The following is a 72089-nucleotide window of genomic DNA, read 5'->3' as shown; positions in this document are numbered from 1 at the left end:
TAGCTAATGGTGTCTTATCAATGATATACAGGAATTTTTCTAGCAGGGATAAGGAGGTGATTATTCCCTTGTATAAGGCAATGGTCAGGCCACACCTTGAGTACTGTATACAGGTCTGGAGGCCTCATTTCAAGAAGGATGTAGAGCTTCTGGAACGAGTACAGAGAAGGGCAACAAGATTAGTGAATGGAACAAAGGGGTACTCTTACTAAGAAGGGCTTAAAGGCTTGTTTTGCAAATTACAGTGCCTGGAGAGTAGGCACCTGCGAGGTGATCTGATAGAGGTGTATAAAGCCTTGAATGATTTGAGCATGCTAAATGCTGATGGGATTCTGCCTCTTGCTCAGAATAATCACCTGAGAGGGCATAAATTCAAAGTGGGGAAAGACAGATGTAGGATAGCCGTGCGGAAATTTGCCTTTGCAAGCGGGTAGTTGGTTGGTGGAACAGAGTTCCATCTCTTGTCGTGGAAGTTGATAGCCTAAATAAGTTTAAGGCTCAGCTGGATAGGTATTTCGAACGAACGGAGGGGTGAAGTGGAAGTGGGTTTTTTTTTTTTTTTTTTTTTTCTGGATGATGCTGTATAAGCTTGCTTTCTTGCCTCATGTGCCTCTACTAATGCTAATGCTGATGCATTGGGGACTAAGGCTGTTTATATTGTCTGTAAATTGTATTTGTTCTGAAGTCGATTTTCTGTTTTGCTGGACGAAAAACCCAGTTTCGGGGAGAAATAACATGCTACTCTCTCCTGAAACCAATTAACAGCCACGTTATAAAAAAGACACATAAAAATTCTTCCCTTCACCAACGGGATTCAAACTGAGGTCTTTTCCACTGGGTGGGGGAGGACGGCGATCCTCTCCAAACCAGGGCACAGAAGGAGGGCCCCATCAGTTAAAGTGGCCTAGGGATAACATATACCCTTGAGTTGCCCCTGGTAAATTGATAATTTTGCTACCGACTTCAGCAACACCAATATTTTTTCACCATCTTTCCAGATAATTTGAAATAGACATTCAATTTGCTCTGTGATGTCGCTAGCACTTGTTCATTTCTTATAGCTTGCATTATTTCGTTTGTTTTTATTAAAAACGTTGCAGTCTGATCTGCTCGCCATCGTAGATAGCACTATTGGAAGAATCGCTATCCTCCCCACACTGTGTTAAAAAGACCTGAGTTCGATTCCTGTCGATGATGTAATTTTTATGGGCCTTTTTTCATAACGTGGCTGACTTAGTCGATCTCAGGCGAGGGCAGCATGTTTTTTTTTCTTCAGAAAACTCGGGTTTGTCGTCCAGCAAACAGAAAATCGACCATAAAACAACTCAATTTACAGACAATATACAGAGTAATATGGCATTAGTCGCTGATGCTCCTGAAACCCTATTATTGCTATTACTACTGCTACTACTGTTTGTTTGTGTTGCTTGTTATTTGGTTTTTAGGAGCATTAGCAACTAAGGCCATATTGCTCCGCCTACTACTACTACTGACCTGCTCACTGCAGAGTTCCAAAAGCCATCTGAAAACGATCTTGATATGGAATTCAATGCTACCGTTGTCTTTTGTAGTCTTTTCCGAACGAAAAATCCTTAATTGCCGGGAGGGAAAACCATCAAATTCGCGCTTAAGTCAGTCAGAGGAATTTTCATGGTTTTTTTTTCACAACGTGAAAAAAAGCCCATAAAAATTCCTGGCGCCATTGACAGGATTTGAAACCTTTTCTATGTCGTGTGGAGAGAATACTGTTTATATGCACTGTTCTTCCCGCGATGGCCTCATATAACTGCCTTTATGTATTACTAATATTATTATTATTTTTTTAAATACTAATTATTATATTAGGGCCACCAATAATTCTTACATATACCTATTTATATATTATGTCTGTAAATTGCGTATGTTCTCTGGTCGATTTGCCTGTTTGCTGGACGAAAAAACCCCAGTTTTTCTGAGGGGGGAACCTTGCTATCTACGCCTGAGACCAACTAATTCAGCCACGTAGTGAAAAAACTCATTAAAGTTCCTGGCGTCATCGTCGGAATTCGAACCCTGGCCTTTTCCACCCGGTGTGGGGAGGACGGTGACGATACCAATGTGCTACACGCGCAGACAAGTATTACTAATATATTGGCACTTCTCAAATCCAGGGGACTCTCTGAGTCCAGTGATGCCCAAATAATTAACCTGAATGGCTCAATATACTCCCTTCTCGCCTCCTTCAAAATTATTGAGTATATGTATCATGAACTTTAGGAATCTTATCAAAAATTTTTGTTCATAAATCTTATTCGTATTTTGTATTCATAAACCGGAGCTCACTGTCGACGTTTTATAATTCTCAAAAATAAGGGATTTTTGAGGAAAATGCTGATAAATGAAGTGAATAAAAGAGATAGATGGAACTGCAAATTTTTCCTCTGCCACATTGCTGAATTCCCACATAACCTTTGATAATTATACCAAATTAATTCCTTCCCTTTTCCCGTTGGTGTGGAACTGGCTGTATGGTAATTTCACCACTGACAGAAAAAGGAAATGGCCAGGAAGTTCAAACAGGTATATGAGCTACTTGTGCACGGTAAAAGATGCAAAGCGCGAACTTCTCGTCAGCACAAGGGTTGTGGCCCAGTCGATTATATTGTTATTTCGAAAACTAGAAGTTGTAGGTTTTACACAGAATGGGATTGGTTAATATGTCCTGAAGTTCTGCTAGTAGTAATCCTGCAAACTAAATGAAAACTTTGAACAAGTGCATCGCAAGTGGGTAGGCGAAATAGGCGTCGCCTATGGATGGCGTTTCAGGAGGGTGCATTTTTTTTTTTTTCTTTTAGACCTTGCAGTCAATTTGTTTGATGTTTATCAGTATTCAACATTCAGGGGTAGATAGCAAGATTTTTTCCCCAGAAACTGGGGTGTTTCGTCCAGCAAAACAGACAAATCGAACATAGAACACATGCAATTGACAATCATAAGACACAGCACGACAGATGAATTTAATTATTCGGGTGGCCTAAAAATAATAGTTTGGTCAGCAGTATTCATCATGTAGTGCAGCAAATTTTATTTCGCGTACTAACAATAACAAAACATAACAAAATGTTCAATATGTGCACCCAAAGGCTTCACTAGGTTATGTTGAATATGGCCAGAGGTACCAATTCATCATGGACCAAGGTAGAAGGAAAAACTCAGAGTAATTGAGTTTATAATTCGTTTTAAAAATATCATTACAATTGACATAATCTAAATTAATTATTAAAAATTCTATAAGCTTTTCTATAATAATTTAACAGATGAACTGCGAGCGCAATGTCGTGAGAGATTTCAGTTCGTTTCTTATTAAGGAGCGCATCATGGGACAATTTTTTTTTTAATCAAGTAGGTGATTATTACGAGGGGTGTTTGAAAAGTTCGCGCCAGAATATGAAAGAGTAGTGGTACAGTGTTAAAATTTTCTGAACTTAATGCATAACACTTGAAATGGCAACCCACCAAATTTCATGTAGTTTCAATAGTCTTTTTTTAATTATAGATTCTGAAGTCAACAACATTGTGTGAACGAGGAAAAATGGGCACCGTAATCTACTCATATTCGGCTTATTTTTAACTAAAATAAGTGGGATGTACCTCTGTGTTAATTAATAAAAACATCCTATACTGTATATTATTATTCTGTTTTTAATAATAATTGTAATTTTGAATTTTAATAGTGATTTTTTCGTGTAATGTAACGTTCCAGTTGAACAAAACAATTTTAAAAAAGTTTTGATTGTGAGTCATATTTTAAAAAAATCAAACATACTTCATAATCATTTAAAAGGCATACTTACTCCTTTCGTTCGTCTGCAATTCGATTATCACAATTTAGACCCTTGGGTGTTTGGTTTGCAATTCAGCTGTACCGAAGAGTGCTCTTGAGTTCGTTATTGAAGGTGCGCTCCATTTCACGAAACGTATACCTCATGAAGTAGCCACTAAAAGTAGAACAGAACTGTCAAAATACAGTAGATCATAGATGTGTGTAAATGTTTGGCTGGTGCCACAGCAACTAAAGCTATGAAGGTTCAGTATATGCGTAGTTGCAGATATCCTTCGGTCAATTTGTTGTTTGCTGGACGTAAAACCGCAGTTTTCAGGAGAAAAACCATGCTTTCCTGCCCTGAGACCAATCAACTCAGTCACGTTCTGAAAAAATCCCATAAACATTCCTCGCTATTTTGACGGGATTCGAACGTGGGTGTTTAACACCCGGTGTTAGAGGACAATGATTATAAGCAACGTGCTACCTGCGAGATCACATGGATATTCTTATAATTGTACATGAATGCACAGAATGCAATACAGTATTTGAAAAATTCTGTAAGTAGGAAAATTTTCTTCACTACCTTAGATAACACTAATAAACAGCTGACTATTAAAATAAAATTGCATAACTGTAATAGGGGTTCACATCTGGTGAGTATGGGCTTGGCACATACCCAGGGTCCTGAGCTGGACATCATCATTCTTCTCTTTCTTGGTAATTCCCTTCTACTTCTGACTCTCTCTCTCTCTCTCTCTCTCTCTCTCTCTCTCTCTCTCTTTCTCTCTCTCTCTCTCTCTCTCTCTCTCCCCCTAGGGTAAAAAAAGTTTGGCTGGTGCAGCAAAAGCCTCAGGCTTCCTTGCACCATAAGGCTAATAATAATAATAATAATAATGTCACCTCATATGTAGCCCATACTTAAGTAATAAATTTAAATGGAGAACAAATAGCTGATGTAAGCAAAAACGTTTCTAAAATCAGCATCCAAAAACTGAACTAAAAAAAAGTTTACGAATAAAAACAAAAGAAACAAAACATATCACATTGATCTAGTTTACGAATAAAAACAAAATAAAAGTAAAACCTAGCACATTAATCTAGGGTGTTGTAGTAATTGTAGTAATTACTGCAACACTCCAGATCAGTGTTGTAATTATGGAAATGCTATCTTAAACTGTATTAGACATAACATTTTGTCTTGTTCTAGTTATCAACCACAGCTGTCTTTTCCATTCGGCTCTCTAAGCATTGTGCCTTGGACATACTAAAATACAGGCGAACTCGAAAAAATATAATTCAAATACAATTCAACGATTTTATTACAACAATAAAATTCTACAAAATAATTTTTAAAAACAGATTTCTAAGATAAATTCTCTTTTCGGCTTTTTCCGTTAGCAAAATCGTTGCTTGGCATTGTGAGTTGGTTCGTGCTGGAGCAAGTAACGTGGAAATAACTTCAAAACCAAATGTATAGAAACGCTTTGAATTTTTTAAAAACAAAATTAAATTTAATGCAGGGGTCGTTTAAATTTATTGGATATAACCTAGTGAGACCTCGGAATGAGGCACACCTGGTGCCTATGAAACGAATACCAAAAGATGGTTCTGTCTTGAATTGTTGCCTCCATTTGTACTTGAGAAAATTCTGTTTCACAGTTGATTGATCGATTGATTGATTTTGATTTTATTGGCACAAAAACGACTACGGTTATACTGCGCAAGAAAATATTAAAATATCAACAAAGATAAATTCTGGCAAGCTTTAAAAAGGTTACCAGAATAGGATAAAGGATAGGTGGAACAGGACCAGGGTAGGTCTGCCAGGGGCAAAGGTTGATGACATTGTAGAGCAGATATCATCTTTTAGGGGCACAAAAGGTGATATAGTTGTACACGTTGGCACTAATGATATTAAGAGTCGGAGACCGGCAGAATTACTTAACAAGTACAGGTCACTGATGAAAAAAAGCCGTGAATTAGGGTTGAATTTGAAAGTGTCTGCAATTCTGCCCAGACACGATAGGAGGCAGTACATGATGAGAGCCTTGTCGATCAATTCGGCCCTGGAAAGATTGTGCAAGGCTCAAGGGATAGAATTTTTTTCAGCCTGGACTGTACTTGTTAACAGGAGAGACTGCTTCTACAGGGATGGGATACACTTAAATAGAAAGGGTGCAAGAATATTTGCTGATGCTATCGAGGCAGTGTTAGGTGGGTCCGATAACTGATAGCTTGGGGGGATACAAGGACTAATAGTTTAACAGTAGCCGTAGGCAGAGGTGAAGGTGATTCTTGCACAACTTCTATTAGAATAAGTAGCGACCTGGAATGAGGGGTGTTGGGGGTTTCAGGGACGGATGGCAGTCATCGTGAAACAGGTGGGTATATGGGATGTGTTAGAGTAACTAAGAATAAGAATAAGTGCATGTATACTTGTATGTATACCAATGCTAGAAGTATAGTAAATAAATTTGATGAATTTGAAGTGTTGGTCAAGACATCAAAGGCGGATATTGTTGGGATATCAGAGACGTGGTGTCACACAGATATAAGGAATGCCGAACTGGAATTTGGGGAGTACAATGTGTACAGAAAGGATAGACAGGATAGGAAGGGAGGAGGTGTTATGCTGTTAATTAAGAAAAACATAAAATCAAAAGATATAGTGCATCCAGTTGATATAGATGAACAGTGCACTGTTGAGTCAGTTTGGTGTGACATAAGCACTGCGAAAGCGAATATGAGAGTAGGAGTGTGTTATAGGCCTAATCACTTGAATGAGTACAATGAACAACTGTACAGAGAAATAGAGTGGGCTAGTAAATCGCAATGTCTTATAATGGGGGATTTTAACTTCCCAGATATTGACTGGAACTTGTGGGATGGGCACTCACACACTAGTCAGACTTTTGTGGATTTATTGGATGATTGTTTTCTGCAGCAGCATGTTCGAGAGGCAACCAGAGAAAGTAATACTCTTGATCTGGTTATCAGCAGTGATCATTCATGTATTAGGGATTTGCAGGTAAAAGAACCACTAGGTGGCAGTGATCACAGTGTACTGACGTGGGATTTACTTAAACATTTAATTACCATCAGGGGTAAAGGAAAAGGTTTTTGCTTCCGTAATGGCGAGTACAGTGGTCTCCGACAGTTTTTAAATTCTGTACAGTGGGATCAACTGACCATGTTATCAACAGTAAATTCTAAGTGGGAAGTATTCAAGGAATTAATTGTAGAAGCTACTAAAAGTTTCATACCTATTAAGAAATATTGTTCAAGGTTTAGGCCTAAATGGCTGTCAAATGAACTAATGAGACTTGTAACAGAAAGAAAAATGCATGGGATGCATATAAATCATCAAGCGACTCAGAAGCCTATGGCGGATATAAGTTAATCTGTAATCAAGTCACAAAGGAGGTTCGGCAGGCGAAGGCAGATTACGAGAAATCCTTGGCAAAAGATGCTAAGAAAAACAGCAAGGATTTCTTTACTTATATAAACTCTAAAAGGAAGGGGATGAATCTGATTGGTCCACTTGACATCGATGGTTCGACTGTTTATGATCCTGCTCAGATAGCAAACAAACTGAATGAGTATTTTGCATCTACATTCACACGTGAGGAATTATTAAGGTTTGAAAATGACAGAAGGTTATCAAATTGTAGCAGGATACTTAATGATTTTGTAATAACGGAGAGCAAAGTGGAAGAGAAATCGTTGAAGTTAAACGTAAGAAAAGCACCTGGGGTGGATGGGATCTATCCAGTTATATTAAAGGAGGCGGCAAAGCAACTAAGCAAACCCTTAACCATAATTATGAGAGCATCCTTGGACTCAGGGGAGGTTCCCACGGACTGGAGATGTGCAAATGTATCCCCAATTCACAAAGGGGGATCGAAGGGTGACACGAGTAATTACAGACCAGTTAGTTTAACTTCTGTTCCAGGTAAAATAATGGAGTCGCTGGTTAAAGATGCATTGCAGGATCATCTAGACAAGACTGCAGCAATAATTCAGACACAGCATGGGTTTGTTAAGGGAAAGTCTTGTCTGACAAATTTGATAGGATATTATGATGTGGTTACAAAGGAACTGGATGCAAAAAATAATTTTGATATCATATATTTGGATTTCAAGAAAGCTTTTGACACTGTTGCGCATGGAAAACTATTGTAGAAATTGGAGCAGAATGGTATTAAGGGTAAGTTGCTACAATGGATAAAAGGATGGTTAAGTGCGAGAAGACAGAGGGTGGTAATCAATGGGTGTTGCTCTTCTTGGATTAATGTTATTACTGGAGTCCCACAGGGTTCGGTGTTAGGTCCACTGTTGTTTTGTATATTTATCAATGATATTGAAGTAGGTATATCGGGCTTAATGTCGAAGTTTGCAGATGATACAAAGGTTGGCAGGGTTGTTAATGACAGTAATGGCAGTGTGCTACTGCAACAGGATCTAGATAATTTGGGCAAATGGGCTAAGAAGTGGCAACTGAAGTTTAACTTTGACAAATGCAATGTACTGCATATGGGTAGAAGTAACCCCAGAGAAACATACCAACTGTGTGGTAATACACTTAAGGTGGTAGAAAATGAAAATGACCTGGGAGTAATTGTGCAGTTAGATATGAAGTTTTCTGATCAATGCAGACAGGCTGCCAGGGCAGGTCATGGGGTTTTGTCAATGATATATAGGAATTTTGCTAGCAGGGAAAAGGAGGTGATTATCTCTCTGTATAAGGCAATGGTCAGGCCACGCCTTGAGTACTGCGTACAGGTCTGGAGGCCTCATTTTAGGAAGGATGTAGATTTGCTTGAGCGTGTACAGAGAAGGGCAACAAGATTGGTGAGGGGAATCAAGGGATCCTCTTATCAAGAGAGGCTTCAGTTCTGCAAATTGCAGTGGCTGGAGACTAGGTGCGGTGATCTGATTGAGGTGTATAAGGCCTTGAATGGGTTCAGCACGCTGAATTCTGATGGGATCCTTCCATTTGTTCAGATTACAAACCTAAGGGGGCATAAATTCAAATTAAGAAAAGGCAGGTGTAGAATAGATGTGCAGAAATTTGCCTTTAGGCAGCAGGTGGTTAATTGCTGGAACAAACTTCCATCTGTCGTTGTAGAAGTTGATAGGTTGAATAAATTTAAGGAGGAACTGGACAGGCATTTGGAGGGAATGGTGTGATTTTTTTTTTTGGCTGATGCTGCATAAGCTCATACATTTGTTTTCTTGCATCACATGCCACTAATACTACTACCTCGTCAAATTTTTATTTATATATATATATATACTATCATTGAATTATATTAAATAAAGTTAAATTATAATGAAATAAATAAATAATTAATTAAGCTTTTATTAGAGGCAGCGACATGCAATTCCTCCATATGAAGCTGAAATACATCCCATATGCTAAATTAAATAAAATAAAACATAAGCCTACAATAACGTCAGCTCATATTCAATTCAGAAGACAGTAGTATGGCAAAAACTGTAGAGCGAAAATTAACATAAAAATAACCCAAATAAACAATCGAACGAAAAGAAAGAATAGATATAAATAGTAGCCCATAAACCCTTGTATAATTTCGAACTTTAAATCCAATTAAAACTATACAAAATTTAGACTAATGCCAATTATTTATTAATTTAGCGGTACCCCCCAGAGGTACCAGTTCCGAAAGACGTGAAATATCACCAAAAGAGGGTTAAAGGAACAACCAGACGATAACAAAATCAAATAAATTAAAATAAAATAGACTGACCATCATGCCCCATATCGACAGAGGACCACGAGGCCAATAATGGTCATGGAATCGCTGCATTTCAATCGCTATACAAATCGTCGCCATGGTGAAAAATCGGAGGAGGGAGGGTGAAGTGGTACTTCGATCTTTTCACCATGGCGACGATTTGTATAGCGATTGAAATGCAGCGATTCCATGACCATTATTGGCCTCGTGGTCCTCTGTCGATAGTGAGTGCTAGAATGTATTTTACATGTTACTACCAAGAAATTAATATATTTTACTATTATCAGTTCAAATTATTACTAATCTTACTGTTAATTTTATTGCTATCAACTTTATGACACTATCAAAAAAAAAAAAAGAAGCTTGTCTTCCTTTTATTTTTAATTCAAGTTAGTTTTAAAATTGAATTTGATTTTTTCTTATACGTGGTGTAATGAATTCTGGTGTTGTGGAAGTGGGTAGTTTGTATAAACTGAAGAAGGTATTAGACAAATATTAGAGGGGGATGGATAGATTGGAGTAGGGTAGTTTTTCTTCTTTTTTTTTTTTTTTTCTTTTTTCCTGATGATGTATAGGCTTGTTTCGTGTACCATTCAGCACTACTAATGCTAAATTAATATAGCAGATACACATTACACCAAACTCAATGAAAATTGTTGGTCGCACCTCTGAGTATCAATGGTTATTTCATTCATTTAAACTGCTACAGGTAACTGGCTTAATAATTTATCGCGGTATTTTATTGTAATCTAATCTTTTATTATCTGCACCAGGGAAAGAGAACCCCTAACCCCTAACAATCAGGACTGAAAACCTTCACATGCCCCAAGATCTTTCGGTAATATAAAAAGAATTTTATAAAAATAAAAATGTGCGTGTTGGAGTTGTGACTTCGGAGATTGATGCCAACTGATTGCTTATTGGAGTATCATCAAGAGCTTGGGTCCTGGTGAAATGTTTATTTATTTTTTTTTCAATTTTTACAAATGCGTGAACGCCGTATAATTAACTGAATTTGCTCACCGCGCAAAACTTCAACACTTTAATGAAATTTTGAAAAGGTGATTTCAAATTTCATTACGAGATGGCGTTCATCGAGTTTAGACGAAATAACTGTGAAGTAAACAAGTTTAAAAGTTTTGTTGTGGAGTATTAGGGTTACGCTTTATATTTTGTGTTAAAAGTTTATTTTTGTGATTATTATTGATATTTAATAACGGTAAGTGCATTTGTCTTAAAACATGCAGCGAATACGTTAAAAATGTATTTTTCCCCCTCATTTTAATACGAGATTTCACTTTCTATCGAATGTTGTCCTTAATACTATGATTCATTGCACAAACTTTGTGAAATGATCTAAAATTGATTATTTCGTAGTTTTACAATGTTATTTATGAGGTATTATTATTTATATTAATTGTGATGTACAGCCGCTGTATATGTGTGAATAAATTTTGTTTTGGGTAATATAAAGTGCATTCATCAGCATGTAAACAAAAACTTCAGTGACAACGTGGCTTGGCTTAATGGCATAATCCAGGTTGATTTCTAATACCAATTAGTTCTTCGCATACCCTTTATTTTTATGTTCATTTTTAAATAATTTTGCTGCATATTTACACAAAACAGTCTCAGATGTCTTGAAGGACTCAGATGAGTACTCTTACCACGAAAGATTTCATTCCTGCAAATTACAGCTCTTGAAACTATGCACCAGTGAGGAGACTATTGAAATGTTTAAGGCTTAAACGGATTGGGTGAACTAAATGCCTATAATATGCTTGCCTTTTCTTGGACAACACACGTAAGGGGACAAACTTAAAAAAATAAATAAATAATCGGTTAGGAGGTATGAAAATTTTCTTGCTTTCAGCCGGTGAGTAATCGATTGCCGGAACCACCATCTGGTGTTGTGGAAGTGGATAGTTTGAATAAATTTACGGAAGAATTCTACAAATTACTAGATAAGATGGACATATAAGGTGACTACGTTTTTTGGTTTTCTTTTTTTTTTTTTTGCTGATGCTGCATAAGCTTGCTTTCACGCGTCATTTGCCTATTAATAACTACACTAAATATATCGGTACTAAAGCAAACATATACATCCTTGAAAGAAGTGGTGTATATGTGAATTTTATACATAACCTTTTAGCATTAGTAGAGGCATATGATGAAAGAAAGCAAGCTTATATAGCATCAACCAAAAAAAAAAAAAAAAACCCTTCCCATTTCACCCATCTATTCACTCCAAATGCTTGTTTAGTTCTGCCTTGAACTTATTTAAGTTTTCGACTTCCGTTATGACAGATGGAAGTTTATTCAAACTATCAACCACCCGCTGGCTAAAGGCAAATTTCCGCACCATCTATTCTAAAGTTATCTTTCCTCAATTTGAATTTATGTCCCCTCAGGTTAGTAATCTGAGCAAGAATCCCATCAGAATTGAGCTTGGTTCAACCATTCAAGGCCTTATACTCCTCAATTAGATCACCTGCAGGTGTCTAGTCTCCAGACACTGCAATTTGCAGAACTTAAAGTCTTTCTTAATAACAGCAACCATTTGTTACACTGACCAATCTCGTTGCCCTTCTCTGTACTCGTTCCAGCAGCTCTACATCCTTCATAAAATGAGGCCTCCAGACCTGTATGCAGTACTCAGGGTGTGGCCCGACCATTGCCTTATACAAGGGGACAATCACCCCCTTATCCCTGCTAGCAAAATTCCTGTATATCTTTGACAAGACACCACTACGACTCTTGCACCTGTCAGCACTGCTCAAAAAACCTCATATCTGACTACACAATTACCCCAGGTCCTTTTCATTTTCTACTACCCCGAGTATAGTACCACATAGTCGTTACATTATTCTGGGATTACTGCTACCTATATACAGTACTTTACTTTACATTTGTCAATGTTAAACTTCAGTTGCCACCTCTCAGCCCATCTGCCCAACTTTCCTAGATCCTGTTGCAGTAGTATACTATTACTGTCATTAACAACCCTGCCAATCTTTGTATCGTCTGCAAACTTAGACATTAACCCTGATATACCTTCATCAATATCATTGATAAATACAGAAAACAACACTGGGCCCAACACCAAACCTTGGGGGGACTCCACTAATAACATTAGTCCACGAAGAGCAGTGTCCCTTGATTACCACTCTCCGTCTTCTCCCACTCAACCATCCCTTTATCCATTGTAACAACTTACCCTTAATGCCACACTTCTCCAATTTCTACAGTAGTCTACCATGTGCAACAGTATCAAATGTTTTCCTAAAATGATATCAAAATTAATTTTGCATCCAGTTCCTTTGTGACCACGTCATAGTATCCAATTAAATTTGTCAGACAAGACTTCCCCTTAACAAATCCATGCTGTGTCTGAACTATAATGGCAGTCTTGTCTAGATGATCCTGCGGTGCTTCTTTAACCAGTGCCTCCATTATTTTCTCTGGAACAAAATTTAAACTAACAGGTCTATAATTACTCGTGTCACCCTTTGATCCCCTTTTGTGAATTGGGGACACATTTGCCATCTCCAGTTCATGGGGACATGCCGAGTCCAAGGAAGCTTTCATAATTATGTTTAAGGGTTTTCTTACTTTCTTTGCTGCTTCCTTTAATATAAATGGATAGATTCCATCTACCCCAGGTGCATTTTTTTATGTTCAATTTCAACAGTTTCTGCCCTCCATTTTGCTCTCAGTTATTAAAAAATCATTTAGCTCCCTGCTAGAGTTTCATAAGCTTCTGACCGTCTCTTCCCCACAGACATTTCTTATGTGTGAATGTAGATGCAAAATAGTTACTCAGTTTGTCAGCTACCTGAACAGAATCCTCAACAATTGAACCGTCGATATCAAGTCGACCAATCTGATTCATCCCCTTCCTTCTAGAGTTTTTTGCATAAGTAAAGAAGTCTTTGCTGTTTTTCTTTGCATCCTTTGCCAAAGATTTATCATAATCTGCCTTCGCTTGCCTAGCCGCCATTGGGACGTGATTACAGACTAGTTTATATCTACCAGTCTTCTCTGTCACCTGATAATTTATGTGCATCCCATGCATTTCTCTTCTCTGCCATGAGTCTCATTAGTTCATCTGCCATCCATTTAGGCCTAAACCTTGATCAGTATTTCTTAATTGGGACAAAAAGCCTAGTATCTTCCAAGATTACTTTCTTGAATACTTCCCATTCAGAATTTGCTGTTGGTAACATCATCAGTTTATCCCATTGTATAGAATTTAAAAACTGTCTGAAGCCACTGTATGTCACTGTCTGAGGCCACTATGGATTAATCACTCGCACACTAGCCTTGCTAGTGTGCGAGTGAGTAATCCACAAGTTCCAGTCTATCTGGGAAGTTAAAATCCCTCATTATAAGTCACCTTTACGAAAGCAAAAACCCTTCCCTTTACTCCTGATGGTAGTTGCATCTTTAAGTAAATCCCACATCAGCACACTGTGGTCATTGCTGCCTAATGGTCCTTTATCTGCAGATTCTTAATGCATGAAGAATCACTGCTGATAATCAGATTAAGAGTATCATTCCCCCCCCCCCCCCATCTAGTTGCCTCTTGAACATGTTGCTGTAGAAAACAGTCATTCAATAAATCCACAAAAACACTTGCTAGTGGGCGAATGACCAATCCACAAGTTCAAGTCAATATCTGGGAAGTTAAAATCCTCCATTATAAGTCAATCTGATTTACTGGCCCACTCTATTTCTCTGTGCAGCTGTTCGTTGTACTGATCAGAGTCATTAGGCCTACGCTGGTGTGCAAAACTTTAGGACCAACACCATTTCTAAAGGTTACAACCACAAAATCAAATGAAACAGCCTGTGGTGATTTGCATAACTGTGGCTATTCAGTTGAAAGATGGTGCACATGGAAAATTTGAATCGTGATGAGAGGACTCACATAAAAAAGATAAAAGCAACAGTTCAGCAGTTATGTGCAAATTACCGAATGGTAAGCACGATTGTTACAGATGTTTGATTGGTTTCATACAGTGCTACAGACAATGAAATGGCCAGTCGACAGCATCTGGATGACTTTACCGGGGGTCAAATAATTGTGAAGCTCGAGGAAGGTTGAAGTGCAAGGAGTGTGGCTGCAGAGTTCGGTATCACCCATAGCATCGTCTCACATGCGCGCTCGTTCTTCAGAACGACAGCTACAGCTGTTTGAAGGACCAGTGGTGGCTGTCCACGAAAAACAATGCCCAATAATGACTGCTATATACTTCTACAGGCCAAGAAGGACCGACACCAGACAGCGGAATCCATTGCAAACCAGCTGCACAGGATGCCTCAGTTTACTGTGGTCAGGCGACTCCACAAAGGTGGACTATTTGCCAGTACGCTGTGTCCCTTTAACACCTGCCCATCTAAGACACCGTTTACAGTGGTACATCGAACACAAGGACTGGTTGTTGTTATGTTGTTTGTTTGTTTGTTGTTTTGGTTTTTAGGAGCATTAGCAACTAAGGCCATATTGCTCTGGGATATGCGGTGGCCATTCCCTGACCTTTCCGCATCCTCCATATTTGGTGGTGACGGGCTCGAACCCCAGTCTAATCAAGAAGCGTGTGCTATGCACTGCTGCTCCTTCCCACCTGGCTACGGAGGCGCCGTTGTTATGTTATTGTTATTTGGTTTTTTGGAGCATTAGAAACTAAGGCCATATTGCTCCGGGGATATGCGGTGGTCATTCCGACCTTTCCACATCCTCCGTATTTGGTCGTCATGGACTCGAACCCCGGTCTAATTAAGAAGCGTGTGCTATGCACTGCTGTCTTGCCCACCTGGCTACAGAGGTGCCCACACAAGGACTGGACAGCAGCGCAATGGGGTAAGGTACTCTTTGTTGATGAGAGTAGATTGTCTCAGCAGCGATTCTGGATGTCAGCTAATCTGGCACGATATCACCCTGCAAACATCACTGAAAGGGATCGATATGGCGGTCGAGGTGTTATCGTCTGGGGAGGCGTTATCTTGGATGGACGTACACAACTCCAGATACTGGAAGGTGGTACTGTAACGAGTGCACGCTACTGTACTGAGGTAATCCTTCCCCGTGTGCATCTGTTCTGAGGTGCCATTGGCCCCGAGTTTGTGTTTATGGATGATAACGCCACGCCCCATCGCACTGCAGCTATTGATATGCTTTTGGAAAGGGAGGACATTGTTTGTATGGATTGGCCTGCCCGTCCCACTGATCTAAATCCCATTGAACACATGGGATGTTCTGGGGAGACGCCTAGTGGCACGGCCACACCCACCAGAAAATGTTCACCAGCTGAAGATGGCACTGACAGAGGAATGGACGATGTTACCATAGGAACTTATCAACAACATTGTTTTAAGTATGGACAGGTGGTGCAAAGCCTGCATCGACATTAGGGGTGGCCATATCTCCTATTGAGGACCACCTCTTCCCTTTGTCCCATCTTTGGAAGTGATGCATCTGTATCATGGCAGCCAGTGCTACATTGCCATTTTTGAATAGAGTCCCTCTGTACCGTTTTGTTTCCGTTGTGTTGTTGTTTCTTTCATCATTTCTGTACCTTACAAGGTTCATTTGGTATGCTTTTTCCATATCCAGGCCACTCCTATGAGAAGCTACAGGGGAAAACCTGACTGCTCCTTAAGTTTTGCACACCAGATAACACACTTCTACTATCAATTTTTCTTTCACAGTGCTTACGTCACACCAATCTGGCTCAGTATTGCACTATCCACCCATGTCAGCTGGATGCACTTCCTTTGATTTGTGTTTCTTAACTAAAAGCGGGACCCCCCTCCTCCCTTTCTATTCTGTCTATCCTTTCTGCATACGTTGTACTCACCAAATTCCAATTCTGCATTCCTTATATCTGTGTGACAGATATAAGGAATGATAATCTCTATCCCAACAATATCTGCCTTTGATGTTTTGACAAGCACCTCAAATTCATCAAATTTATTTACTACACTCCTAGCATTGGTGTACACGCAAGTATACATGCACTTGTTCTTATTCTTAGCTACCCTAACACAGCCCATGTATTTACTTGTTCCATGATAACTCCCAGCAGTCCTGGAAATCCCCAGCACCTTGCTTTCCAGGCTTCTGCTCATTCCAATAGAAGCTGTGCAAGAATCATTTTCACCTTTGTCTGCGGCTGTTGTTAATCTTTTAGTCTGTGAATTCCACCATGTTAGCAGTTTTCTGACCCACCTAACACTGCCTCGATAGCATCAGCAAATATTCTTGCACCCTTTCTATTTAAGTGTATCCCATCCCTTTAGAAACACTTTCCTGTTAATAAGCACAGATCAGCCTGAGAAAAATTCTACCCCCACGAGCCTTGCACAATCTCTTCAGGGCCAAATTGATTGACAAGGCTCTCATTATATACTCCCTCCTATCACGTCTTAGCAGAATTGCAGACACTTTCAAATTTAACCCTAACTCGCGATTTTTTTTCAACATTTACCTGTACTTGCCTAAGTAAGTCCACAGATCTGCTACTCTTAATGTCATTAGTGCCAACGTATACAACAGTATCACCATTTGTGCCGTTAAAAAAATGACACAAAAAACTGAATATTAAACCAAAATTCTCTTTAGGATTTATATTTGTATCATTACAGAAGTAACTTGCCTTTATTAATCCAATCCCTGATAATTTGTTCTGATTGTAAGGGGAATAGGGTCATCATTTTTTAAAATCCAAAAAGGAGAGCACCTGTTGTAAAATTTACTAACTGTTATACACTTGACATGACAGTGAGTTTGGGGGTGCTGGGATTCACGAAAAAAACCCATCCTGGTAATTATGGGGAAAAAACTACTACACGGTGTAGATGCAAGCATCAGCTCAAAGTTGGTATGTGCTCAAAAGAAATTGGATGAAGACAAACCTAATGATTAGCATATTTGGAATAAGCCTAACTTAAAGGAATTTGTGGATAGGTAAATATGGAGAAATGGTTGTTGTTGAGCTTATGCCTCGACCTACTCATGGCAGAACACTGATAATGAATGAGAAGGTCCCTGAAGGGCTCTAGAAGGGTTGAGCAAGCTGAATGCTGATGGGATTCTTCCTCTTGCTCAGATTACAAACCTGAGGGGGGATATAGATTCAAATTGAGGAAAGACAATTGTAGAATAAATGTGCAGAAATTTGCCTTTAGCTGGTGGGTGGTTGATTGCTGGAACAGACTTCCATCTCTTGTTGTGTAAGTTGATAGCTTAAATAAATTTAAGGCTGAGCTAGACAGGCATTTGGAGTGAATGGATGGGTGAAATGGGATGTTTTTTTTTTTTTTTTTTTTTTTTTTGGCTGATGCTGCATAAGCTTGCTTTCTTGCATTGTGTTCTATATGGTCATTTGGTTATATTTTGATATCTTATGATTTATGCATCGAAATCCAGTGAATGCAATTCAGTGCGTTTCAAGCACTTTGGCATTCAGTGCATTGAATTGCAGAGTACTTGCTTCTGGCTAGGGCATAGTGTAGATTTTCAAGTGGCACCAGGGTTCCCCCCCCCCAACTCTGCATTTGTATACTCTGTGTCACAGTACAAACTCTGTAAAGGCCAGAGATAGTGTGAGTTTTAGTGCTGGGTTGTGTTGGTTTGTTGTTCCTGCGGCTATTTAGCGACAGGGCTCGTAGTGGGCCCCCGTGTTTCTTATCCACTGCCCCAAGGAGGTAGGCCAGGTGTTGGTGTTGTAGGGAATAGAAAGGTCTCTGGCATGTGTGAACCCTGGCCGACACTAGAGCTTGCTAGGGAGGGCTCAGTGGAGGGGGAGAACTTCTAGAAAGCAAAAAAGGAAGCAGGGGAGACAGATGAAGGAAGTGGTGGATGATAGGAAGACTTCTCACCTGGAAACAGGGAATTAAAGGGCTAGATGGGCACCCCTTTTGGAGGAGACGATCTACCACAGGAGGGGAGGATGGGCTCCTAGCTAGGATACTAGAAAACAACTTCCTGAGCCACACAGTTGTATGTTTATTTGAGCAGAGTTTTTCATTTACAGTTGCTCTTATCAGGAACTCTAGCTTATGAGATTTAATGTTGATGAACAGAGATGGTGCTAGTTAACCAGGAGTGGTCTTTCGATATAGGCAAACTATGCACTCACTTATGGCGTAAAACTTTGTGAGGTTGGGGAGGGAGGGGGACAAATTAAAATTAAAAAGAAAAAGATAATTAAAATAATGAAAATATCATTACTTCTGTACATGTACAGGTGGGAATGTGAATTAATTTCTCTATTTCTGAGGTTAATATGTCAAGTATTTTTACTACAAAATAAATGATATTTTAGGGAAATTATTTTTGATGTGAAACATCCTTGGGGGGCACCTCAACCAAGTTAATCTGATCGGTCACAAAAAATGTGACGCAGAAGTGACGTGATTTGCAGTTCTGCCAGAGGTGAATTATTGTAACTTGTATTGTTGCAATCGTACTTTCTGTAGTTGCCATTTGATTGTAGCCATTCAAATGGCTACAGTCAAATGGGTAATTGTGCTGTTGGCTTGGATTTCGCTAACTTCTTAAAAAATGGCATGTGTGCCATTTTTTTAATTTGAATGTGCAGTCAAGGTGATCCTCTCAACAATTTTGATGTACAATAACTAAGCCACTTAGGAAAATGATTTCCAGTTTACTAGAAACTTCAGACTACATCTGCCCTTGGGGTTGGGAGGTGGGGGGTTGAGGGCATCAATTTCATAATCTGTCTAGGGTGTTATTGCATAGCCCACTTAGGGTGTCAGTTGCTGACAGCTGGTCTAGGGCTATCCTGTCCTGAACTATTAGGGTTTTTAACCTTTTAAAATGGTCATCTATCTTGCAATGGTCTATGAGAAATTTCAGATACTTCTTTATCTTGTTTCCCAGCAAAATGGTTGGGTCTTTATCGAGCAGTTGGTTTCTATTTGATAGGTGTTTCAAAGACTTTTAGGTATTTCCTTTCTGAAAACAAAATAAATTTAGAGTAAGCAGCTTCTGACTTAAGTTGAGAAGTTTTCTATTTATCCTACTAAGTACTTGTTAATTCATACATTTCATCCATTTAGGTGCATATAATCTACACACCAGAAATAATTCTTCTTGTTAATTACAGTATTTCATTTCAGTTGACAGATAACAGAAATAAGGAATTTTCATGCTACACAAATAATTTTGGAAGAGTAGTAGTGTTTCACTGAATCTTTCAGAACGCTGCTGGGATGTGATGAGTTAAATTATATTTTTACAGAGGTTGAAAATTTTGAGACGTGTTTAATAATCAATGTCTTTAATATAGCTAGTTTCTGTAAACAACTGACTTTGGCTTGTCCACATCTAATTCTAAATAAACTGAAAGGGAATGACAGGTGATTTGCCATCTTAATATATGATAATTTAAATAAATACACACTGTTATACCATGTCAAATTGAATTAAGATATTTATTGAAATATTTTCATCTTGGTATTCACTTAAAACGGTTTGGTGACATTGAACTACAGAGGGTTAATAAAGAAAAGGAATCAGTTATAAAAGAGTTATGCTACTACTAATGAACAGCTGTTAGACATGTATTGCAACTATTAATAAACATTAAGGAACCAGTTTTACCCAGACCTTTAACAGATTCTATTCAGAAATCATGAAAAAGCTGAAGAATAAACAGTTTCCAAGACAGATGCAGTACAATATAGGAAAAAGTAGCAAAACTAATAAAAATATGAAGTTTTCTGAGCAGTGCTGCCGAAAAGCTCATGGGGTTTTGTCTATGCCAAGAGACTTCCATCTATTGTTGTGGAACTCGATAGCCTAAATAAATTTAAGTCTGAGCCGGACACGCATTTGGAATGAATGGAAGATTATTTTTTTAGCTGATGCTGCTTAAGCTTGCTTTCTTGCATCATATGCCTCTACTAATACTAATATACAGGAATGCTGCTAGCAATTCTTCCTGGTTCATTTCACAAATATACGTGGTTTCAGTTCTAATCTCAGTGATGTCCATTTCCACTTACAGTCTGCCAAACTCCATGTACTTTTTCTGACAGAATCTCAGTTATCGGCTGATTCAACCACTGGTCATCCCAGTTGATCAAATTATTCGCTGTGTGATTCCTTTCACTTCAAAGGTGGTACATGTGCATATGTCCATTCCGATATTCCCTGCCAGTGACTCGGTAATTTGGAATCTCCTCGTTTCGATCTTCTCTGGCTTAAAATCTCTCTACCTCATCGGTCAAATTCATCTGTTGTCTCTACTGTTCTCCCAACTCCATTAATCACTTGGAACTCTTTGACTTTCTCTCTTTGCAACTTGACTTTCTACAGTCCAACTTTCCTAACAGTGAGGTAATTTTCCTTGGTGATTTTAATGTTCACAACTAAAGCTGGCTTCTGTTTACTAGTCACGCAGACCCAGCTGGTCGAGATGCTCAGGCTTTTGCAATTACTGATGACCTCGCACAGATTGTTCATTTACCTACAATAATACCAGACAATCCTAACCATACAGTCAACACGCTTCATCTTTTTCTCACAAATAATGCTTCTAAGTACATGGTTGAAGTGAGTGGTCCTTTAGGTACCTCAGATCACAACTTGGTGATTGTCTCTTCTCCAATGGAGCTTTTATCTCATGGCTATTCACAACTTTGTATTGTTTGGCATTACAAGAATGCAAAATGGGATGACCTGCGAGATTTCTTTTCCTTGGTCGGATTACTGTTTCAAAACTTCTGATGTCAATGTTTGCTCAGATCGTGTCAGTGAAACTGTTCTTGTTGGAATAGAATCTTTTATTCCACACTCCACTTTAAAATCTCATCATTTATCTAAACCTTGGTTTTCCAATAATTGTGCTAAGGCTGTTCAAGAGAAGAATGTTGCATATCGTAATTGGCTTGTTTCCAATTCTTCAGTTTCATTTTCTGCCTACACCAATCTCGCAATGATTGCAAAGCAGTAAGCAATCAGTCCAAACTAGACTTTGAACATGCTAAGAGTAGAAAACTTGCTTCTTGCCCTAATGGTAATCGCGCATTCTGGTCTCTTACCAAAACTATTAGCCACAACTTTTGCCCATCTCTGCTCCCACCTCTGTCAAAACAGATGGTTCTGTTGTCATTCAGCCAAGGATAAAGCTGACCTGCTAGCATCCTATTTTTCTTCCAACTCATGTATTAATGATCTTGATAAAACACCTCCCACCATTCCCAACACACTCCATTCAATGTCTTCTGTGGTCTTCCGTCAAAATAGGATTTTGGGTATGAGGTTACTACCACATTGGTCAAGATTTTTGCAGCTCCAGCGAATGCTAAGTTTTCATTTATATTTAGCTGCTTTATTGACTTAATTGTTATACTAAATTGTTTTCTATAAGTAGCTTTATAGTTCTAGCCAAGCTCCGTGCTTATTGAATTTAGATAGCGATTTTGAAAGTTAATACTTAGTGTCCGTGGATTTTACGTTCATAACTTGCCGCCATTGTTATACGGTACGGAATACCGTAAGGTTTGACATAAAACTAGATAGCGAAATACGTTGCAGTGTATTAGAAATCTGTTAGATTAGTATAGTATTATCAATAAAATTTATTAATCTTATTAAATTTCATTGTTAATTAAATTATACTTAATTCAACAGAACCATGACCCTGACTAGAGCGGCATTCACAAGGACTGTGAAGAAATGTGCCAACTCAGCGTTCTGATGGGCATCTATGAGAATTTGAGGTGTAAGGTAAATGCCCTCGAAGAAATTATTATGAGGGGTCCATCAAGCTCTCAGCTGCCCAACTCAACACCAGAGCTCACTCCTGTGCATCAGGCAACACAGCGGCAATCTCTAAGACAGAATGCATTGGTTCAACAGGAACCAGTTATTGTCAGGGAGACAGGGAATATAGTATGCAAAAAGGATAGGTGTAACAGGACCAGTGTATGTCTGCCAGGGGCAAAAGTTGAAAGTTTAAGTGTAAGTGTACAAAAGGTGATATTGTTGTACATGTTGGCACTAATGACCTTAAGAGTAAGAGATCTGCAGATTTACTTAACAAGTATAGGTCAGTGCTGAAACAAAGTTGCGTTAGGGTTAAATTTGAAAGTATGTTATAGGAGAAAGATAGGAGGGAGCATATGATGAGAGCCTTGTCAATCAATTCGGCCCTGGAGAGATTGTGCAAGGCTCAAGGGGTAGAATTTTGCTTGCTAACAGGAGAGATTGCATCTACAGGGATGGGATACACTTAAAAATAAAGGGTGCAAGAATATTTGTGGATGCTATCGAGGCAGTGTTAGGTGGGTCGGAAAACTGAAAGCTTGGGGAAATTCACAGACTAAAAGATTAACAACAGCTGCAGGAAGAGGTGAAAATGATTCTTGCACTGCTTCTACTGTAATGAGCAGCAGCCTAGACAGCAAGTTGTTGGGGATTTCAAGAGCTGCCGGGAGTCATCATGGAACAAGTAAATACATGGGCTGTTTTAGGGTAACTAAGTGTAAGAACAAGTGAATGTATGCTTGCATGTACACTAATGCTAGAAGTATAGTAAATAAATTTGAAGTGCTGATCAACTCATCAAAGGCAGATATTGTTGGGATATCAGAGACATGGTGTCACACAGATATAAGCAGTGCAGAGTTTGGGAAGTACAATGTGTACAGAAAGGACAGACAGGGTAGGAAGGTAGGAGGGGTTATGCTGTTAGTTAAGAAACACCTAAAATCTAATAAAGTGCATATGGTGACACAGGCGGACAGTGTAATGTTGAGTCTGTTTGGTGTGACATAAACACTGAGAAAGGGAAAACGAGAGGAGTATGTTATAGGCCTAATGACGCTGATGAGTACAATAAACAGTTGTGTAGAGAAGTACAATGGGCCAGTAAATCAGAATGTCTTGTGATGGGAGATTTTAAATTTCCAGATATTGACTGGAACTTGTGGGTTGGTCACTTGCACACTAGCAAGACTTTTGTGGATTTATTGGAGGATTGTTTTCTACTGCAACATGTTCGTGGGGCAACCAGAGGAAGTAATACCCTTGATCTGATTATCAGCAGTGATTATTCATGCATTAGGAATATGCAGATAAAGGAACCACTAGGTGACAGTGATCACAGTGTACTGATCTGGGATTTACTTAAAGATGTAACTATGATCAAGGATAAAGGCAAGTTTTTTTGTTTTTGTAAAAGTAGCTACAGAGGTCTCAGACAGTTTTTAAATTCTATAGAGTGAGATCAGCTGATGTGTTACCAACGGTGAATTCTAAATGGGAAACCTTCGGGGACTTAATCTTGGAGGCTACTAGGCTTTTCATACCAACTAAGAAATAATGTTCAAGGTTCAGGCCTAAATGTATGCCGGATGAATTAATAAGGCTCCTGGCAGAGAAGAAAAATGCATGGGATGAATATAAATTATCAGGCAACACAGAAGCCTACGACAGATATAAGCTAGTCTGTAATCAAGTCACAAAAGAGGTTAGGTATGCGAAGGCAGATTACAAAAAATCTTTGGCAAAGGACGCAAAGAAAAACAGCAGAGTTCTTTACTTATGTACAGTCTAGAAGGAAGGGGATGAATCAGATTGGTCCACTTAACATAGATGGTTCGACTATTGATGAGCCTGCTCAAGTAGCTAATAAACTGAGTGAGTATTTTGCATCCACATTCACACATGAGGAGTTAGTCAAGGAGGGGAATGCCAGAAGTTTATCAAACTCTAACAGGGAGCTAAGTGATTTTGTGATAACTGAGAGCAAAGTGGAGGAGAAATTGAAGTTAAACATAAAAAAGGCACCTGGGGCAGATGGAATCTATCCAGTTATAATGAAGGAGGCAGCAAGGGACGTAAGCAAACCCTTAGCCATAATTATGAGAGCATCCTTAGAGTCAGGGGTGGTTCCCACGGACTGGAGATGTGCAAATGTATCCCCAATTCACAAAGAAGGGGGTTCAGAAGGGACACAAATAATTATAGACCTGTTAGTTTAACTTCTGTTCTGGGGAAAATAATGGAGTCACTGGTTAAAGATGTGATACAGGATTACCTAGACAAGATAGCAGCAATAGTTCAGATACAGCATGGGTTTGTTAAGAGGATGCCTTGTCTAACCAATTCGATTGGATACTACGATGTGGTCACAAAGGAACTGGATGCTAAAAGTAATTTTGATATCATATATTTGGATTTCAGGAAAGCTTTTGATACTGTTGCACATGGAAGACTGCTGTACAAATTGGAGTGGTATGGCATTAAGGACAAGTTACTGCAGTGGATAAAAGGATGGTTGAGTGCAAGATGGCAGAGAGTGGTAATAAATTGGACACTGCTCTAATGGACTAATGTTATTAGCGGAGTCCCCCAGGGTTCGGTGCTGCCTGGGTCCATTGTTATTTTGTGTATTTATCAATGATACCGATGAAGGTATATTAGGCTTAATGTCCAAGTTTGCAGTTGATACAAAGGTTGTCAGGGTTGTTAATGACAGTAAAGACAGTATGCTACTGCAACAGGATCTAGAAAAGTTAGGCAGATGGGCTGAGAAGTTGTTGTTGTTATTTGGTTTTTAGCAACTAAGGCCATATTGCTCTGGGAATATGCGGTGGTCATTCCCTGACCTTTCCGCATCCTCCGTATTTGGTGGTGACGGGCTCAAACCCTGGTCTAATCAAGAAAGCGTGTGCTACGCACTGCTGCTCCTTCCCACCTGGCTATGGAGGCGCCTGGGCTGAGAAGTGGCAACTGAAGTTTTGACATTGACAAATGAAAAGTACTGCTTATGGGTGGCAGTAACCCAAGAGGAATGTACCAACTCTGTGGTACTACACTCAGGGATTGGAGAATGAAAAAGACCTGGGGGTAATTGTGCAATCAGATATGAAGTTCTCTGAACAGTGCAGACGGGCTGCCAGAGCAGGTCATGGAGTTTTGTCAATGATATATAAGAATTTTGCTAAAAGGACAAGGAGTCTAAAAGTCAGTCCTGTCTAATGTCTCGCAAAAAAGGATTTTTCTGCTCCTATGCTTACCCTTGGTGATACTCTGATTTCTAGGCAAGATGATATGTTTCTTTTAGGGATTACCCTGACTTCTAATCTTATTACATTACAAATCTTCAAGTACATTACAAATATTGCTTTCTCTGCATCTGAAAACTTTGTTTTCTGTTTTGCTCTCAGCATTACTTTTCTTCCAAACAGCCGTTCACTCTGTACAAATCACAAATCTACCCTACCATGGAATATTGTTCCCAAATCTGGGGTTGTGCCTCCAAAACCTCTCTCAGGCTTCTAGATTCCATTCAGAAGAGGGTAATTAGGTTAATTAATGACTCATCTTTAACAGTCTCTCCACTCTCTGTCTCATAGACGTCCTGTGTCTGCTGCATTCCTTTTCTACAGATACTTCCATGGGCACTGTTCTTCTGAATTGGCTTCTATAATTCCTTCTCTCTCTCTCTCTCTCAGAACCAACTTTTCATCTTCGTTTATTCATTCAACTGCTGTTTTCTGGAACAACCTTCCTTCATACGTATTTCTTGAAAATTACAGTCTACAGAAGTTCAAGTCTAATGTCAACTAACATCTTCTCAACCTCCAACCCAATCACGGTTTTAATTCCTATAGGTTCTAATACCTCTCGTGTTTGGGGTGTTCATAAAAAAAAAAAAAAAAAAAGCAAGAATGAGGAGGTGATTATTTCAATGTATTAGGTAATGGTCGGGCCACATCTTGAGTAGTGCATTCAGGTCTGGAGGTCTGTTTTAGGAGAGTTAAAGAGCTGCTCGAATGGGAACAGAGAAAGGAGAAAGGCAGCAGGATTGGGGAGGTGAACAAAGGAGGGCTCTTACAAAGAAAGGCTTCAATTCCGCAAATTCAGCATCTGGAGACTAAGCACCTACAAGGAAATCTGATTGAGGTGTTTAAGGCCTTGAGCGGATTCAGCAAGTACAATGCTGATGGGATTCTTCCTCTTGCTCAGACTACATGCTTTAGAGGGCATGAATTCAAATTGAAGGAGGATGGTTGCAGAATAGATGTGTGGAAGTTTCCCTTTTACCAGCAGGTGAGTTGATTACTGGAACAAACTTCCATCTGTTGTTGTGGAAGTGGATAGCTTAAATAAATTCAAGGAAGAATGAGAGAAATTATTGTAGGCAATGGATAGGTGAAACGAGAAGGGTTTTTTTTTTTTTTTTGGTGATGCTCTATTCAGGATCACCTAGACAAGACTGCAGTAATAGTTCAGACGCAGCATGGGTTTGTTAAGGCCTTATACACCTATATATGGCTTATCTGACCAATTTGATTGGATACTACGATGTGGTCACAAAGGAATGGGATGCTAAAAATAATTTTGATATCATAAACTTGAATTTCAGGAATGTTTTCAATACTGTTGCACATGGAAGACTGCTGTACAAATTGGAGTGGTATGGCATTAAAGGCAAGTTGCTGCAATGGATAAAGAGAGGGTTGAGTGGGAGATGGCGGAGAGTGGGTAATAAATGGACACTGCTCTGTGTGGACTAATGTTATTAGTGGAGCCCCCCAGGGCCCATTGATAAATACACAAAACAATGGGTCCAGTTTGCCTGGACCCATTATTTTGTGTATTTATCAATGAAGGTATATCAGGCTTAATGTCCAAGTTTGCTGATGATACAAAGGTTGGCAGGGTTGTTAATGACAGTAAAGACAGTATGCTACTGCAACAGGATCTAAAAAGGTTAGGCAGATGGGCTGAAATGTGGCAACTGAAATTTAACATTGACAAATGCAAAGTACTGCATATGGATAGCAGTAATGCAAGAGAAATGTACCAATTCTGTGGTACTACACTCAGGGAAGTGGAGAATGAAAAAGACCTGATAGCAATTGTGCAGTCAGATATGAAGTTCTCTGAACAGTGCAGACAGGCTGCCAGAGCAGCCCATCTGCACGTGGAGTCTTGGAGTTTTGTCAGTGATATATAGGAATTTTGCTAGCAGAGACTAGGTGGTGATTATCCCTTTGTATAAGGCAATGGTTAGGCCACACCTTGAATACTGCGTACAGGTCTTGAGGCCTCATTTTAGAAAGAATGTAGAGTTGCTAGAATGAGTACAGAGAAGGGCAACAAAATTGGTGTGAGGAACAAAGGGATGTGCTTACGAAGGAAGGCTAAGCCTTGCAAGTTGCAGCATCTGGAGACTAGGCACTTACGAGGTGATCTGATTGAGGTGTATGAGGCCTTGAATGTTTTAAGCAGGCTCAGTGCTGATGGGATACTTACACTTGCTCAGATTAAGAAACTGAGAGGGCATAGATTCAGATTGAGGAAAGACAGTTGTAGAATAGATGTATGGAAGTTTGCCTTTAGCCAGTGGGTAGTTGATTGCTTAAATAAATTTAAGGCTGAACTAGACAAACATTTGGAGTGACCGAATGGGTGGAATGGGAAGGGTTTTTTTTATTTTATTTTATTATTATTTTTTTTTTCTGATGATGTATAACCTTGCTGCCCTGTATCATATGCCATTATTAATACTGCTCAGAAAAATATAGGTCATCTATATTTTTTCATCAGTTGCTGCTTATCTTAGCTTCATCTTAATCAATCCTTAATTTGTTTAGCTTTAGTAATAGATCCTTTTCACAATTTAATTAAATTCATATTTTGTTATTTGCATTATTCCTATTTGTATGGTTTTTTGAAATTGTATTTATTAGCTTTCTATGAATAGAAAGCTAATAAATACAATTTTAATATTATTTTTAATATTTTTAATATTTTTAATATTTAATAATTTTTAATATTATTTACAACCCCCCCCCCCCCCTCACACACACACACACACACGACTTTCATCAACCGGTGTAATACCACTACTTTGCTTATTGGAGGCTTGAAGTGGTGAAACCCATGTTTAGTCTCTAGAGCAAAGTTTCCGGCATCCCCCCCCCCATACTTCTCCTCCAACCCATGCACGGTAATAAGTACTATAGGTTTTGATACCTTTCGTGTTTGGGGTTTTCATAAAAAAAAAAAAAAAAAAAAACACACACCACCTCAAGTAAATCTTTTCCTGCTTCATCAGTAGCCTTCCATCGAGGTCTCTCCTAAATCCGCTTAGCCAATGGCTGATATAGTTCTCCACTCAGAAGATACTTGTGTGATAAGCATTGCTCTGGCAATGGACCTGTTCATTACTTAAGATGTGTTAGTTTTCCACGAACATCTTTTCAAAAGGTTGCTCTTACTTTTGTTGAAGGTCAACATTATTTCTTTCTAACTTTTGTAAGGGACTTGAATCAAAAATTCACTGTTCAGCACAGATGTCTATGGGAAGTTTATAATATTTTACAAATTGGCCTTCAAAGCAGTGACCAGTTCAGCTCTGCTTTTTTGGATAGTCTCTACTCACTTGTACCCAATTATATAATTCATCTCACAGATTCATTATAGGATTGAGGTCAGGACTCAGTGATGGCCTGTTCAACTTTTTGATGCTCGTGTCCTCATACCAGTCCGTCACAATACGAACAGTGTCATGAGTCCTGCTGAATCAGGTACAGGCCTTCCCCAATATTCCACAATGTAGGTAACTCATTATTATCCAGGACGTCACCATTCATGGCTGATTGTTGTTTCAGCTTTGCCCAAAACAACCAATAATCCCAAGCCAAACCATACAAAACAGCCCCCAGACCATCACACTGCCTCTGCCAAACTTCATTGTCAGGACAATACATTCTTGCTTTCTCTGAGAATTCACTACACCTAAGCACATCCATCAAACTGGTAGATCATGTACCATGTCTCGTCACTCCAAAGCACACCTTTCCATTGGTCTATGGTCCAATAACAGCTGCACAACCACTATAGCCCATATCATGCAGTTTCCTGTGCACTGTTCCTGGTGACATCTAATCACCTTACTGAGGGCACTCTGTGTAGTGCAATATCAGTCTGTGCAGAGATCTCTCACGTTCTGTCAGCTTCAGAATTCAGAAGTTTTCCATGTTGTTTTGTGGAATGATAATAGGATGCCACATCACTAGTCTGCTTCCATTTACAGATCACATCACCAATCATTGACTCAATGATCTTCAGTGCCATTCAAATGTCATGTACAGATTAATAGCTTATGTGGCATCCTATTATCATTCCACACTGGAAGTCTGTTAACTCAGTTGATCATGCCATCTTGCATGTGCAATTATACTACTGTCTCCTTGAAGCCTTTGAGCATATTTCTAGTATCTGACGCATGGTGCCTGGGTAGGATGTGACCAAATAATATTTTACAAATTGGCCTTCAAAGCAGTGACCAGTTCAGCTCTGCTTTTTTGGATAGTCTCTACTCACTTGTACCCAATTATATAATTCATCTCACAGATTCATTATAGGATTGAGGTCAGGACTCAGTGATGGCCTGTTCAACTTTTTGATGCTCGTGTCCTCATACCAGTCCGTCACAATACGAACAGTGTCATGAGTCCTGCTGAATCAGGTACAGGCCTTCCCCAATATTCCACAATGTAGGTAACTCATTATTATCCAGGACGTCACCATTCATGGCTGATTGTTGTTTCAGCTTTGCCCAAAACAACCAATAATCCCAAGCCAAACCATACAAAACAGCCCCCAGACCATCACACTGCCTCTGCCAAACTTCATTGTCAGGACAATACATTCTTGCTTTCTCTGAGAATTCACTACACCTAAGCACATCCATCAAACTGGTAGATCATGTACCATGTCTCGTCACTCCAAAGCACACCTTTCCATTGGTCTATGGTCCAATAACAGCTGCACAACCACTATAGCCCATATCATGCAGTTTCCTGTGCACTGTTCCTGGTGACATCTAATCACCTTACTGAGGGCACTCTGTGTAGTGCAATATCAGTCTGTGCAGAGATCTCTCACGTTCTGTCAGCTTCAGAATTCAGAAGTTTTCCATGTTGTTTTGTGGAATGATAATAGGATGCCACATCACTAGTCTGCTTCCATTTACAGATCACATCACCAATCATTGACTCAATGATCTTCAGTGCCATTCAAATGTCATGTACAGATTAATAGCTTATGTGGCATCCTATTATCATTCCACACTGGAAGTCTGTTAACTCAGTTGATCATGCCATCTTGCATGTGCAATTATACTACTGTCTCCTTGAAGCCTTTGAGCATATTTCTAGTATCTGACGCATGGTGCCTGGGTAGGATGTGACCAACTATCAACAGAGGGGTGTCTGGATATTAATGGTAGGCAGTGTGTGTGTATATATTCCACTATATGCAGTGATAGTCTAACAGATTTTCTTTCATGATGCTGCAATATCATCTATGGCCTTCTTAATATGGTATCACCCCTAGTACTCCTAAAGTGGCTGATCCTCACGTGTCCTTCTCACTGTTCAGTTGAATTGTCTATATGATAATGGGTTTTGAATGTCACTATTACCTGTTGATCCATTAGTTACAACAAAGAAGTTTTATTTATTGGCATGAAATACAACTTGTATAAAAACAAGTATGGCCCTGTTGGGATTTTGTTCCTTGCACTACTTGACTTGACAAAGGGAAAAGCAAGAGTTTTTAAATTTGGAATTTAAAATTAAAAATGTTATTTTATGAAAATGATGTGATTACACTCTGATTTAGTCAAGTTCATTTTGTTAGTGAGTTATTTAATGCTTGTGGTGTTTGTCTAATACATTATCTAGCTGTCTCAAAGCACATAGCTCAATATAATCCATCCTATTGATAGGATATTATGATGTGCTTACAAAGGAACTGGATGCAAAAAATAATTTTGATATCATATATTTGGATTTCAGGAAAGCTTTTGACACTGTTGCGCATGGAAGACTATTGTACAAATTGGAGCAGAATGGTATTAAGGGTAAGTTGCTACAATGGATAAAAGGATGATTGAGCGGCAGAAGACAGAGGGTGGTAATTAATGGGTGCTGCTCTTCTAATAACTAATGTTAGTGGGACTCTACTAATAACTAATGTTATTAGTAGAGTCCCACAGGCCACAGTGTTCGGTGTTGGGTCCTCTGTTGTTTTGTATATTTATCAATGATATTGATGAAGGTATATCAGGCTTAGTGTCGAAGTTTGCAGATGATACAAAGGTTGGTAGGGTTGTTAATGACAGTAATGGCAGTGTGTTACTGCAACAGGATCTAGATAATTTGGGCAGATGGGCTAAGAAGTGGCAACTGAAGTTTAACATTGACAAATGCAAAATACTGCATATGGGTAGAAGTAACCCCAGAGAAACGTACCAACTGTGTGGTACTACACTTAAGGTGGTAGAAAATGAAAAAGACCTGGGAGTAATTGTGCAGTCAGATATGAAGTTTTCTGAGCAATGCAGACAGGCTGCCAGGGCAGGTCATGCGGTTTTGTCAATGATATATAGGAATTTTGCTAGCAGGGGGAAGGAGGTGATTGTCCTTCTGTATAAGGCGATGGTCAGGCCACGCCTTGAGTACTGCGTACAGGTCTGGAGGCCTCATTTTAGGAAGGATGTAGATTTGCTTGAGCGTGTACAGAGAAGGGCAACAAGATTGGTGAGGGGAATGAAGGGATCCTCTTACCAAGAGAGGCATAAATTCTGCAAATTGCAATGGCTGGAGAATAGGCACCTGAGTGGGTTGAGCATGCTGAATTCTGATGGGATCCTTCCACTTGTTCAGATTACAAACCTAAGGGGGCATAAATTCAAATTAAGAAAAGGCAGGTGTAGAATAGATGTGCAGAAATTTGCCTTTAGGCAGCAGGTGGTTAATTGCTGGAACAAACTTCCATCTGTCGTTGTAGAAGTTGATAGGTTAAATAAATTTAAGTAGGAACTGGACAGGCATTTGGAGGGAATGGTGTGATTTTTTTTTTTTTTTTTTTTTAGCTGATGCTGCATAAGCTCATACACTTGCTTTCTTGCATCACATGCCACTACTATTACTATAGTGAGTTATGTGCTTTGCGTCAGCTGGAGGTCTAAGTATGAACTCTCTCTGATGTGGAAATGTCATTAATTCTGATAAAATATAATGGTATTGATTGCTGCAGTTCTAAGCTCTATTTCTTAAAATTAAATTTGTGTTATAAATCTTGAATTATGTGATCTCATAGGACCAAATATAGTCTAGTTGTTAGTAAAAAAAAAAAAAAAAAACTTTTTTCCGAGGTTTCACTAAATCAAAGTGCATACCGTCTCTTGTTGATGACCATCATTCCAGCTTTTCTCCTCCTATTGAAAAGGTTAATCTTTCACGCATTAGCATTAGTAGAGGCATATGATGCAAGAAAGCAAGCTTATACAGCATCAGCAAAAAAAAAACAAAAAAACTTCCACTTCACCCCCTCTGTTCGTTCGAAATACCTGTCCAGCTGAGCCTTAAATTTATTTAGGCTATCAACTTCCACAACAAGGGATGGAAGTCTGTTCCACCAACCAACTACTCCGCTGGCTAAAGGCAAATTTCTGCACATCTATCCTACATCTGTCTTTCCTCAATTTGAATTTATGCCCTCTCAGGTGATTATTCTGAGCAAGAGGCACAATCCCATCAGCATTGAGCATGCTCAAACCATTCATGCCTTTATACACATCTATTAGATCACCTCGCCGGTGCCTACTTTCCAGACACTATAATTTGCAAAACTTAAGCCTTTCTTCGTAAGAGCAACCCTTTGTTCCATTCACTAATCTTGTTGCCCTTCTCTGTATTCGTTCCAGCAGCTCTACATCCTTCTTGAAATGAGGCCTCCAGACCTGTATACAGTACTCAAGGTGTGGCCTGACCATTGCCTTATACAAGGGAATAATCACCTCCTTATCCCTGCTAGAAAATTTCTTGTATATCATTGATAAGACACCATGAGCTACTCTTGCAGTCTGTCTGCACTGCTCAGAGAACTTCATATCTGCCTGCACAATTACCCCCAGGTCCTTTTCATTCTCTGCCACTGTCAGCATAGTACCACAGAGTTGATACGTTGTTCTGGGGTTGCTGTTTCCCATATGTAGTACTTTACATTTGTCAATGTTAAACTTCATTTGCCACCTCTCAGCCCATCTGCTCAACCTTTCCAGATCCTGTTGCACCAGCATAGCTTCAGTAGTGTCCTTAACAACCCCGCCAACCTTTGAATCGTCTGCAAACTTGGACATTAAGCTTGATATACCATCATCAATATTGTTTATAAATACAGAAAACAATAATGGACCGAACACAGAATCCTGAGGGACTCCACTACATTAGTCCGCGATGAGCAGTGAACATTGATTACCACTCTGTCTTCTCCCCCTCAACCACCCCTTTATCCATAGCAGCAATTTGCTTCCAATGCCACACTGCTCCAATTTAGCAGCAGTCTTCCATGTGCAACAGTATCAAAAGCCTTTCTAAGATCCAAGTATATAATATCAAAGTTATTCCCTGCATCCAGTTCTTTTGTGACTGCATCATAGTATCCAATCAAATTGGTCAGGCAAGACTTTCCCTTTACAAAACCATGCTGTGTTCGAGCTATAACTGAAGTCTTGTCTAGATGATCCTGCTGTACTTCTTTAACCAGTGCCTCCATTAATTTTCCTGGAACAGAAGTTAAACTCACAGGTCTATAATTAGTTGTGTCTGCCTTTGATCCTCCTTTGTGAATTGGGGTCACATTTGCACATCTCCAGTCTATGGATACCTCCCCTGAGTCCAAGGAAGCTCTCATAATTATGGCTAAGGGTTTGCTTGCTTTCTTTGCTGCCTCCTTTAATATAACTGGATAGATCCCATCCACCCCAGGTGCCTTTCTTGTGTTTATCTTCAACAATTTCTCCTCTTCTTTACTCTCAGTTATTACAAGATTTTCTAGCTTACTTCCAGAGTTGAATACACCTCTGGCATTCCCCTCGCTGAATAACTCCTCATGTGTTGAATGTCGATCCAAAATATTCATTTAGTTTGTTAGCTACCTAAGCAGGATCATCAACAGTTGAACCATTGATATCAAGTGGACCAATCTGATTCATCCCCTTCCTTCTAGAGTTTACATAAGTAAAGAACTCTTTGCTGTTTTTCTTTGCATCCCTTGCCAAAGGTTTCTCGTAATCTGCCTTCCCTCACAAATTCCAGTCAATATCTGGGAAATTAAAATCTCCCATTATAAGACTCTCTGATTTTTACTGGCCCACTCTATTTCCCTGTACAGTTTCTTATTATACTCATCAGAGTCATTAGGCCTGTAGCACACTTCTACTCTCAATTTTGATCTCCCAATGCTTATGTCACACCAAATTGACTTGACACTGCACTGTCCAGCGATGTCGACTGGCTTCACTTCCTTGGATTTTATGTGTTTCTTAACTAATAGCATAAGCCCTCCTTCCTTCCTATCCTGTCTATCCTTTCTGTAGACATTGTACTCCCCAAATTCCAGTTCTGCATTCCTTATATCTGTGTGACACCACATCTCTGATATCCCAACAGTATCTGCCTTTGATGCTTTGAGCAATACCTCAAATTCATCAAATTTATTTACTAATTTTCTCAGCCTTCCTGAATTTCTGCCGTATTCCTGGTCATTATTCTCAGTAAATAGCTAGCATTTAAGGTTGCTTGTGTTCATTTGAATTTCAGCCTGATGATATTTTAACTATTATTATAGAACCATAAATCATGTTTCTAGGTTCAAAAACTTATATGCACAACCTCAGCTATAAATAATACTAAAATATATTCAAGAAATTTAAAAAATTCTCGAATACATTAATACTAATTCAGTACTGATTCGTATCTTTAATTCTTGTCAACATTTTTTCTGGAGTTTATTTTAGTTCCTTCAAGAGATCACACTTAGTTCTTGTTTTCAAAATTCAGTGAGCTAAATTTGATCTCATAATTACTGACTCAACTCATTTACTAACATTTTATTCAGGAATCCTGATTAAAATTTTACACTTCACTCGAAAGACTTCACCTTGTGTACTGGAGTCAGGTTAACATCTGGGTAGATGCCTCCAGGATACCAGGAGTCGTGGTGTAACAAACACATCACACAGAGGAATGCTCTGTTTCTCTGTGTCACCAATAAACATTATGTGGTATATGGCTTATCACCCAGTGCACTACCACTTTGCTTTATTGGAGGCCTGAAGTGCTGAGATTCATGTTGTCTCCAGATCTAAGCTCTGACAACCCCATCTCTTCCATCTTGAAATATGAGGTTACGATGTGCATCATTGTGAGATCTAGTATTCCTTACATTTCAAAGATACAGCTCTAAAATGGTTTTTACATGCCAGCTGCTAGATAAATCCAGACTGAACCTGTTGGTAACTCTGTAGGTCACATCCAGATCATCTAGTGTATAATCACTCTGCCAGTTAATGACTGGAGTAAAGGCGCCTGCGTACCCAGGTGGGAAGGAGCGGCAGTGCGTAGCACGCTCTTCTTGATTAGACCGGGGTTCGAGCCCGTCACCACCAAATACGGAGAATGCGGAAAGGTCAGGGAATGACCACCGCATATCCTCGGAGCAATATGGCCTTAGTTGCTAATGCTCCTAAAAACCAAATAACAAACAAACAAACAAGACTGGAGGAAATCCAAGTACTGTCTATTCAGAGGAGGTGCCAGGGCCATGTTATGTCAAGGATTTGTGTATATTCTTGCTATGTTAATTTTATTTATTTATTTATTTTTTTAATGAAAACCCCAAACACGAGAGGTATTAGAACCTATAGTGCTTAGTACTGTGTTTGGGCTGGAGGTTGAGAAGACAAAAGATGATGTTTGTTGACATTAGACTTGAACTTCTGTAGACTGTAATTTTCAGGAAATACGTATGAAGGAAGGTTGTTCCAGATAATGGCAGTTGAACAAATAAACGAGGAGTGAGTTTGAAGTTGGACAGTAAATGGATGGTGGCTGGTGGCGGTACATGTTTGGACTGTTTTGAAAGAGAGAGTGGGAAGTATAGAAGCCAATTCAGAAGAACAGTGCCCATGGAAGTATCTATAGAAAAGGCATGCAGCAGAAACAGTGCGTCTATGAGACAGCGAGTGGAGAGATGCTGTTAGAGAGGAGTCATTAATTAACCTAACTGCCTTCTTCTGAATGGAATCTAGAAGCCGAGAGAGAGGTTTTGGGGCACCGCCCCAGATGTGGAAACAATATTCCATGGCAGGGCGGATTTGCGATTTATACAGAGTGAGCAGCTGTTTGGAAGAAAAGTAACGCTGAGAGCGAAAGAGAAAACCAAGTTTTTTAGATGCAGAGGAAGCAATATTTGTAATGTGCTTGTGCCAAGAGAGATTAGAAGTCAGGGTAATCCCCAAAAGAGAGATATACCATTTTGCCTAGAAATCGGAGTGTCACCAAATATAAGCATAGGAGCAGAAGAATCCTTTTTGCGAGATATAAGACAAGACTGAGTTTGAGAAGGATTGAAATAAACTAAGTTGTCTTTGCTCGACTGGAGAATTACTTGGAGATCGGCATTTAAGGAATTGGTAGCAGATTTTCGAGAAGTTGAAGCTGATTGAGCAGGGAAAGGTTTCTCAAAATGGAAAGTGGAATGCAATGTGCTGTCATCAGCAAAACTATGGATAGGATTTCCAGTCAATAGAAGAAGGTCATTAATATACAACAGGAAAAGAGTTGGTGAAAGAACTGAAACTTGGGGTACACCAACGTTAGTGGAGAAGTTAGAAGACAAAGAGCCATCTAATATTACCCCCAGTTGAGTGGTCAGAGAGAAAACTGGATAATCAATTACAAAAAACAGTTGGCAAACCATGAGATGGAAGCTTGTTTAGAAGACCTTTATGCCAAACATGAATGAAAGCCTTTAAGATGTCAAGAGCAACTGCATGTGTTTCACCAAACTTTTCCATTGAATTTGGCCATAAATGGATAACATAAGCCAGAATATCACCAGTGGATCGACACTGACAGAATCCATAGTGACTATCGTTGATCAGAAGGAAAGTTTTTAGATAGTTTAACAGTTGGTGGTTAATTGATTTCTCCATTACTTTAGAAATAGTAGAAGGAATTGCAATGGGAGGGATTTGTCCCTTTTTAGGAACTGGCTAGATATGAGCAAATTTCCAAGCAGAAGGAAAAACACTTTTGGAATATGAAAGTGAAAAGAGTGGCAAAGAACAGGAGTAAGTTGAGGAGCACAGGTTTTGAGAACAAGTGAAGAAATACCATCAGGACCTGCAGCTTTCTTTGCATCCAGATTCATCAAAATCCTTCTGACATCCTTTTGATGGAAGACCACAAGAAGCATTGAATGGAGTGTGTTGGGAATGGTGGGAGATGTTTTCCAAGATCATTAATATATGAGTTGGAAGAAAAATGGGATGCTAGCAGGTCAGCTTTACCCTTGGCTGAAGTGACAACAGAACCATCTGGTTTTGACAGAGATGGGCAAAAGTTGCAGCCAATAGCTTTGGCAAGAGACCAGAATGCTCAGCTACCATTAGGGCAAGAAGCAAGTTTTCTTCTCTTAAGCCTGTTAAAAATCTAGTTTGGACTGATTAATAACTGGTTTACAATTATTGTGAGCTTTGGTGTAGGCAGAAAATGAAACTGAAGAATTGGAAAAGCAAGGTTTAGATAGAGGACAAGATTTTAGAGTGGAGTGTGGAATAAAGGATTCCATTGCTACAAGAATAATTTCACTGACATGATCTGAGCAAACATTGACATCAGAAGTTTTGAATCATTCCCAACCTCGTATTGTTTGGCATTACAAGAATGCAAAATGGGATGACCTGCAAGATTTCTTTTCTTCTTTTCCTTGGTCGGATTACTGTTTCAAAACTTTTAATGTCAACGTTTTCTCAGATCGTGTCAGTGAAATTATTCTTGTAGCAATGGAATCCTTTATCCCACACTCCACTTTAAAATCTCGTCCTCTATCTAAACCTTGGTTTTCCAATAAATGTGCTAAGGCTGTTCAAGAGAAGAATGTTGCATATCGTAATTGGCTCGTTTCATTTTCTGCATACACCAAAGCTCGCAACAATTGTAAAGCAGTTATTAATCAGTCCAAACTAGAATTTGAACAGGCTAAGAGTAGAAAACTTGCTTCTTGCCCTAATGGTAGCCGAGCATTCTGATCTCTTGCCAAAGCTACTGGCTGCAATTTTTGCCCATCTCTGCTCCCACCTCTGTCCAAACCAGATGGTTCTGTTGTCACTCCAGCCAGGGATAAAGCTGACATGCTAGCATCCCATTTTCCTTTCAACTCGTGTATTAGTGAACTTGGTAAAACACCTCCCACCATTACCACATGCTCCATTCAATGCCTCCTATGGTCTTCCGTCAAAAGGATGTCGGAAGAATTTTGATGAACCTTGATGCTAAGAGAGCTCCAGATCCAGATGGTATTTCTCCACTTGTTCTCAAAACCTGTGCTCCTGAACTTACTCCTGTTGTTTCTCGCCTTTTTTCACTTTCTTATTCCAAAAGTGTTTTTCCTTCTGCTTGGAAATTTGCTCACATCCAGCCAGTTCCTAAAAAGGGTGACAAATCCCTCCCATCCAATTATCGTCCCATTGCAATTACTTCTACTCTTTCTAAAGTAATGGAGAAATCAATTAACCGCCAACTGTTAAACTACCTAGAAACATCTGATCAATGATCGCCAGTATGGATTCCGTCTGTGTCGATCCACTGTTGATATTCTGGCTTATGTTACCAATTTATTAGTAAAATAATAAGAGGAGTTTACTTCAATATAGTACGTAGAACACTTCCATATGATACCCTCCAGAAATTAAAACAGAAAAAATCGACAACTTACCGGTACATTAGAGTAAATATAAATAATTGAATAATCAATTTAACACAATTCAAATCAATTTAAAACAATTAAAAATCAAATTAACGCAATTAAAAGAATCTATCCAAAATATTCAAAACGATTTTCCTTCCTGAAGCTGACAACGCTTTTTGACTATATGTCGTGATCACAGGAATGAAAATTACCGAATCGGGTTAAACCTGAAACTTAAATAGTGATTATTTGTCTTCGCGCATGTGCATAAAGGTCCACACATCGGAGATCAAATATGGCCGCCGAACGTTAACAGAATTCTCATGTAATTTAATTTCAACGGTTTCTGCAATTAATAGTCGTGTATAATTACATTGAACGTTAAGTATTTTGGCCTCGTTAAATAAAAATGTATGTTTTTCGTTAATGCCATGAAAGGCTAATTCTGACGCTGCTGAACGAGAAGCACAAACTGAGGCTTCATGTTGATTTACACGAATATTAAGAGAAAATCGCGTCGAACCTTGGTAAGACGAGTCGCAATCATCGCAAGAAATGTTGTATACCAGATCATTTCACTTCCTGTCTCTCCAGTAGTAAACAATCGATAAACAATTATGGGAGATTTTTTGAATGGCTTGGTGCAAAATTACATTAAATCTACACTAAAATACTCGACCCAAAGTTACCATATTTCTTTTCTAAAATATTGCCTTCAAAACAACATCATTCCGAAGTTTGCCAGGGTGAATTTAAATCAAAAAATTTCAGGCATAAAACAACTAACACTGGCGCCATCGCGTAATATTGTTAAGCTTGCCTTAAAATCTCGATATTCGAATAAACAAAAATACCTTTCCCAGGTTAGGAAGCTTCGCGATAAATTAAAAAATTATCTACATCCGAACAATTGGTCTGTATTGAAGACCTCCATAGATTTGCAACGGGAAGCACGGGCCTCAGAAATAAAAAACAGACACGTTAATAAGTTGCAAACATTATCGGATAGGTCAAGACACGTTCATGCGAATTCTAACACATTGTCGCGGGCTTGCGACCAAGTTCATACGATTTGGGTGACACTTCCCCCCCCCCCCCACAGACACACAACGTACTACCACAGAATATGCCAGCTAGTTCACGAACACCCACTCACCCAGTATTCAACGAACCGACATATCAACAGGTTACAAATCTTTCCTCGTGTACACTATCGCAGGACCAGATTTCACTTTTATCCAAAGGACTAAATTATAATTTACCACCTCGAAAACTACCTAAAAAACAATGCGTAATTGATATTGAATTTGGACTTCGAAATGTTCCACAAAAATATGTATTTATTCAACAAGTTAACCAAGTAGTGAATAACATAAAAGAAACGCGACTTCCTAAATTGAATACACATGACAGTTCAGCTTTACGAGAACTTCGGGGAAATAAGGACATTATTATACAGAGGGGAGATACAGTGGTAATACTAGATAAACATGATTATATTAATAAGTTAAATTCAGTTGTGTCAGATACCTCCACTTATCGTGAAGTAGACCCGGCACTGTTTACCAATTTGGTCAATCAATACAATAAAACGTTAACCACATATCGAAAAAACGACTACATTACTATGGTTCAGTTAAAGGAATTGAAGTCCAGAACATACAATATTCCTGCACTTTTCGGTCAGGTAAAATTACACAAGACTGGATTTCCTATTCGACCTATTGTTTCCTACAGGAACTCGGCATTTTCATCCTTAGCTACACATGTATATAACATTATAAAACCCTTTAGACAGGTAATACAATTTGGGATTAAGAACTACAATACATTATTTAATAATGTCACTGTCATTATTTAATGACAGTGACAATTTATTCTCACTAGATGTTACCTCGTTATATACGAATGTAAACGTTGAATACACATTAGATATTATTTGGGATATGTTAAATAAAAACTCGACACCAATTAATTATACGAAGCTACCTATTAAGGAAATTTTTCAATTAATTAAACTGTTAGTTGAGGCCAACTACATCACCTTTCGAGACAAGGTGTACAAACAAATTTTTGGATTACCAATGGGTTTGAGCCTGAGTGGCTTAATGTCAGAGATCTATCTCTCAACGATTGAGCATATACATTTGACACCTTTTCGACCCCGTATCACATACAATGGGAGGTATTTAGACGATGTTCTAGTTATTACCGATACCAGTACTGTCCAAGAAATTTTGCATTCGTTTAATAATATTCATTCTAACTCAAATTTACATTGGAAAGGGAGGATACGGATACAAAGTCATTAAACTTTCTAAATTTCACACTTACCCGGGACTCGAATAAAATACAATTTAGCATCTATCGAAAACTTACAAACACCGGTATGCTTCTACATTATAATAGCTATCACCCGTTCACCTACAAAAGATCGATTATCTTTAATCAATTTCTAAATGCCTATAAATATTCAACGACGCAATCTGCTTTGGACTCAGAAATACAAATATTAACTAGCAGATTCTTAAACAGGGGTTATTCCATTACCACAATAAACCGAATTAGGGTACAGGCTAAGGATAGGATACAAAATACTACACCAATCAACAATAGTAATATCAAAAAATACTTTATTTCTGTCCCATACATTGAACAGTGGCACAAACAACTTAACAGATTCTTTAAAGATACCGAATTTAAAATTGTAGCTAGGCCAATACGGAAGTTACACACTATACTGAACAATCGCTCGGTTCTTTCCGCATTCGCAACACAAATTAATGATCTGGTATACAACATTTCTTGCGGTGATTGCGACTCGTCTTACCAAGGTTCGACATGATTTTCTCTTAATATTCATGTAAATCAACATGAAGCCTCAGTTCGTGCTTCTCGTTCAGCAGCGTCAGAATTAGCCTTTCATGCCATTAACGAAAAACATACTTTTTTATTTAACGAGGCCAAAATACTTAACGTTCAACATAATTATACGCGACTATTAATTGCAGAAACCGTTGAAATTAAATTACACGAGAATTCTGTTAATGTTCGGCGGCCATATTTCATCTCCAATGCGTGGACCTTTACGTGCATGCACGAAGACAAATAATCACTATTTAAGTTTCAGGTTCAGCCCTATTCGGCATACGGTCGAAAAGCGTTGTCAGCTTCAGGAAGGAAAATCGTTTTGAATATTTTCGTTAGATTCTTTTAATTGCGATAATTTGATTTTTAATTGTTTTAAATTGATTTGAATTGTGTTAAATTGATTATTTAATTATTTATATTTACTCTAATGTACCGGTAAGTTGTCGATTTTTTTCGTTTTTTCCGTTTTAATTTCTGGAGGGTATCATACGGAAGTGTTCTATGTACTGTATTGAGGTAAACTCCTCTTATTATTTTACTAATATTATTATCAACGTAGAACATATTGAGTATTACAGCTCTGATTCATACTATCTAGTTACCCATTTATGGACAAATTCAATGGAAAAGTTCGGTAAAACACAAGCAGTTGCTCTTGACATCTCAAAGGCTTTCAATTGTGTTTGGCATAAAGGTCTTCTAAACAAGTTTGCAAAATGTTTTTTGTAATTGGTTATCCAGTTTTCTCTCTGATTGCTCACTAAGGGTTATGGTAGATGGCTCTGTCTTCTAACTTCTCCACTAATGCTGGTGTCCCCCAAGCTTCAGTTCTTTCCCCCCCAACTCTTTTCCTCTTGTATATTAATGACCTTCTTCCATTGACTGGAAATCCTATCCATAGTTTTGCCGATTATAGCACATTGCATTCAACTTTCCATTTTGAGAAACCTTGCCCTGCTCATTCAGCTTCAACTTCTCGAATATCTGCTACTAATTCCTTAAATGCCGATCTCCAGGTAATTCTCCAGTGGGCCAAAGACAACTTTGTTGATTTCAATCCTTCTAAAACTCAGTCTTATCTTATATCTCGCAAGAAGGATTCTTCTGCTCCTATGCTTATCTTTGGTGACACTCTGATTTCTAGGCAAAATGATATATCTCTTTTGGGGATTACCCTGACTTCTAATCTCTCTTGGCACAAGCACATTACAAATATTGCTTAATCTGCATCTATAAAACTTGGTTTTCTTTTTCGCTCTCGGCGTTACTTTTCTTCCAAATAGCTGTTCACTCTGTACAAATTGCAAATCCGCCCTACAATGGAATATTGTTCCCACAACTGGGATGGTGCCCCCAAATGCTCTCTCAGGCTTTTAGATTTCATTCAGAAGAGAGCAGTTAGGTTAATTAATGATTCATCTCTAACAGAGTCTCTCCACTCGCTGTCTCATAGACATACTGTTTCTGCTGCATGCCTTTTCTACAGATACTTCCATGAGCATTGTTCTTCTGAATTGGCTTCTATAATTCCCACTCTCTCTCTTTCAAAACAGTCCAAACATGTACCGCCGCAAGCCAACATCCGTTTCTGGCCAAATTCAATCTCACAGAACCAACTTTTCATCTTCCTCGTTTATTCATTCAACTGCCATTTTCTGGAACAACCTTCCTTCATACGTATTTCCTGAAAATTAGGCTACAGAAGTTCAAATCTAATGTCAACAAATATCTTCTTTTGTCTTCTCAACCTCCAGCCCAAGCACACTTTTTTGAACCTATAGTACTAAATACTATAGGTTCTAATGCTTCTCGTGTTTGGGGTTTTCATAAAAAAAAAAAAAAAAAAAAAGTAATCCGACCAAGGAAAACAATAAATGTCGCAGGTCGTCCCATTTTGCATTTTTGTAATGCCAAACAGTACGAGGTTGGGAATAGTCATGGGATAAAGGCTCCATTGGAGAAGAGACAATTACCAAGTTGTGATCTGAGGTGCTTAAAGGACCACTCATTTCAACCGTGTACTTAGAAGGGTTGTTTGTGAGAAAACGATCAAACGTGTTGGCTGTATGGTTAGAATTGTCCAGTATTCTTGTAGGTAAATGAACAATCTGTGCAAGGCCATTAGTAATTGCAAAAGCCTCAGCATCTCGACCATTTGGGTCGGTGTGACTAGAAAATGGAAGCCAGCTGGAGTTGTGAACATTAAAAACACCAAGGAAAATTACCTCACTGTTAGGAAAGTTGGACTGGAGAAAGTCAAGTTGCAAAGAGCAGAAGTCAAAGAGCTCCAAGTGATTAGAAACAACAGATGAATTTGACACAATAAGGTAGAGAGATTTTAAGCCAGAGAAGATTGAAAAGGGAAGAATCCAAATTACCAAGTCTGACAAGTAATATCGGCATGGTCATATGCACAGGTACCACTTTTGAGGTGAAAGGAATCATACAGCGGATAATTTGGTAACTGAGATGAGTAGTAGTTGAATCAACCGATAACTGAGATTCTTCAGAAAAAGTTCATGGGGTTTAGTAGACTGCAAGTGGAAATGGACATCATTGAGATTAGACTTGAGACCACGTATATTTGAAATGAACTAGGAAGTGTTTGGGAGGTTTGATCTTTTCGCAGATAAGCTTACTCTATTAGTTTGACAATTCATAGTGTATTGAATAGTAAGAAAAAGTGGGGGGGGGGACATGCTGTATGAAGTAATGAAATTTTTGGATATGGCGTGCACTTATTAAAAATATACCCAGGTCCTTGATATAACGTGGCTTCGACAATGTCCCCGCATACACACACTACTCGGACTCCCTCCCGTCACTGTCTTGCAGAGTAGAGGTAGCAAGATTATACTCTAGCTGATCTGGAAGCCTCCTAAAGAGTTATCAATAGGTTCAGTCCTGTGTATTAACTAGTGAACACCGTTTTACGGCTGTACACTCGAAATGTAAGATAGGATCTCGCCATGAACCAGAACTTAGCTCTGGAGACTAAACATGGCTATATCCAAAAATTTTGTTATTTCATAAATGTCCCCCACACCCTGTTTTATCTACTGAATAGATCATGAATAGTCTTCTGTGAAAAGATCTAAACTTCCTCATTCATTTCACAAATATACGTGGTCTTAGTTCTGACCTCAGTGATGGTGATGTCATTTTCCACTTACTCTGCCAAGCCCCACTTACTTTTTCTGACAGAATCTCAGTTATTGGTTGCTTCAGCCATTGCTCGTGTTGGTTTCCTTAATTGTTCACATTATGATTCCTTTCATTTCAAAGGTGGTACTTGTGCCTATGTCCACTCTGATATTCCTTTTCAAAGACTTACTCATTTGGAATCTCCACTTTTCAATCTTCTCTGACTTAAAATCTCTTTACCCCATTCTGTCAAATTCATCTGTTGTCTCTATCAATCTCCCTAATCAACTAATAGCTTTGAACACTGACTTGCTTTCTTTCAAACTCAACTCTCTCCAGTCCAACTTTCCTAACAGGAGGTAATTTTATTTGGTGATTTTAATAATCAACTCTAGTTGTCTTCTGTTTTCTAGTTGCATGGACCCAGCTGAGGCTTTTTGCAGTTACCAGTGACATTGCATATTGTTCATTTACCTACCAGAATACCAGACAATCCTAATCACACACCTTACACTCTCATCTCAGATCTTTTTCTCACCAACAACCCTTCAAAGTACATGGTCAAGATGAGTGGTCCTCTAAGTACCTCAGATCACAACTTGGCAATGTCTTTTCTCCATGGTGCCTTTCTCTCACGACCCTTCTCATCCTTACATTGTTTGGCATTATAAGATTGCAAAATGGATGATCTGCAAGATTTTTATTCTTCTGTTCCTTGATTCAGTTGCTTCTTTAAATCTTCTGATGTCAATTCATGCTTAAATTGTTCCTTCATTCTGCACTCCATCTTAACATCTCATCCTTTATTTGGTTTTCCAATAAATGTGCTGAGGCTGTTCAAGACAACAGTGTTGCATTTAACAATTGGCTTGCATCCAGATCTCCAGATTAATTTTCTGAATACACTAAAATTCACATCAGTTGTAAAGCAGTTCTTAATCCATCCCAGCTTCATTTTGAACAGTCTAAGACTGGAAAACTTGTTTCATTTTCAAATGGTAGTCAACTGTTTTGGTTTCTTAGTAGAAATTTTTGTTAATCTATACTTCCACCTCTGTTAAAACCTGATGGTTCTGTTGACTTCTCAGCTGAAGATAAAGGCAACTTACTAGCATCTTACTTTTCTTTTAACTCTTGTATTGATGATCTTTTAAACCTCCTCCTACTGTACTTAGTGTGTTTCCTTAATTATATCATATTGGTCTTCTGACTGAAGGATGTTGAAGAGTTCTGAACAGTTGATGCAAAGAAAGCTCTACTTGTTCCCAAAACCTGTGCACCTGGGATTATTCCTGTTCTGTGTCACCTTTTTTTACACTTTCTTATTCCACTGGTGTTTTCCTTCTGCTTGGAAATTGGCTCATATCCAGATAGTCCATAAAACATTTGACAAACCTTGTGCACTTACCATACAATGGCCCAGGCCTGGGAATCCCCAGGCTGCCTTCTCTCATTGATGAAAAAAGACTGGTAATCACAGTAAAGATGTTGACTGGTCTTATCATATCTCCTTCATTCTGGGATCTCAGTGGCTGGCTGGAGGATTCCATCTGCCCAGCTCAGAGCCACCCCAACAATTTGCCCTCTTCATTCATGCCTCCACTTATCAGATCATTTCCTATCCTATCAGATGCTCCAACAAATCCAGGACATCGATGCTGAACTTCAGAAATTTGCAGTCAACTGACTCTATAGAAGTGGAATACTTGGACCATGAACTGCCAGATGCATCTGCCTGGAGACCCCTGTGAATTAACTAATGAGCATAATGGGAAATGAGCCTGGCACTGCCCCTGCTGCTCTCTCCCATAAACTGTAAGGACAATAGTCAGTACTGTAAAAAGTATATGTATCAGTTGTCATTTTGTTTATTTAAGTTTAATTTTTTTAAATCTAATGGTACACAATATTTGTAATGTAATTTGTTTAATTCAGTTCGCGTCACATTAATCTCTTATGTAACTTAATGTTATCTTGTTTTGTTCTAAAATATCTTAAGTTATTTAATGTATTTTAAAACCCTGGCCTTTTAGCCATGAAGGGAAAGTGCAACATTATTTAATATCTCTCTCTCTCTCTCTCTCTCTCTCTGTCTCTTTCTCTGGTAATTCTCCAGTGGAGCAAAGATAATTTCAGTCCTTCAAAAATCATCTGTATTATTTCTCCCAAAACAAGCATAAATTGCTCCTTTTCTCATTTTCAATGACACTCAGATTTCTAGACAATGCTGCATATCTCTACTAGGAATTAACCATAACTTCTCTTGGCATAAGTACATCACTAATATTGCTTTCTCTGCATCCAAAACAACTGGATTAGGCACAATATGGCCTTAGCAGCCCTTGCACCATTAAATAACATAACAACAACAACTGGATTTTCTTTTTTGCTCTTAGCATTACTTTTCTTCTATACAACTGCTCACTCTGTACAAATTTCAAATCTGCCCAAAATGGAATTTTATTCCCCCATGGAATGACCTCCCCCCAAATCTCTCTCAAGCTTCTAAACCCCATTCAAAAGAGGAAAATCAGTGTAATTAATGACCAATCTCTTACAAAGTTTCCATTTTCTGTCTCATAGACATTCACTTTTTGCTGTATTCCTTTTCTGTAGATACGTCAGTGGGCACTTCTCCTGAATTGTAAGCTGTAATTGCCCCTTCCCCACTCTCTTCCAAACCAGTTTGAACGAAGCCACAACCAGTCAGCATCTATTTGCTGTCCAACCCTAAACTTATAGAACCAACTCTTCCTGATTTATCCCTTCTATTTCTGTTTTCAAATACATGAGAAATACATTTCTCATGAATTTTTCTCATGAGAAATATTTGAAAAATTCATGTCTGATGTCAACAAGTGTCTTCTGTCTTTGCAAACCACAACTCATACATGGTGCTAAGTCCTATAGGTTCTAATACCTTTCCTGTTTGAGGTTTTCATAAAAAAATAATAATAATAAATTACCATTTTTTTCTCCAGATAACTGAGACCAGAAAAAGATAGATAAGATAGAGATTGGATCATTCTGCTATGTTTTCTTTGTAGTAGAAAAAATATATTCTCAAGTGAAAATGTCTCCTCTGTTATGATATTCACTCTACCCATCATCTGAGATTGTTTCATTGGAAAACAGTTAATATTATTTCCTCTTTCAATGTTATCAGTTTGCTGGAAAAATTTCCATGTTATTTACAAATGGTATCGGGGACCCACGAATACAGTCAAATGTGAAAACTAGAAAAATGTTGCATAGGCTGAGGCATGTGTGTGTTTTTATGTTGGGTAAAATAAAAGTTCAAAACTTTCTCTCAATCAGTGAAATAATTAAGTACATAGAACACAGTAAAAGCTATATGATAGCAATTGTGTTTTTTTTTTTTTTTTGTTAGTTTTACTACATTTTGAATAATCCTACATATATATAATAAGTTACAGCTCTTAAAATTTGCCTTTTTTTTTGTTGATTTGGTCCTGTTCTAGATAAATTTTGTTCCCTCAGCTTTACATAAGAAAGGAACTGAAAGTTTTACAACAATATTTTACAAGAAGCTTATATCCTTTAGCATTAGAATTAGTAGAGACATATGATGCAAGAAAGCAAGCTTATACAGCATCAGCCAAAAAAACCCCAAAAAACTTTCCCATTTCACCCATCCATTCAGTCCAAATATTTGTCTAAATAAATTCTGCCTTGAATTTACTTAAGCTGTCAACTTCCACAAAATTGATAAGCTGGACAACTTGAAACGAAATGCGTAGTATAGCATTTTTCCTTCAAAAAGTAAAAGAAAAATATAAAATTACAATTACAGTACACTTTTTTTTTTTTATCAATCAATCAATCATAATATTTATTTGCTGTATGATTGTTGTTAATATGTATTTGTCCTATATAAACTATATTATTTACAACAGTTATTTTAAAAATAGCGAGGAAGACTAATTTTACTTTAATAATTTTCTTTAGATTTCGCTAGTTTTAAAATTTCTTCTCCTTCCAAAGATTTTAAATATTTTTAAATTCTGAACAGGACATGTTATAGTTTTCTTTCACCACAAGTTCGGCTTCTGATGTATACTGTGAACAACTTTACAGAGAAATAGAGTGGGCCAGTAAATCAGATTGTCTTATAATGTGGAATTTTAACTTCCAAGATATTGACTAGAACTTTTGGGTTGGTAACTCGCACACTAGCATGGCTTTTGTGGATTTATTGGATAATTGTTTTCTACAGCAGCATGTTGAAGAGGCAACCAGAAGGAATAATAATACTCTTGATCTGATTATCAACAGCAATTCTTCATGCATTATAAATCTGCAGGTTAAAGATGATCTAGGTGGCAGTGATCAGTGTGCTGATGTGGGATTTACTCAAAGATGTAACTACCATCAGGGGTAAAAGGAAGGGTTTTTGCTTTTGTAAAGGTGACTATGGTTGTTTGAGACAGTTCTTAAATTGTATACAGTGGGACGAACTGATGATGTTACCAACAGCAAATTCAAAATGGGAAACATTCAAGGAAGTAATCTTGGAAGCCGTTAGGCTTTTTGTTCCAACTAAGAAATACTGTTCAAGGGTTAGGCGTAAATCGATGTCAGATGAAATAATGAGACTTGTGGCAGAGAATAAAAATGTATAGAATGCATATAAATTATCAGGTGACACATAAGCCTATAGTAGATACAAGCTGGTCTGTAATCAAAGGGGTGGTTGAGGGGGAGAAGACAGAGAGTGGTAATCAATGGACACTGCTCATCGTGGACTAATGTTATTAGTGGAGTCCCTCAGGGTTCAGTATTGGGGCCTTTATTGTTTTCTGTATTTATAAATGATATTGATGATGGTATATCAGGCTTAATGTCCAAGTTTGCAGACGATACAAAGGTTGGCAGGGTTGTCAAGGACACTACTGACACTATGCTGCTGCAACAGGATTTGGAAAGGTTGAGCAGATGGGCTTCGAGGTGGCAAATGAAGTTTAACATTGACAAATGTAAAGTACTACATATGGGAAACAGCAACCCCAGAGCAACGTATCAACTCTGTGGTACTACACTGACAGTGGTAGAGAATGAAAGGGACCTGGGGGTGGTGGTGCAGGCAGATATGAAGTTCTCTGAGCAGTGCAGACGAGCTGCAAGAGTAGCTCATGGTGTATTGTCAATGATATATAGAAATTTTTCTAGCAGGGATAAGGAGGTGATTATTCCCTTGTATAAGGCAATGGTCAGGCCACACCTAGAGTACTGTATACAGGCCTGGAGGCCTCATTTCAGGAAGGATGTAGAGCTGCTGGAACGAGTACAGAGAAGGGCAACTAGATTGGTGAATGGGACAAAGGGGTTCTCTTACGAAGAAAGGCTTAAGTTTTGCAAATTACAGTGTCTGGAAACTAGGCACCAGCGGGGTGATCTGATAGAGGTGTACAAAGCCTTGAATGGTTTGAGCATGCTCAATGCTGATGGGATTCTTCCTCTAGCTCAGAAAAATCACCTGAGAGGGCATAAATTCAAATTGAGGAAAGACAGATGTAGGATAGATGTGCGGAAATTTGCCTTTAGCCAGCGGGTGGTTGGTGGGTGGAACAGACTTCCATCCCTTGTCGTGGAAGTTGATAGCCTAAATAAGTTTAAGGCTCAGCTGGACAGGTATTTCGAACGAACAGAGGGGTGAAGTGGAAGTGGTTATTTTTATTTATTTATGTTACTTTTTTTTTTTTTTTTTTTTTTTTTTGGCTGATGCTGCATAAGCTTGCTTTCTTGCATCAAATGCCTCTACTAATGCTAATGCTAATGCTAATGCTAAGTCACAAAGGAGATTTGGCAGGCAAAGGCAGATTGCAAGAAATCTTTGGCAAAAGATGATTCTTCCTTCTAGAAGTCTTTATATAAGTAAAGAAATCTAGAAGGAAGGGGATGAATCAGATTGGTCCACTTGATATCAATTGTTTGCTTGATATCAGGTAACTGGCAAACTGAATGAGTATTTTGCATCTACATTCACACATCAGGAGTTATTCAGGGAGTGGAATACTAAAAGTTTATTAAACTCTGGCTGTTATTTTTTATTTGGTTTTTAGGTGCATTAGTAACTAAGGCCATATTGCTCTGGGAATATGCGGTGGTCATTCCCTGACCTTTCCGCATCCTCCGTATTTGGTGGTGACGGGCTCGAACCCCGGTCTAATCAAGAAGTGTGTGCTACACACTGCTGCTCCTTCCCACCTGGCTACAGAGGCGCCCTTAAACTCTGGCAGGCAGCTAAATGGTTTTGTAATAACTGAGAGCAAAGTGGAGGAGAAATTGTAGAAGTTAAACATAAGAAAAACACTTGTGGTGGATAGGATCTATCCAGTTGTATGAAAGGAGGTGGCGAAGGAAGTAAACAAACCATTAGCCATAATTATGAGAGCTTCCTTGGACTCTGGGGAAGTCCCCATGGACTGGAGATGTACAGATGATCCCCCCATTTCACAAAGGGGAATCAGAATATTATATGAGTAATTACAGTTAGCTTAACTTCTGTTCCAGGGAAATTAATGGAGGCACTGGTTAAAGAAGCACTTCTGGATTATCTAGACAAGACTGCAGTTATAGTTCAGACAGCGCATGGGTTTCTTAAGGGGAATTCTTGTCCGACAAATTTGATTGGGTACAAAGTAACTGGATCCAAAAAATAATTTTGATATCATGAGTTTGGATTTTAGGACAGCTTTTGATGCTGTTGCACATGGAAGATTACTGTACAAATTGGAGCAGTATGGCATTAAGGACAAGTTGCTACAATGGATAAAAGGATAAATGAGAAGACAGAGGGTAGTAATCAGTGGACTAATGTTATTAGTGGATCCCCCAGGGTTCAGTGGTGAGTCCATTGTTGTTTTCTGTATTTATTAATGATATTGATGCTTAATATCCAATTGATGATATTAGGCTTAATATCCAAGTTTGCAGATGATACAAAGGTTGGCAGGGTTGTTAATGAGTAATGGTAGTATGCTGCTATTACAGGATCTAGAAAAGAAGAGAAGATGGAATGAGAGGTGGCAACTGAAGTTTAACATTGACAAATGTAAAGTACTGCATATGGGTAGCAGTTACCCCAGAGTAACGTATCAACTGTGTGGTACTACATTCAGAGTTGTGGAGAATGAAAATGACCTAGGGGTAATTGTGCAGTCAGATATGAAGTTTTCTGAGCACGCAGACAGTCTAAACTCCTGATGTGTGAATGTAGATGTATATCATTCACAAGACACCATGAGCTACTCTTGGTGTCTTGTGAATGATATACAGGAATTTTTCTAGCAGGGATAAGGAGGTGATTATCCCCTTGTATAAGGCAATGGTCAGGCTACACCTTGAGTACTGCATACAGGTCTGGAGGCCTCATTTTAGGAAGGATATAGAGCTGCTGAAACGAGTACAGAAAAGGGCAATGAAATTGGTGAATGGAATGAAGGGTTGCTCTTATGAAGAAAGGCTTAAGTTCTGCAAATTGCGGCGTCTGGAGACTAGGAACCTGCGAGGTGATCTGCAAACATTAATTTTTGAATCCAGTTGCTTTGTGACCATACCATTGGATCCAATCAAATTGGCCAGACAAGACTGCCCCGAGAGTTCAGACACATCATGGGTTTGAACTATAACTGCAATCTTGTCCAGATGATCCTGCAATGCTTCTTGAACCAGTGGCTCTGTTATTTTCCCCGGAACAGAAGTTAAACAGGTAAATAGATCTGTATTTTCTCGTGTCATCCTTTTGATCCCACTTTGTGAATTGGGGATACATTTGCACATTTTCAGTCCATGGGGACCTTCCATTTATTTTACAAGATTTAAATATTAAAATACTGGTACTCTTTTATTTTTTCTAAGACTGTGTTAAAGCTCTAAATAAGATGTCTTTATATTCTTTTCTTTTTGAAAGTTATTATACAAGTAGGATAACTTTACTTTGTATGTAGCATCATGCAAACTAGGTTTGCTGTCACTTCATCATGAGTTAATTTGATATTGCACTATGCACTTTAAATAAAATCCATGCTCCAGTGAAGTATATTGCTATTTATTTAAAACAGGTGTTATTATCCATACTGCAGTTTTAATTTAGGATTAAAAAAAAAACACCAAACCACAGGAAAAAAAAGCAGCTCTGATGGAGAGTAGAAAATAGTAGTTAGTGATTTAGGGTTAGCATTATCAATAGCAGAGGCATACAATGCAAGAAAGCAAGCTTATGCAGCATCAGCCAAAAAAAAAAAAAAAAAACCCTTCCCATTTCACTCCAAATGTTTGTCCCACTCAGCCCAATTTATTTAAGCTATCAACTTCCACAACAAGAGATGGAAGTCTGTTCCAGCAATCAATTACCTGTTGGCTAAAGGCAAATTTCCTCACATCTATGTGCAGAAATTTGCCTTTAGCCAGCAGGTAGTTGATTTGTGAGTTGAGAGAGATGAGATGGGAAAACATAGCCTGAACAGAACAACCTGATGACTCAGTGATGAGAAGTATTCTCAACATGTATACTACTATTTATTTAAAATGTGTCATTCCTTGCAGGTTTCAACTCTTTTTCAGAGAAGTAGACAGTGACAGAAAGAGCTGAAAATACAGTAATGAGAATGTGCCTTTACAATATGAGTCAGTGCATTTTGAAGCAAATCTAGTTTACTCAGTACTATTTACAAACTAAAGAGGCTATACCCTATCTCTAAAATAACGTTTTATAGCCCTCATAGCATGAACCCATGAACCTTTTGTCCTAAATTCGATAAGCTTTTAAAACTTCTTCAACACAAGCATCTTGCAGTGTTTACTTCCCCACCAATGAGATCCCAGAAAGTGTTAAAACCGGAGTATTGGAATAGCATACATTTTAAATAAATAGCAGTATGCTTTTCCATTGAAGCAGTGCTTTTTATTTAAAGTGTGTAGTGCAATACCTATGCAGCTCATGATGAAATGACTCCACAATATGAGATGAATGACACCCAGTTTGCCCAGTGCTGTGTAGAAACAGACTGTCTTACCTGTATGATTTTTTATAGGAACCCATAAGTGAGGTTTTTTGCTCCAAATTTGGTAAGATAAGTATCGTCCTTTAGTGGTGGAAATATGAATATACGAGTTGAATTTTGTAATACGCTGGATTCAGAATTTAAAGAATATTCCTACATAACTACAAATGAATTACAAAATTGCAAGCTAAAAAAATAGTGTTTAGCCTTAATTCATTCTTCATTTTATAATGTGTTATCATCATGGCTTGCCATCTCTAAAATAATAACTATTGGAATTAAAACTCATATTAGGGCTACCCGAGAACTAACTTATCTGGCCATGTGGATTATGTCCTTATATTGCATGTTCTCTGTCAATTTGCCTGTTTTGCTGTACAAAAAATCCCAAATTTCTGGGGGCATGGGGTTGGAAGCCTTGCTATCTATACATGATGCCTGAGATCGACTAACTCAGACATGGAGTGAAAATAGTCCATAAAAGCTCCTTACTTCATTGCCAGGATTCCAACTATTTGCAGTAGGCATCCTTTAAATATATAAAATTAAATTATAAATTGAATATAATCCTTGAAGTTTGTTTTATGAAAAACTACAAATAACTGATAATTGATTTTGAAAGATTTTATTTTAACATTTAATTGGGTTCATATCAGTAGCTCTTATTTTGTCTTTTTATTTTTCATTTCAGATTTTTATTCCTGCTCCCATCCCTGCAATCTTTTGTTCTTAAACTTTTAAGACATATTTCAGAAATGGGAAGCAATCAGTTCTGCCTAAAGTGGAGTAACCATAATTCTAATATGTTATCTGTATTTGAAGAGTTGCTTTCAAGTGAATCCTTTGTGGATGTAACTTTAGTATGTGAATGCCAAACACTTAAAGCTCATAAACTAGTGCTATCAGCTTGTAGTCCATTCTTTCAGAGCATCTTTTTAGATAATCCTTGCAAACATCCTGTAGTGATTCTTAAAGATATAAAATACACAGATCTTAAAGCTGTAGTTGACTTTATGTATCGTGGTGAAGTCAATGTTGCACAGGATCAGATGTCTGCTCTCTTTAAAACAGCAGAATCATTAATGGTAAAAGGGTTAGCTACAGGTAATTCAAAGGATTGTAAAGATTCATATGAACAAGAATCAGCTCAGATTACTACATGTAATCCTCAAGTTGTTATTCCTAAATTACATGAAGAAAGAAGTATACCACTACATTCTGAGTCTTCAAAGTTGAGACAGAAAAGAAGGGGAAGGACAGCAGCTCTCTTTACTAGTGACTCTAGCCTTACTGATTGTGAAGAATATTTTCCAGCAAAAGTTAGAATAACATCTTCTATGGACTATCCTCAAGATCTTAGAAAGGAAAAAAGCAAAAATATTTCTTCTAAATCTGAAGATAACGTGACAGTGTCAAATCAGTTACATGATGATTCACTGACATGTACTCCACAGTTACCAGAATCTGTTGCCCAGCCATCTACATCTACTACTTTAAATGCTCACACATCATCAACTTCATTTCATTCAGAACCACCTTTAATTGGGGAACCAGAGTTTGATGATACAGATAGTTACTCAGAAGTGCATGAAATGGTAGAAACAGTTATGAAAGAAAAGGTAAGTGTATTTTTTATGTTGTATAATATTATCTTATAATGTATAGGTTAGGGTTTTTTAAACTTTTTTGACTGAGGAATAGTTATGCAAATCTAAATCGTACACAAAACTGTAATATTTTAAAAACTATTGTTTATTATTATTATAATAAACCTAATATCTTTAAAAACAATGATAAGTAACAGTAAATTAGTAATACATATGTACATATTAAATAAAAATCGATAAAAAAAAAAAATTAATGAATTATCTGCAGAAAACACTCCTTGAAAGCACTGCTTGAAACAGTTATAAAATTTCTAGATTTGAGGTGCATTATGCATTGCATACTGATTGGATAGTTTTCATTTTGGGCATCCAGTGAGACCTTGAATGAGAAAGGAATGATTTTATGATCTTTGTTTATGTTTTTGTTTTTTAATTTTTTTTTATGCAGGTAACATCAGAAAATTCTGAGATAGAGGTTTGATATATAATTTCAATATTTTAATATTGCATTATACATCCTAATGCATATAATTTTAATATTGTAATTATATATCAAAACCTTTGTCTCAATAATTTGATATATAGTTACAATATTTCAAGTTACATCTCAATAGTGTAGTGTAGTGCTGATAGTGCTGATGCTGCAGGGTAAAATTATTTATTTTTTTCTGAAGTTTTTTCCTTTAATTAGATAATGTTGAAAAACGATGATTCACTTAAACGTAATATTTTATTATTTTTTTTTATGGAACTTACACACCTAACTTTTTATTTTATATGCATGTAAATTTAAATTATGACTATTTTTGTTGTTTTTTACATATGGTATTTCCAACAAAAACAGAATTTTAGAATCGTGCATATATATTAATTTTGAAATTTTGCATGTTTTCTTTATAAATAAATAATAATAATCAACTCAAGAAACCTTTTTATATAAATAATCATAATAATCTAGACAATAAACCATGTTATATAATATTTCACATAAAATGAACAGCATCCAACTACCATAGCATTAGCGCTAATGCAGTAGCATTAGCCACTTGCTGAGAACGATGAGAATGTATGCAGCAGAAGACAACAGAAGACATAAGTAGTAGCACCTCCTCTCTCACGACATTTCATGTAATTACTCTATGTGAATAATAACCTGTGATTTCAAAAACTACTTAAGTAAAAGTGTGATTATATTTAAGAAGTTAGAGAGGATTACAACCAGTAATTAACATGCAATAGATATTTCACTGATTGGCCTGTTGGGAAAGGCAAACACATTGCCAGATGAAAGAAAAATACATGTAGTAAGAAAAGTAGTATGTCCTTCTGTGTTTATATTTAGTATGTAATATGAAATGAAGAAGTAAATGATAAAGACCGTTTGTGCTCTCCACAGCTAACAAAGTTTCAAATTATGGAAAAAAGCTGAATATTCCATTGAGATATAGAATGTGAAAGGACTTCAGAAACAGTATAAAAACAATTCTGAATTAAAACTTCCATAGTAAATATGGAGTAGAAGCAATGGATAGTTCATAACAGAGCAAGAAGCTCAGATTGCACCGAGAATGCGTAACTAATTTTAAATACTCAGATGGGTGGATTAAAAGATTTAAAAAGAAGTGCTATTACCTACAAGGGTGAGTGGTGAGATTATAAATGTTATTCAAGGAATTACTGATCACTAAAAAGAATTCCTTCCTGTCTTGTCTCCTTTCAAAGGCCAAGGGATGTTTTAAATGCTAATGAGAAACTGCTATTCTGCTAGCAGAAAATAAATTAAAATTAAGTATAAAAAATAAATTTTTGTTATTGTGGCAAGAGAATTAAAAAAGAGGCATTGTTAGTGGCTGGGGAGGGGGCACTTGAGGTCAAGCATTAATTTCTGTGCCCTTTCTCTTATTTCATTCTTATTATTCATTCAGAAAGATGGGCTATCACCGAACAGTTTTAAATAGAACCAGTAATGACAGCAAAGTAAACATAATGGCTGAAGAACAACAACTATGTGTGACTAGCCATAGCCATATACAATACAATCACAAACTGATCAGCATCTTGACATCACAGACACAGGTGAAGCCTCAGTAATCAGTAGTGACATTTATGTAAATGATAAAAAGTGACATATGGTCAATAAAAAAACAAAAACCTTATTTATAGTCAGAAAAAAAAATTTCCATTAATTCTCCTTTTCTGAAGGAGATTCTTAATAAAATTAATCTTATGTCACTTCTGTTTCCACCACTGGAAAACTAATGCAAAGGTTGACTATAATTAAATTAGAAATGACTTTTCTGTATACTGACACACACACACACTACTCCCTAGTTTAACATGTTAACTGTGTATTGATGCATATGTGTGTGATGGGTTTTTAGTCCATATGGATGAAAGCCATCTGACTCTAAGAGCCATTTTCTTCTAGTTTCACAGAAGGCAACTAGATTTTTATCAAACAACCTTCACCGACAGCTGAATAATTCAGCCATAGCAAGAAGAAAGCCAAACATGTCTCTGTTTCCCTCCCAAATCCAGATGAGCTCAATCACATAATTTTTGAATTTGGTTCTTTAAGGTCACAGATCAAGTCAGAAGCAAATGTGTTAATTAATAACCACTGAACCTGACCTTAGGCCTGGATTTTACAGAAGTGGTTCTATGCTATATAGCAGGTTCCTTGAAGTACTTACCAAGTTGAGAATTAAAAAACTAATGGAAGAAAGCTTTGAAGCAAACCATTTGATGCCCACTAAACAATTTTCTCCCTATGGAACTTTCATTCCAAAGGTTGGAGAGTAACCTATTAAACAGAACTATCATAAAATAAATAAATATATATCTTTCTATACATTAAAATAATTTTTCTCCTACTGATATTTATTCAGCCAATGGGAGAAGCCATTATCAACCCACTGCAGGGTGGAAGCCTCCTCAACAATTCATGTTGAGGGAAATGGACCATAATCTGCCACGCTGGTCCAGTGCGGGTTGGCAGATCGACCGTATTCAGCAGTCAGGGGCTTGAACCCCGGTCTACTCAAAGAGCGTGTGCTACTGCACTCCCGCTCCTGCCCACTCGGCTACGGAGTGGTAATACGTAACAAATACTAAAATACGTAACAGAAACTTGTTTTAATGTGGTAAAACAAGCTTCTGTTTAAGTATGGTCATGCTAGATAAACCTCGTGCATGTGCTATGTTTATCTAATATGACCACGCGGTACCATTCTTGATTGCCATATGTAATGTATTTATGTAGTCATAGCTCAGGAAGAGACACAGTATCAAAAGCCTCTGTAAATATTTTATTTTGTCAAAAGAAGCAAGTGCAGTGAGCAGGGGACAAAGCTCCCTAGTATTTATTTATTTTTATTATTTCTTCTTTCTTCTCCTTATGGATTTTTTTTTTTCCATCCCTGCAATCGGTGCTGGTACCAGGTTCATGGAATGGTTGTTATATCAGGTTTCTGCTATTGATTGAGGAACTTTGACTATCCTAGAGGTGTTCAGGATTGAGACTTTCCAGAATTCCCTGTAGGTGGTCTCTGGATACCTATTGCTGCTAGTTTCTTATGTGGCCTCTTCAGTACCATGCCAGTGGTTGACACAGTGATCGGGATAGTCATTACTTGTCACATCTCTTTGCCTTCCTGTCTGAGGTCTGTGTACTTTCTGATCTTTTCCTCGTAGGCTTTCTGGAGGTTGCTGGTGATGGCCATCACTATGTTGATCAGGTAGGTAGTCTTTACCTTCTTTTAAATTGGTGTTATGTCTGGTCTGTTGTGCAGGATCATCTTGTCCATTCTTATGCCATGCTCTTAGTGCCTCCTGTGGGTAGGGATCTCTAGTACAGCCTGATGTTTGTACTTGTAATACAGTATACTTTCTTTGATCAACTGCTATTTCTTCTCTAACTTCTGATGTTTTATCCTGGTAACCTGCTCATGTCTTCAAGTGTACTGTTTCTGGGTGATAACCTGCATCCTGTGGCCTGGATTGTTTCTGGGGCCAAATCGTCAACATGTCGTCTATTGCTCAAACGTCCTTTGCATTGTATTTTCTGTAGTTTTTGATGTTAATTACCTAATCTTGTATGGTGAGCATTTATTCTTTGGTGTTCCATTGGTGAGCCATGCATTGGAAGCCTTCTTATCTGTGTAGTCTTGATGGAGAGGGTTATTGCAGGTTGCCTACCATAGAGTACCTTCTTTTCCCATTTTTCTGTAAATCTTCCATCAGAGTGGGTGGGGGTCGTTTCATTGTGGCTGAGGTTGAAATTATGGCTTTAACTGTTCTCTCTATTTAGTTTTGCTTTTAGCAGACTTCTGAGTCTGATGATGTTTCTTGGTTGGGGGGGCCTTGATTTCCTTGTGTTCTAGCTCTTCAGTTTGCACCATCTCCAGGTATGTCTGTCTCTGTGTCATGGCTTTGATCTCTTTACTGGTCTTCAGCTGGTAGTTTCAGCTAATTGGTTCTCCCTGATGCAATCTGTGCATCTTGAATTTGTCTAGTCTGAATTTCATTCTGATGTAAGTGCTGACCTTTTTGGTGATCCAGAGTAGCTGTTAAGAGTTGCTGCATAAAGCTTGATATCATCCATGTGCTTCAGGTGGGAGTGGGTGTGCAGGTTTTCCCTTCCTTCTTTAAGAGTCCATATGTGCTGGTATTAAACATGGTAGATAGTAAGTTGAGTGCTAGCCAGAACCACAGTAAGCCCAGGGAAGATTTCTCACTTGAGAGAGATCAGTTTGGTTGTGATGTTCCTTATCTTGATGGTGGGCCTCCATTTCACCACGAGTGTTTCTAGGAAATTTGTCACTGCAGAGTTGACTTTAAACTTCTTACTTATTATTATTACTGTTATTAATACTATTATTAGTAATTATAGTCTGAGGTCTCTTTTTACAAGCATTCAAACTGCACTGTGATTCAAAATTCCTGCACCCAACTGGTAGTGAAAATAATGTTAATTAGAATTTATTATCAGATTATGCTGTCAAGTAATTATAATACCAGTATTTTTTTATTATTATTATTTTTTTATATGTAACCACAAACACGAGAGGTATTAGAACCTATAGTACTTAGTACCGTGCTTGGGTTGGAGGTTGAGAAGACGAAAGAAGATATTTGTTAACACTGGACTTGAATTTCTGTAGACTGTTAATTTTCAGGAAATACGTATGAAGGAAGGTTGTTCCAGAAAACGGCAGTTGAATGAATAAACGAGGAAGATGAGAAGTTGGTTCTGTGAGTTTGGAGTTGGACAGTAAATGGATGTTGGCTGGTGGCGGTACATGTTCGGACTGTTTTGAAAGAGAGAGTGGGAATTATAGAAGCCAATTCAGAAGAACAGTGCCCGTGGAAGTATCTGTAGAAGAGGCGTGCAGCAGAAACAGTACGTCTATGAGACAGCGAGTGGAGAGTCTCTGTTAGAGATGAATCATTAATTAACCTAACTGCCACACTATATGGCTAATACTAATAACACATAGTGCATTGTTCAACAGTAATCTCATTATTGTTAAGCAGCGAAATAAATTGGCATGTTAAATCTTGGTGTATATTTTTATCAACTATGTTCTTGAGGAAGAGAGGTACAATTATTCAGTGATATGAAATGACAATCCAGATTTTTGAGAGTTTAAGGATATTTCATGAAAAACATAACGACTTTCACTTCTTCACACCCTGTTCATTTGACTACTGATAACCATTCAAGTAGAATCTGGCTACCACTGAAGAAAACAGTCCAAAATGGCAATTCCATTCAAATCAATAAAAGCATGAAACCAGCTACAGTCTGTTTTCTTTATCAAGTTCTTTTAGTTCATGCAAGTTACACCTCCATCTTTGTCATGAATATGATAAAGATGGTGGTCTAACTTTTTAACAGCCCTTTATTTACTTGAATGAGACATACCCATTTGCAGTGCCGATGTTCACAGTTATTTATTTATTTTTTTTGAGCAACAGCAATGCATATAGGTTAATTTCAAGTTTTTAGTCACTTAGCAATGAAGAGTGGCCTGTTCTTTTTTGTCATGGATACTACCTGTTTCACAAAAACAGATTAACCAATAATTGTATTGGTAGTAGTAGTAGTAGTGGCATGTGATGCAAGAAAGCAAGCTTATGTAGCATCAGCCAAAAAAAAAAAAAAAAAAAAAAAACATTTCACACATCCATTCCCTCTAAACATTTGTCCAGTTCCTCCTTGAATTTATCCAAGCTATCAACCTCCACAACGACATATAGAAGTTTGTTCCATCGATCAACTACCCACTGGCTGAAGACAAATTTCTACACATCTATTCTTAGTAAAATAATAAGAGGAGTTTACCTCAATATAGTGCGTAGAACACTTCCGTACGGAAGTGTTCTACGCACTATATTGAGGTAAACTCCTCTTATTATTTAACTAATAATATTATCAACGTAGAACATATTGAGTAGTACAGCTCTGATTCATACTATCTAACACATCTATTTTATAACTGTCTTTCCTCAGTTTGAATTTATGCCCCCTCAGGTTTGCAATCTGAGCAAAAGGAAGAATCCCATCAGAATTTAGCCTGCTCAACCCATTCAAGACCTTATACACCTCAGTCAGAGCACCTTGCAGGTGCCTAGTCTCCAGATGCTGCAATTTGCAGAAATTAAGCCTTTCTTGGTAAGACCACCCCTTCATTCCCCTCACCAATCTTGTAGCCCTTCTCTGTACTCACTGAAGCAACTACATCCTTCCTAAAATGAGGCCTACAGATCTGTGCACTGTACTCAAGGCTTAATCACCTTGGGATAATAAAGGGATAATCACCTCCTTTTCCCTACTAGCAAAATTCCTGTATGTCATTGACAATATCCCATGCCCTGCTCTGGTAGCCTGTCTGCACTGCTCAGAAAATTTCATATCTGTCTGCACAATTACTCCCAATTAGTGGAGTAATTCTATATTCATACATGAGGAGTTATTAAGGGAGGAAAATGCCAGAAGTTTATCAAACTGTAACAGAGTGCTTAATGATTTTGTAATAACTGAGAGCAAAGTGGAGGAGAAATTGTTGAAGAAAGACATCCGGGGTGGATGGGATCTATCCAGTCATATTTGGTTACTAAAATAAGAGAAATTTGCTCTTTCAATTTGCATTGCACAAATTGTTGAATCACTCTGTAGCTTGATTATATAGGAATATCTAGATTTGTCATGCCTTTTTGTAACAGGCACTTTTGTTTTATTTTGTATTTTTATTTTTTTCTTCCCAATTTAATGTCATTTTCAATTTTAGTTTATAAACCTACCATCTCTCCAGATTTACAACAGATAATCTGTAATTTTTAATTGTTTTGCCTCCTCCCTCTCACTCTTGTAACAGTTTTTCTTTGTTATTTTCACAAAAAAATAGTAAAACTAGATTAAATTCAGAATCTTTCTAAATTATATGAATTTTTGCTTAATTTTGTTGACAAATGGGCTGTCAGGTATGCTAGTCTACATTGCATGGAGTACAGGAAACACTTAGTGTTGTTCTCTGTTTTGTAGCATTCAGTGCCTGCGTGTGTGCAAAGTTAACTGACAGTGCCCTTCAGTAATGCCTGAGAAATACAATGTAAAATCTAGAAAAGATAATACTTTTGTTTAGTTTACTTATATAGATGTGATTTTTCATTTCACATGGTGGGAAATGAGATGTAATCAGACATTCACAGACAAATATGTATAAGGACAATGTACACTGCATAGAAATAAAGCAAAAATAGACGTAGCATTTCACAGTGAACACAGTACAGGTGTAAAGTCCATAAAGTCATAACAAACCCATGCTCTGATTGCATTCCTGTCTAGATGATCCTGTAATTATTATTTCTCTGGAACAGAACTGGCAACCTGAAGAATACATTAATTAACTAATGCTGAGGCATGAGCTTGGTTTAGTGACACAAGCTGATGTAGTCAGGAAGTTTACTGGTTGCCAACACTCATTCAGGGAGAAAAAAAGACAATGGTGCAATGTTCCATAAGCTAAAATGCCTGGCCTCCCTTCTGCATCACAAAGACTGCACTTGGAGTTAGAAGCTGTTGTGATGTCGATAGAAATAATTATATTAATGATGGCCTATGTAACAAGATCTAGTTGAATGGAACTAAATGAGGCCTTCTGAGTCATGAATGAAATACATCAATAAAATTATTTATCTAAAATATTACCTTCAACCAATTAAAAATATAAAGCATAAAGGTAAAAATAAAATTGTATATACATAAAACTGATTTAAAAAAAAAAAAAAAAAACACCAAAATTATGTACCAGGTACATAATGAGTTGCTGCCGCTTTACTCAGAGACTGATAATGTCACAGCAGCAGCCGTTAAAAATGTCTTTACTGCAGCAACTCATTATGAAACTGGTACAGTAAAATAAATAAAAAAAAGTTTTGCTGCATTATTTTTATTGAAAAAATAATTTCAGTACATTAAATGGAATTTTTCATTGTACTAGTATACAATGAAATAATATTGTATAAAATATATTATAATAACCCTAAAATTATTGGTCTGTGGTAACTGAAATAAGATATATAATTTTTACACCCAAATTATTTTAATCCCCAAATGAATACTCCATCAGTTGTTATTCCATTATGTGTAGTATTTACTAAAGTATTTGACTTATATCTAAATTGAAGACATCTTTCATAAATTTACAAAACTTCATTCCAGCCTCAATATTTAATTCTAGATTGAAATCACTAGTGAGAACTATAGATATACGATCCAGTGGCTCTTCCAATAATTTTGCACCTTTAATGGAATGCGGCATCAGATTCTTGTTTATGAATTTTTGAATTATATCTAACGACATCCCTGAAGTGATGTATATGGCAACGATGAAAATAGATTCACTATTGAATTTGCATAAAGATCCACAAATGTCTCCAGTTTCATCTTATACCGCTGCCGCATTACTGCTATTATGTTGTGCAAAGATATGTGGTCTACTGATGATAGTTGAACCTTCACATTGATATATTGCAGCACCACCACCACCACTACGAACATCCGACCTTTTAAATTGAGTCACACATTGGAATTTTAGTAATTATGTTCATCATTATCCAACCTCATTTCACTTAATATCAATATTTTGGATTGATATAAGATTGTGTCCTTTTCTATATCTCAAACATGGGCCCATAAACTTGTACGTTCATTGACGATATAGATATGCCACTTTGTATGAAATCTTGCAGTTCATCCTGTAGAGACGGTAGCTTATTATTTTTCAAGTGATCTAGTTCAGCCCGAAGTTCTATATTACATTACTAGTAGCTTTGCTGTGGTGAAATGTGAAATCGTCTTGGGGATTTATAATATATAAACCTTGCAATGAGGTCACTTGAGATAACGCCACGTATACAAGTTGCTGTTGATGATCTTTCTCATAATTATATACAACTTTGTTGAAGGTCCCTCTTCGAGATTTATGTATAGTCAAAGCACAAGCAGATACTAAAGGAAGTGTATGTCTACATGTTAATTTCCTATTGTTCTTGAATGGAATCGTAGTTGATCATTTTATAATAGGTACGGATTGACTAGGTAAATGTTTATCTTTCGCATATTGTTTATAATGAGATTGAAGATTATGTCCTATTTTTGACTCAAGAAATATAATCCATACTCGTTTAACTGTTTCATTGTCCTCAGATTCGAAATATACTAAAGTACCGACTGCACCGTTTACCAATCCATCGACCACATCTATATTTGTAGTAATCATGTCAGTAGAATGTATGGAAATCCTGCAGTTTAAGTCACTGACATTTTATGAATTTTATTTCGCATACTTGCTAATTGTTCTTCAGGATGATATCCTTGGTATAAATCTTGTGCAGCCACTTCATGGGTTTCATCTGCAACTAAAGCATTTATATTATAGGCAATTACATCACTATTTCTTAAAAATAGTCAAATCTCTTGCGGACATAAATTAGTAGCATCTTCTTTGGTAACAAATCTCGATTCTATAATTTTAAGTTCATCTGGTAATAACACTTCTCCATTGCCTATTTTTGTAAGAATTTTAGAAAAGGACTGTTGAACAACTTATACTAATTCATGAAATTGTAGTGAATGCCATAATTTTGGAGCAATCAATGAGTTCTTCAGGCGTTTATATATAGGTGTAGTATGCACTGGAGGCAATTGCCGTAAATCTCCAATGAAGTCGTACTTCCAAATAGTATTTCATGAACACCAGTTATCTGCTTTAAATGCATATTTATAATCGATAATAGTTCTGCACTAATCATACTAACTTCATCAATTATAATAGTGCCTACATGTTGAAATGCAGTTCAATATTGTTGAAGAATTTCATTACTAAGTTGAAGATTATTTGATAAACATATACGGAAAGCAGAATGCACTGTTTTACCATCGATTGCCACAACGGCGTTGCCCGTGGAGGCACAAGTAACATATGCATTGTGAATATGTGATACATTACAAAAGCAATTATATGTTTCCATCAATAATTTAAGAGTAAATGTCTTTCCACAGCCAACAGGTCCAGTGAGAAATACTTGTATCGGTTCATGTATCTGATTATCAATTTGACGACAGATAGCTTCAAATAATAATGTGTGTTGTTCTTTATTAGTACTACTCATCAAACAACAGTGTTCTTCAGATGGCAAGACGTTCTCTCGCTTCCTAACGACAGATGATAATTTATCCATCATCGCCATTCTCATCTTCTTATCAATAGTTTTTTTGTTGGTAAAAAAATTATCAATTTCTTTTGATTTGAGAAATTCTTCATTTTTTTCCACCACCAGTACATTTTAATCATTCTCATCAAGTTTGATACAAAGTTGCCTACAAATTGATAGCGTCTTTTCAATATCAATATCAGATTTGAAATCTTTTCTTTTCAAGGTAATTATCTCTTTGATGGTTTCATAAAGTTCAAAATATTTATTTTCATTCAGAATTTCATTCTCCTTATTGATAAATGGTGTGTGTAAAGTGGCCATTTCGCGTATATGTTCATGAAGACATGTTTTATTGTAATTCCGATACCGAATTATTTTAGGAAATTGTCTTTTCACCCGTTTCCTTTTCGATAATGAGCAGTAAATTGTGCAAGAGTTATATCTTTTAATGTTTCGCCCTGTTTTTCATATTTATCAAAAATACTATCCTTCCCTATATCCGAAGACTCACTATCAACTTGTTGTTCATCCAATTCAGCTGTTGATTTATATAATTTCTGACGCTCATGTGGCCATACCATTGGCATGTATTCAATCGCTCTTGAAGACACGGACATTGGGTATCGTAATAAATACCAAGCTGCCTCTTGTGAACTCATCTCCACAGAATTAAATACATCTATACTTAATACTCGTGTTAGATCAGTTATATCCATATCATGATATCCTTCTTGTAGCTCTATAATTTTCCATTGCAGGTTGCTTATTCTTCTGTTAGTTTTATTCACATATTGAACTACATATACTGCACGTGAATATTCTTCTATGATAAATTGTAAATCCAAATTAGACTTGAGCACTCCTAAAATCCAAGGATAGTAATTATTTATAAATTTCTCTTCTATCTTGCGTTTAAGAAATACACATGGTTGTTTGATACCAGCCCTCAAAATATTTAGATATTCTTCTTCTGATTAGCATTGATTTGATTTAAGGAATTCTTCGAAATTAACATGATTATCCAATTCTAATGAGTTGTGCGTTTTATGAAATTTTTTTGCGATAAGCTGATCTTCGATTGTTATCTATGGCCATCTGTATCAATATACGAGTTTGGGACATTGGCCAGAAAGATGCTTCAAATCGACATTTGCGTTGGTTTCCATTATTATTTTGATGACAGCTAAAAAATGAATAGCAAATGCTAGAAAACGGTACTCACGTTGTATAAATCTGCAATAAAAGTTTTTGATAGATGGTGGTTAAATTTAGGTTGGAAGAAGCATTATCCAATCTATCCAATAAAAGATTGTATAATCGAACTCCAGTCTAAACTCGATCAACATCCCGATAAGTGGCGACTTATACACCAGTCTAATAGGATAATAAATTCTAAACTCACATCTCTCCCTAACATAAAAAAACAACAACTCTCGGATTTACAAAGACTAAGCAAAACCCCAAATATCATCATCCAAAAAGCTGACAAAGGAGACACAATCGTTATCCTGGACAAGAAAACCTACACAGAAAAAATGGAGTTAATTTTAGCCGACCAAGATACATATACAAATGACAGCAACCACAACATTACAAAACTTAAAAATAAACTTGACAATTCTCAGAAAACTCAGACAGAACAAAGAAATCAACCTCTTTACATTACAACAGATAGGTATTCGCAACAACATTTTGCCCCACATGTTCGGAATAACCAAGTTGCACAAACCTGGCCACCCACTAAGACCCATCGTTTCTTTTAGTAAATCAGCTTTTGCTAATTTATCCACCTTCCTTGTCAAAATTATATCTCCACTCACTCGATTCTCTACATTCAAAATTAATAATACCAACCAAGCATTCCAAAAAATCAGCAACACCACCATATCCGACGAAGACGTATTAGCTTCTTTTGACGTCATATCCCTATACACTAATGTGCATATCCCTTTCACCCTACAAGCATTACGCGTACTTCTAACAGCTGATGACACTTTAACAAAGCGTACCTCTCTTTCAGTTGACCACATTCTTGAACTTACCACTCTTTTACTAGACGCTAGATATTTTAGATTCAACAATAAAATTTATCGACAAACATTTGGTTTACCAATGGGTTTAGGCATTTCTGTCCCCCTTTCTGAAATTTATCTCGCCACTATTGAAAACCAAATTTTACAACCTTTCCCCTCTGAAATTAAATTATACATCTGCTACACCGATGTTATCCTAATAATAGGCAACAGGACAACCATAGACAATCTTTTCTTAAAATTTAATACAATACAATACATCATCATCATCATCAGCCATTTTCAATCCACTGCAGGATGAAGGCCTCTCCAGCAACTTTCCAGTTCCTTCTGTTTTGAGCACTGGCCATCCATTTACATACAAAAACTCATGAATTTCATCTATCCATCTCCGCCTTTGTCTTCCAGGTTTTCTTCTAGCTCCTCTTGGGTACCATTCTGTTATTTTCTTAGTCCATCTGTCATCATGTCTTCGAGCTATGTGTCCTGCCCAAGACCATTTTAGTTCTTTAGTTTTGATAAGAATGTCCTTTACTTGAGTTTGCTGCCTAATCCATGTGTTTCTCTTCTTATCTAACAGTCTGATTCCCAATATAATTCGTTCCATTTTTCGCTGTGTAGTTCTTAGCTTCTCTTCCATTCTTTTGGTGAGTGCCCAAGTTTCACTTCCATAAGTCATGGTGGGGAGTATACATTGATTCATTATTTTACGTTTCAGACAAACTGGGATATTGCTCTTCAGTATGTGACTATATTTCCTGAATGCTATCCATCCAAAATTTATTCTTCTCTTGACTTCCAGCCATTTATCATTATTACAGCTAATAACTTGTCCCAGATAAGTATATGACTCCACCTTTTCAATTACTGCTCCTTCAATCATTATTTCCCTTTCCATGGCATACTTGTTCATCATTACTTTTGTTTTAGCCATATTCATCTTTAGTCCAAAATCCTTACTAACTGTGCATAACTGATTAAGATTTTCCTCTAATTCTTTGGGATCGTGGCTTATGACCACAATGTCATCTGCAAATCGTAAATGGTTTAGGTACTCTCCGTTCACATTGACTCCTTTCTTCGACCAGTCTAATCTTCTGAAAGCTTCCTCAAGGGCAGCAGTAAACAGCTTCGGAGATATTGTGTCTCCTTGTCGAACTCCTTTCTCGATTTTAAATTTCCTACTGTCTTTGTCTAGTCTAATAAAGGATGTAGCACTCTCATATATTTTCTTCAAAATCATAATATATGGAGTATCTATGCCTTGTCTTTCCAGTGCCCGAAACATTGCCTTATGCTGTATGGAGTCAAATGCCTTTTCATAATCCACAAATGCCAGGCATAATGGTGTTTTATATTCATTTGCTTTCTCCATTAGCTGTGATATTACGTGAAGGTGATCCATAGTTGAGAATCCTGTCCTAAAGCCAGCTTGCTCTTTCGGTTGATTCTCATCAAGTATTCTTTCTAATCTGTTAGTAATGACCCTTGTGAACAACTTGTAGATATGGGATAACAAGCTAATTGGTCTATAATTTCCAATTTCTGATTTATCTCCTTTCTTATGCAGTAAAACTATGATTGCATTATTCCACTGCTTAGGCATCACACCTTTTCTAATGCACTTTGTGAAGAGCCTTGCCAGTTTTTGTGTTATGTCTCTTCCTCCCAATTTTAACAACTCTACAGTAACTTCATCTTCCCCCGGGGCTTTCCGATTCTTCATTTTCTTCAATGCATGTTCTACCTCATCGGGAAGAATATCGGGTATGTCATATGTGTTGCTACTTTGCAATCCATCTTCCCCACTGCTGGTATCATTCCCTCGCTCCTTGTATAATTCTCTATACTACAATACAATACATGACAGGCTAAACCTTACCCTCGAAATCGCAACGGACAACCAGGTTAATTTTCTTAATCTCACTATTTATACAACAGACACAAATTTAAATACTAAGATTTTCAGAAAAAATACGCACACCAGTAAATATCTACATTTCACTTCACATCACCCCCTTAGTACCAAAAAAGCCGTCCTACACAACCAAATCTACAACGCTATCAAATTCACCTCTTCACAAAACGATCTACACAATGAACTTCAATACCTTACTGATAAATTCATAGCCAGGAGCTACCCCCCCTCAACTCATCCAACACACAATATCCACCGTTAAAAACAGTATTAATAACCCCACAAGACAAATACTCGCATAGTTCTCCCTTACCATAGTGAACTCGCAGCACAATTCCGACGTACATTCAAAGATACCGACATCTTCCTCACCTTCTCCATTTACAATAAACTAGGTTCCCTATTTAATTCTTATAAAGATACACACAAATATCCCATCAATGATCTTAGTAACTTAATATATCTCATAAAATGCCAACCGAACTGCGACACCTGTTACATCGGCAGCACTACCACCAAATTCGGTTCCTCCACAACTTCCAATACCCGCGCATACTACCACTTCAACAGTTTCAAGACAAGTTAATCCTGCACTGAGTTAACAACCCATGCTCAAACCCACAACCACACCCCCCCCCTTGTTGACTCTCCATCACTATTATTAAACTTAGATCGAGCTACAGAATTCTTCAATATGAAGCCCTCACCATCGAATGGTACCGTCACCATTCTGATCTCAACATTATTAACGCTAAACTTCCCTTCAACCTTTCACCGGCTTGGAACCTCTCGCGGCTAAAGTTCCCACGTGTCAAAAAGAGCATCATGGGAGTTTAGATAAACTTTAAATACAACACGCACTCACTTCTCTTCCATTTGCCAACTGATGACGGTTTACTCACGAAAGTCCTTCGTAGTGACTATTGGCACCACTGGTCTTCTCTCTTTTTTCATTTACGTCTTTCAACCTCTTTATGACAACCAAGGATTGGAGATCTGCATTTCTACTTCCTTGTGCCCATTTTAAAATCTGTTTTAAATATTTTCACCCCCTTAGTTCCTTTTAATGCTTCTTCCAACCTAAATTTAACCACCATCTATCAAAAACTTTTATTGCAGATTTATACAAGGTGAGTACCGTTTTCTAAGCATTTGCTATTCATTTTTGTCAGATTTATCACGGTATTATAAGGTTACTATAATTTCACTATTGACAGGTTTATGTTGCGGTAAATTTGAATAATCTGAAGTTTTCTCTATAGAACATAATGCATCTATCATTTTGGATTGCATCTTCCATCCCACCTTCTTTTTCTTCTAATGGTGCAGAGGGTGCATTGTTCATCCATAAAAATATATGTGCATGTGGACTTCCTCGATGTTGAA

Source organism: Mastigoproctus giganteus, chromosome 13 (genome assembly GCF_048544385.1).
Source record: "Mastigoproctus giganteus isolate SK-2022 chromosome 13, ASM4854438v1, whole genome shotgun sequence".
In the NCBI taxonomy this organism is placed as follows: Eukaryota; Metazoa; Arthropoda; class Arachnida; order Uropygi; family Thelyphonidae; genus Mastigoproctus; species Mastigoproctus giganteus.
Note: the sequence above shows the minus strand (reverse complement) of the source record.